Below are 72,089 nucleotides of genomic sequence, written 5' to 3'. Positions count from 1 at the left end.
TCTTGTGGCTTCTACTATGGAAACATCTCTCATATACTCCTCCTTCTTTCTTCTAGCACTCCCACCACTCTGGTGCAGGCCCTCATTAACTCATGCCAGACTTTTGAAATAACCTGCTAGTTGGTCTCCCTATCTTAAGTCCCTATCCATTCTAGTCCATCCTCCATACAGCTGTCAAACTGATCTTCCCAAAGGTCCATGAAACCTCCCCATCCACTGAATTCCAGTGATTTTTCTCTCACCTCTAGGACCAAATATGAAATCCTCCTTTGGACTGTGAAAGCCTTTCATAACCTTCTCATTACTATTTTTGCAGTCTCCTTAAACCTCATTTTCCCACAAGTTCTCTGTGATCCAATAACATTGACTGCCTTGCTATTTCTTTCACAAGACACTCCATATCCTGGTGACATTTTCACTCTCTGGCCTCCATTCCTGGAACTCTCTGTCAACCCATCTCTATCTCATGGCTTCCTTCAGATTCCAACTAAAATCCTACCTTCCACAAGAAGGGAGTCCTCATATCTCTTCATGCTTAAAGCCTTCACTTTGAGATTATCTCCCCTCTCTATATCTGGTTTTTTACGGAGCTATCTGTATGTTTTCTCTATTATCAGACTATGAGGTCCTTAGCTTAGAGACTTTTTACCCCTTTCTTTGGGTCCCTGATGTTTAGCATAGTGCCTAGCACATAACTGTAATTAAGAAATGCCTGATGACTTGACTAGTATTGTTGCTCCACTACAAAGAGCTAAAATATTACTTAAAACTATCTATCCATCTATCTATCTGTCTGTCTGTCCGTCTGTCTATCTGTCTATCTGTTTGTCTATCTACCTGTTTGTCTGTCTGTCTGTCTGTCCATCTGTCTGTATGTTTGTCTATCTATCTGTTTGTCTATATCTGTTTGTTTGTCTGTCTATCTATCCATCCACCATCTATTTATCTATCCACATATCTCTTTGGAAGCACATTTTTCCCATAAAGCACATTTTCATAAAGAAATAATCAGATAGTTCTTCAACCCTAATTTGTTCCATCAAAAACAAACCAACAAACAAAAAACACCCACCCCTTTTCCTTTCCATTTATTCAAATCCTATCAGGCCTACATACTCTCTCTCCATTTTGACTACTTAAAGAACTTATTCCATATGCAACATTTATGATTCATTTGTTTAATGTATCAAAAGAGAAAAACATGGTAGATGTACCTGAAATATGGCATATAACAAATGAAGAATCATGCACACAGAAAAAAACATATAAGACCACTAGTTATGTTTGACTGGCAGTGTTAGGCTGATCATATAGTAAGATCAAAGAGCCCTATTCACTAATGCTTCTGAATGAGATTAAAATGTAATTAGAGTTTGTTTGACAAAATGAATGAAAATAGAATATAGATAATTAACATACTAACGTATGCATTTTTCTAAATCAATATTCAGTTTAGTGGTGTCCCCCACTTGCTATTTAAGTTTGACACCACTGGTCTAGACCCTCTCCCCATTATTGATAAACACATATACACATGCAAATGTGTGTATGTATATGTGGGTACATACACACATATACATATATACATAAACATATATATACACACACATACATATATGCACACACACATATATTTTATTGAAGCATGAGGCATAAAAATGGATTGAGTGTTAGATTTGGAGTTTGAAATACTTGGATTTGAATCCTACCTCCTACACACTAGCGCTATCAGCCATGGTAAGTCAAAACCTTTTTTAATTTCATTTTCTTCAACTGTAAAATGAGGATATTAACAGTATTTAACCTCAGAGGATACTGTGAGGATCAAATGGGATAATATATGTAAAGCAATTTGCAAATATGAAAGTGCTACATAAAAGTTAGCAATTATTATTAGCAATTAAGTGTAATATACAGGGTGTCCCAAAAGTCTAAGTGCGGTTTTAAACTACAAAAGCTTGAATAATTCTAATAGCTTAAAACTGCACTCAGATTATCAGAATACTTTCCATAACCATACGATACACATGGATAATAATTCTTGTACTGATAACCCAAATTCTTGCACTATCTACCCTAGGGGAAAAGTAGTCCAAATATCATTATTCCCATATACACAAAGATGTAAAATTACATGACCTCCCACAACAAAGATCAATAGAGAAAATTGAATTAGGTCTCAAAGCCAACACAATGAAACATTATCAAATGAAAGGTATCTTGCTGTTAAATAGACTGAAACTTTTATAGAAAATAAGTGTTGATGTCTCTGTGTATTTATATTGACTTTCTCCACACCATTATCCCAAATGACTGATAAGACTGTAATGATTTTTTTTGGCTCACATTTGCAGAATTTCCTTTGCTCACTGTTCTAATGCTGGAAAGCAAACCATCCAAGCAGTTCAGAAAGCAGGATATGGTATTTTAGTTGCTCACAGAGCAGGTCATCCATAAAAATTTAATTTTCTAAAAATATTAAGCACAGTATTTTTCATGAATGCGATAGGCTCTGACCCATTAGTGTATTTATTTGAGTAAATAGAAAGAATGTCTATACAGAAGTAGTCTAACTAGCTATCATCTCTTTCATTCTATTTTTTTTCCCCCCTGAGGCTGGGGTTAAGTGACTTGCCCAGGGTCACACAGCTAGGAAGTGTTAAGTGTCTGAGACCACATTTGAACTCGGGTCCTCCTGAATTCAAGGCTGGTGCTCTACCCACTGCGCCACCTAGCTGCCCCCTATCATTCTATTTTTTAAAAAGACACTGAAGACTAGCAGGTAGTTTTTAGAAAACCACGTCTGAACCATCCTCTATAAAAGTAGAAATATTTCTGAATGTGGTTTGGAATGCTTTTCTATTTCCTTTCCTCCACTTATCCTCTTAATACTAACCTTTACTATAGAACAAATAGAAATCATACATCATTGCATATTTATTACATTTTTAAATTTTTTTTTTTTTTTTTTTTTTTTTTTGCTGCTGGGAACATGGTGGTATGTTAGAAAACAAGGAAACTCTGGACTGAGAGTTATGAACACCTAGTTTCAGATCCCACTTCTGATCCTTGATCTCTCTGTCTCAGTTTCTTCATCTATGAAATGGAAATAATTATAGTATCCATAGAACCTACTTATAGGGTCAAATATTTCATTATATATTATTTCATTTGTAAATTTTAAAACTCTTTTTAAATTTCAATGTTAAATGCCCATTATTTTTAATCATAATGGGTGGTAGTAGTAGTATAGTAATTTTAAGGAAATATGTGAAAATAATCACTATACCTCAGGTACAAGGCCACATTTGAAGGTATATATTCTCAAAATGCCTATCTTTAAAAATCACTTAGGTACATCAATGTGTGTGTGTGTGTGTGTGTGTGTGTGTGTGTGTGTGTGTGTGTGTGTGTGTGTGTGTATAATAGGAAAAGAAAGCAAGCATTTATTAAAATTAAATTTATTAATATGCCAGGTACTGAGCTAAATACTTTATAAATCTTATCTCATTTTATCCTCACAACTGTGAGGTAGATGATGTTATGAAGCTAAATGTGTTGCCCTGGATCACACTACTAGGAAGCATTTGAACTCAGATCTCCCTGATTCTAGGTCTAGTGCTCTCTTCAGCTGCTTCTAGATCACAGGGTCATAATTCGAGAGCTGGAAGAATCCTGAGAAGTCCATATTTTAGGTGAAGAATTGGACCTCATGGAGATTAAGTGATTGGTTAAGGCAGATAAGTTGTAGAGCTGAAATTCGAAACCAGGACCCAACTCCAAATCTAATATGCTTTTTATGGTCCCTTGTTGCCTCTTTAATTAAAGAGATCTTGTTACTTTCTGGCCAGATCTCATGTTTACTCTAATTTGTATATCATTCCCTTAGCTGCATATACAAAGTATTTGACAAGTAGTAATTCATTAGTGTTCCTCTGGTGGTCAGAGAGACTTTTATTAAGCTGTGATTGATGAAGAATTAACACGGATGAAGCAGCAAGGTATTTTCAAAGATACTCAAAGACTGCAAAAGAGTTTGGGATCGAAATTAAAAGTACAGGCTGCCTAGTTCTGTCCTTGGGACTCATTCTCCTTATATCAATCACCTTCCCACCTAGGTATTTTTAGATGTTACTTTTATTTGGAAAAGGTGTTGCCTTCTCGGATGTAGAAATTACAGCAGAGAAAAATGGGATGAATACTTTTATTTGAAGAGGGAAGAGGCTGAGAGGTTTAATTTAAGGATACTTAATTTAAGTAAATTAGGATGACTTTACTAAGATTGAAATTCAGATCAATATAGTGTAGTGTCAGGATGCCATAGAGAGAAAAAAAAAATAGGAGTAATGTAGGCAAACAGTATTAAGTCACAGGCACTATATATAGTGAGGACTAAAGTACAAAGTTTCAAGGTTTTGATCATGGAAAGGGGTTGTATAGTAGCAGAAGCATAAGACATGAGGAACACTTCCAAATATGCGAGGACCCTAAAATGCATTCATTGCTTGACCTGAAATATCTTAAAATATACAAGAGGTAAACATCACCTCTCATTTTCTCTCCCAGTGTCAGTGACTAGATGTGCTATCAATCAGCCAGAGGCAGGTTAGAGATGGTTTTAACTGGTTACTACACCATTGCTGGTAAGTTGATGGATAATAGAGTCAGCCAGAGACACAGAATACAAGAATACAGGATGTGCCTGTCCTCTTCCTCTTTACTCTTTTGATTCAAAGCAACCAGAAGGTGCTGGCCAGAAGACTAAAAAGATTAAATTCCATTATCCAGGAAATTCTGGAGCAACACCACACATTACTAAATCCTTAAATGGCTCCTTGGTTCCTCCATTGTCATCTTCAAAGTAAAAACTCACACATTCTCTCTGTGTCTTATTTCCTCATTTGTAAACAGAGTTTGGCCAGATGACTACTTAGCACCGGAACTGTTATATTTTGGGTTTTATATTTTTAATGTTCAACACCCACCATAGTCACTTAGTAAGTGCTTGTTGAATGAAATCTGATAATAGAATAACTTGACACATGGAATATGGCATTTTAGGGAATGATCATTTGAAGAAGGAAAGGTGAGAGGAAAAAGAAGATCCTTAAAATGCAGACATGTGGACTATAGCCTTTCCTTTGTGCCAACCTGTGACTTCAACAATGTAGGAATTGCAGATGTAGAAATACCCTCCAGTCTTAGAGATGGCAATTTCTCTGCCATTTCTAGTCTAAGAGAGTTGCCTGGATCATTGAGAAGATCCAACCTGCCCATGGCATACAATTTTTTTTTTTTTTATTCCAGAGCTAGCCCTTTGTTCTCCAGACTATGTTACCTATTGGAAATTTAGATTTAAAGTCAGAAGTTCTGGGCTGAGTAGTAGCCCAGAGAGCCTATCCAATGCTTACATTTCTCTTGGTTTGGGTTATTATTTTCTCCTACTAGAGAGGACTTAGAATCCTTTGAAACCAGATGATCATGGTTTATACGGGGCAAGAACATGGTGAGCATTCCTGAACTTAATTTAGTTCTCAAAAATATGAAAAGGTGTACTTAGCCAGAGACTGGCAAAAATGACAGAAAGTGAGGAGGATCAGAAAACATCATTTAAGGTAAGAAAATGTGAATGAAATAAAGAATGAATTTATATTTAAAATAGCTTTATATTATACCCTAAAGGAAAAAGTAACTATATTTGGAATGCAATTTGTATACTACAATTCCCTTTATCTAAGTACTTTGGGACTCAAGGTCATTGTGATCTACTTCAATCAATAAGACTTTATTTAGTGACTTCTATATGCCAGATACTGTGCAAAAGGCTGAAATACAAGTATAAAGAATGGAATAATCTTTATCCAAAATGAGCTTAGGACTTAAGTGGAAGGGAGGAAGTATCAAAGAACATTAAACACTAGCAATGGAATGCATGATCTGACGAAAAAGGGATAGACATTGAGTAGCATTTGTTAAGAGGCTAATGTAGGGACTGGGGGGGGGTAACTCAATTTGTTCAAGGTTTATCAAGTGCCTATTATATACTCAGGCACTTGCTAGGGCTGGTTGATGAGAACTAAATAAGGGGTGCCTAAATGAAATTAGGTTTAATCGAGGTCTAGTGGCAGGTTCGAGGTACAGGGAGTCAAATAGAGCTCCCCTGCAACCCCTTTGGATTCAGCGCAAGGATACAGAGTTAAATGAGATCTAGTAGTGGCACAAGAGTCCTTTGTAAAGGAATTTACAGACCCGAAAACCTAGATTGATAAAAGAGATTTATTGTGGGGTTTGGAAGTAAAGTTTAGTTAGTAAAGTTGAGGGTAGAGATAAAAGGGCACCGGAATCACAGTTCCAGTGGGCAGAAATCCTTGACATGGCTGGTGTAAGGATGCCATGTTTGGGATCTCTGTAAAGAGTGGACTCCAGTTTAGCCCTTTTAATAGGGGGGACTTTGGACCATCTGAAGGGACTCATGGGTGGAGTCCCATGTTGGCTTCTTGCTTGAGCTTCAGCCAGGGTTAGAATTTGAATAGAATTCAATAGGTTTTTAGATAAGGAGGAAACTGTTTGTGCTTGGGGTGGGGCAGAGTCCCTGAGGCAGAGTCTAAGGAGGGTTTAAGAGTTTTGGGGTTTCCTCATCATGGTCATCTCTTGGTAAACTTAGGCAACAGTTCGTGGAACTCATATGAATATAAATCTAAATTCTTTCTTCCTGAAAGCATTGGGGAAAAGTCAAAAGTAGGTTAGCAAAGATCAGTGAAATATAAGAAATGTGAGGAAGATTGTGGTAGAAGCTGTTACATTAAAACATTCAGCCCTTGTATCTCCAATATCTGGATAGAGAGTGAGGCTGCCCCATGTGGCATAAATGGGTGGAGTTTATTCCACCAGCCCCTTGGACTTTGCTCAAGATGAAGACCACCTCTATTCTCACACCCAAATTGGAGTGCTACTTCTAAGCCATCTCTACAGACCACTTTTAGAACTTCTACAAAGATTTTTTTTTCCCTTGAGGCAATTGGGGTTAAGTGATTTGCCCAGTTTCACATAGCTAGGAAGTGTTAAGTGTCTGAAGTTATATTTGAACTCAGGTCCTCCTGACTGGTACTCTAACCAATGTGCCACCGAGCTGCCCCTACAAAGATTTTTTAAAGTGAAAATTCTTATATATTTTTTCCAATTACATAAAAAAAAAACAATTTTTAATGTTTCATTAAAAAAAAGTTGAGTTCCAGGAGCAGCTAGGTGGCACAATGGATAGAGCAGTGACCCTGGAGTCAGGAGACTTGAATTCAAATGCAGCATCAGACCCTTGACATTGTGTGACCCTGGGCAAATAACTTAACCCTGATTGCCTCACCTAAACAAACAAATAAACTATTGAGTTCCAAAATTCTCTTCCTTTTCCCCTTCCCTCTCCCTTTCTTTTACATATTAACCATGTTGCAAAAGAAAAAAGATAAAAAAGGAATAATAAAATTTTTAAAAATATGCTTTGCAATTTGGAACTATATACAAAGAAAGAGCCATAAAACTGCATATTTTTGATCCAGCAATACTACTACTAGATCTATATTCCAAGAGATCTCTTTAAAGCAGCTGCTTTTGTGGTGGCAAAGAATTGGAAATTGAAGGGATGGCCATCAATAAGGGAGTAGTTCTATCACCATCATCAATTTTAAATCATCAGGTTTATCCCCATCCTTATACATGCATATACTCATTCCCCTGATGAAACAAGTCATGGTTTAATATTGTGCTTTAAAAAATAAAGAACAGGCAGATTTCAGAAAAACCTGGAAAGACCTACATGAACTGATGCTGACTAAAGTGAGTAGAACCAGAACATCATACATAGTAACAGCAGCATTGTTCAATAATATAAACTGTAGTGATGATTAACTATAATAGACTTAGCTCTTCTCAGCAACATGTTGATCCAAGACAATTCCAAAAGAGTCATGATGGGAAATGCTATCTACAACCAGAGAAAGAACTATGGAGTTTGAAGGCAAATCAAAGCATACTTTTCAGTTTTTTTCTTTCTCATGGTTTTTTCCTTTTGTTCTGATCCTTCTTTCATAATATGACTAATGTGGAAATATATTTAACATGATTGTACATGTATAACCTGTATCAGATTACTTGCTCTTTTAGGGAGGAAAAAGGAGAGTGAGGGAAGGAGAAAAAATTCGAACTCCACATCTTATAAAAATGAATGTTGAAAAGTGTCTTTGAATGTAATTGGAAAAATTAAAATACTGTCAAATGGGAAAAGTATAATATTGAGTTCTAATTCTTCTTCCTCCTTCCCTTTCCTCTTCCCTTCTTGAGAAGACAAGCAGTTTGATAGGGAGTATACATGTACTGTCATGCAAAACATATTTACATATTGTCTGTGTTGAGAAAGAAAACAGAAAAAAAATAAATTTTAAGAGTTATGCTTCAATCTACTTTCAAACTCCATCGGTTCTTTCTCTGGAGACATGGAGTATTTTTCATCAAAAGTTCTTCAGAATTGGCTGCAAAGACTTCAACATGTTGGTTCTAGTCAGATCTGAAACACTGTGTTGGAGTCTTTACCCCTTGGCTTCTTCCACACCCCTGCAACCTGATGGAGGATAGTTTTAGAGAATTGGGAGGAGTGACAGGTGGCATCAGCTCCAGGGAAAGGCATTAAGCCACTGCTGTCTAAAGATGGACTCCCATGATTCTCAGACACCCTATTGTCAGCTTTGCTCCTCCCTGACTCCTTCCCTAGCCTCTGGCAGCACACCACCACTTCCCTACTGCCCCAAAAGGGAGGGATACTCAGGGGTGTCCTAAGCATTTGCCCCCACAAACCCTGAGGGATTCCAAACAGAAGAACCAGAGATTACATGAGGCAAATGAATCAACACTTTCATCTACATGCTAAAAACCCTGGTGCAAAGGAAACCTGGAAGCAGAAAAAAAAAAAAAAAAAAAAAGTTGTTCTGCCATAGAAAGTCAGATGGTCTTCCTTCAGGGACATGACTAAAATCATGAAAGAACATATAATAGTCTTGAGGCAGAAATGAAAGACAGGAAATGGCATGCAGAGTCCGAGAGGGTCTGAGCTCAGGGCACAAACACAATTGCAACACAGAATCAGAGACATCAATCCTCTCATTTTATAGGAAGAGATATTAAAATCCGGAGAAGCAAAGGCACTTACCTAAGATACGGAGAGAGAGCCAGAATGCAAACCCAAGTCACTGAACTTCAAATCCAATATTTTTTCATACTTTTCTCTAAGGCCTCCCATACAAAAGGAAAACCTGATAACAGTAGAGCTTTTCTTAAAGGATTTATTCAAAGGGATCCCTTATCTCCTATCTCCTTATATTATACCTGAAATCCCATAACTAGAAGTCACTCCTTTGGAGAACTGCATCTCCAGAAAGCAAATACATTATCTATATAATGGGAGGGTAATTCATCCCCACTCATTATTACCATTGATCACTAGATGATATGATAAAAGACTGCTGTACTTGGAGTCAGGGAGACCAAGATTCAAATGCTTCCTCAACTATTAGTTGGGTCATCATGGGCAAGTCTATACCTCTCTAAATTTCAGATAACTAAATCAATAATTATAGAGTGGTAATATGTGCATGGCCTTAGGGAGTTCCCACTAATTGATGAAATCTTGGCTTCTTGAATTAGCAGAATGTCTATTATGAATTAAAGTGGGTTTCAGGTACCACCTTCTATAGTGGGGGGAGGGGGGAGAATTTTTTTTTTTTTACAAGGGGTCATTTGAGTATTTATAACATCATATGTGGGCCATACAAAATTATCAACACAAAAACTCATGTAATGGGAAGTTATTGTACCCAATTTTCAGCTCATCATCATCTGTGGTTATCTTGGCAGGGTCAGACCAAATGATTTCAAGGGCCTTATATGTCATGTGGGGCAAATGTTCCCCACCACTGCTCCATAGGAAGCTTGTCCTGGTGCCAACGTTGCTAGTGCTAATTCTCTCTAACTATCGTGTATCACATATACTCAGAGACAGCTGTGACAGCTGTGACAAAGAGTTGGTCTTGAAGCCAGGAAGATCTGAATTCAAGTCTTACCTCTGAAACACATGGGCTGCAAAACTCTGGGAAAGTCATTTGATTTCATGATGCCCCATAAGGTTGTAAGAAGTAACCAGACTGATTGGTAGAAAGAGGTTTTTGTGGTTGTTTTTAATCTGGGAGTTTCATATAATGAAATCATCAGTTTTATCCCTATCCTTATATATGCATATAGTTATTCCTTAGAATTAGCTCTTTGAGAGGAGAGACTTTTTCTTTACCTTTATAATCACAGATCCTAGCAAAGTGATTGACACATAGAAGATGCTTAATAAATGCTTGCTAGGTGAAGACAATGGGGTAGGGTGAGGGGAAGCAGAAGAGGCCCTCTGTATTTAGGAGCATAATAAGTGAGAAGACACATGGGGAGGGGGGGAGAAAAGGACAGAGGATTTTGAAGGAATAAGTAATATCCTTAAGGCAAATTTTACCTTTTTCAAAATGATACTAGCCCTGCTTGATGAGCAGATCTAAGCCTGAGCCATAGACAGAGAGGACAAGCCATGTAGCTTTTCTCAGCTGTTTGAAAAATGTATTGTCACTTCTCAAGACTCCAACTTCAAAGTGTAGCCTGGAGTAGTCTTCATGGTCTCACCTATTACTAGAAATGTTCACTCTAAAACTTGTAACAACAGTGACCTCTGACAGGCTGGAATGTCCTAGATGTTAACATTACTCACTTTACAAAAGACACTGTGGCAGCCAGACCAGGAAAGGGAGGGATACTGCTGGGCACCAGAACATAATAGCAAAGACTAAAATAATTTTTTTTTAAATCACTTAAGCACTTGGGGTTTGAGAACAGCTTCTGGCTGATTCCATTGGACTTCCTGAAGAGACTCCATTTTATTTCTGTACTTTGTGAATGTAGGACATTGGCCATGTCTAGCCAATTAGGATCTGATTTGATGTGCTCTCCAACTAAGTGCTGACTCTGACATCCTTGAATTGACCATTGAATACCTATCAGTTCCGAACTGACTTTGGAGACACTCTCTCCTCCAACTTATTTTTAGCACACCATCACCCTTCTTCTAGGGCCATACTTTTCCCCACCTAGATCCATACAGACCTTCAGGACCTTAGGTTTCGAAGCCTATTTTAATGCACTTCAGTTAGTTAATTTCCCCCTTGAGTCCTGGTCACAGCTTAGCATCATAAGATGAAAGAGCAGATTTCCAGGCACATGTGCAGAGGGTTTTAGATTGTCCCATAGATGGCAATTGATTTCATTGCACCTTCCTGTCCCCCTTATCTCAACATCTCCAGGTTGAATAGGTATCTTGTTTCCATCAGGTTTAAGGACAATCCTATATTAGTCATTCTTGTCTCTCTTAACAAGGTGACATTATTTCCCTTTTTTTTCCCTAAGCTATCATTAAATGGGTGTTGTAGGAAGTAGGAAGACAGTAATTGTCCAAAAGCTGACCTTTTTGATGTCATTCTGACCAAGGTATTTCACCTTTCACTGTCTTTCTTTGTAAATGAGACATAATCCCAGCCCCCACCTTGTCTGGATGGGATGGTCATCACTACCAGTGAAGGATAATTCACTCTTCCAGAAGAGGGTGTTATTATTAATATGCCTCGAGGTAAGAGGGAAGATGATTTACTCTAAGGACCCTGTCTTTCTTGCTATTGAAGAATTAATAGCTCACAGTTTCACAGATTTAGACTTAGAAGACTTAACAGAGTTTATGGAGTCTAATACTTAAATTAATACTCTCAGTTTACAGATAAAGAAACTGAGGCACAATAAGAATAAGTGATTTGTCTGGGGTCGCCCAGCTAGCAAGTGTTTGAGGTAGGATGTGAGGTTTAGTCACTTGTCCAAGGTCAAACAGCTGGCCAATGTCATATATGGAGTGCTTTTCAGGTCTCTGCATTCTTAAGTTGAATACTTTCTACCATATCACAGCATGACTACTGGCCCTAAGATGTTAGTGAATGACAATGTCTTAATATTATCTTTCCCACATTATATAATTTTCATTTTAAGAGGATATTCAAAGCTTCAGCTTAATTTCAGAACCTTCATATTGGTATAGAATCTACTTTGAAATTTGGGAAGGACTTTTGGTGTCTAGCAACTACCAACAAAAATAACAATAGCTAATATTTATGTAAGGCTTTAAAGTTTGTAAAGCACATTCAATATATAATTTCATTTTATTCATTTATATCCAGCCATCCTAGGTAGTAAGTGCTATTATTGTACCCATTTATTATTGATGAGGAAAATAAAACTGAATGAAGTTATATGACTTGTCTAGGATAACACTGCCAGTTTTTTTTTTTTTTTAAACTATCTCCCTGTAAAAGGCTGCAACTCTAAATAGGTGCACTGGAATCAGACAACTGAGCACTTAAAGCTAATTACCTATTGGACAATACTCTATTAGCATATGCTTGGAAAATGGCCCTTCTCACTATTCTGTGCTGGCTGGATCTTTTGGTGTATACTGATAATTGTAGCAGGGATTAGTGGGTGGAGTAAGACAAGCCAGAGTCACTTTGCAGAAGGAGAAGGAGAAGGGAGGTTGGTGGTGAGCCTCGTGGAGTTTCGCCCATCTCCTTTACTTTCCTCCCTAAAGACCAAGGACTTTTGCTGATTCTGACTCTGGCTGATCCTGAGATCAACAGGCAGCTAATTTGGACTTCACATCTCCCCATCTCTTAGTAGTATTTTATTTTTTCCAATGATGTGAAAAGATAGTTTTCAACATTTCCTTATTATTAGATTTTGAGTTCCAATTTTTTCTCCCTCTTTCTCTTCTCCCTTTCTCATGATGGCAAACAATCTGGTATAGGTGGTACATACACAATCATATTAAACATATTTCTACTTCAGTCATTGAACTCAGGTCTTACCATGAACTGAGCTCTGCCTAAGTATGAAGCAGAGTCTAGTTATAGCCAGAGTAATTAGAGTTTAGGTTATTTTTTAAAGTACTTTCCAAATTTTTAAAGCATATTTAATATTTTTATTTTCCTCAGTTACATGGCACATAGTAGGTAGCTGATAAAGGCTTACTGAATTTAAAAGAATTTTAGAATATTTAAAATCGATTACTCCCACTCCATATATTTCAATTTGCTTCTAAAAAGCACAGCAGCCCCAAATTTGGCAATCATTTCCTAAATCTCTGAGGGCCAAAAGGTATTCATCCAAATGTTTTGCCCAACTATACTTTTCCTTTCTGTCTGTTACCTTTTCAAAATCAACAAACAAAATGTTAGCAAATCTGTCATCACTAATCCCAAAGCACACATTTAGAATGCAGAACAGGTAAAGCTGAGCTAATCTCAGGAAGAGACTTTCTGTCAGGCATAGTTAAGCCATTAGAAGTTTTCCTAGACTACTGCTTCAATTCAAAGTCTGACCCCAGTGAGATGGGATTATAGTGTATAATGTACCAGCCAGCCCTATCTATCTTGGGAAAGAAACACAAAGAAAGACAAAGAAAAATTCAGCCACACTGTTCTTCCCCTTAAATGATTATTTCCCATAAATTTCTTATGGCTGTTCAGTATCCAGGAGAATGTGTGGCCCAACCATATAGTATGCTGTCATTTTTGAAAGCCAAGGAATTACAGTAATACTAAATATGATATAAACCCAAAGATATTGTTTTAACCTATCATCCAAATACTGTTTTCTTTTTAAAAAGCCTTCTCTGAATTCTAAAATTACTCTATTATATAATACTCCTGTAGCAATTTTCACCTTTTTTAATACATATATCAACACTTAGTTGTTTTTCCTTGCTTCCCTTCTTGAAATTTTTATTTTCAAGGCTCAATGAGAGTGTCATTCACTTCAAAAGATCTTTCTTAATTTAATTGTTAGTATTAGCTCTCCAAGATGTGACCCCCAACCTCAACAACATATTTATTTTGTATGGACCCTCTATATTCTCATCTGTGATTTTGTGGTGGCTCTCTAGTAGAATTTAAGCTTTTTGAGCAGTGACTATCTCACTTTTGAATGCATATTTCTGTTGCTTAATCCAATGTCTGGTACATAGTAGGCAATTCATAGACTTCCTATTGATTGACTGATTTGCATCTGAAATACCAAAAGTCAACATTTGCTAAGTATCAATGACTGGGAAATGCAAAGAAATATTGATCAGTGAAGGGCTTATATGGTCTCAGTTGACAGAGCTTTGATTTAGAAAAACCTAGATTCAAATTCCACCTTCGATATTTACTATCTGGGCAAATATGTTTAATTCTTTGAACCTCAGTTTTCTCATCTATGAAACGGGGAGAGATAATTATTATAAGACTTATTGTTGTAAAGATTATAGGAGAAAATCCAAGTAAATGTTTTGCAAATGTTACAGAGTTATATAAAGTTTGGTTACCATTATTAAGTATTATTGCTATTATTGATAACTTGATTAAAAATAAAGAGATGTTAAGTATTAGGCAGCAAGTAGTCAGTACTGTTTATGTGATTAGGGTAGTAAATGTTATTGTAACTCAAAGAAGAAGGAAATCTTCCTGATCCTATCTTAGTAGTAAGGGAAAATTTTAGGGAAGAGGTGAAACTTAAGCACATTTTTACAAGTTTTTTTATATGTAAAGAATTCATGAGACATTAAAAATAAAACTGAATGAGAAAGCAGCTGCAGGTAAATTTCCCTGGAGAATTTGTATCCATAGTATTTTGAGTTAAATTGTTGTAGTTGTTGCTGTAGTCAATAAATATGGGAATTGCCCAGAATGAGGAAAACAAGATAGAGATGTAAAATCTTTTTTAATATCTATCTCAATTTTGATGTTATAATAAGATTTGATATTTAAATATTGCAAATAATTGCATGTGTGTACAGATATGTGTGTATGTGTATGTTACAGAGAAGTTTTGATTTCCCCTTTTTCTCAAAGTAAGGTAGGATTTTTACTTAACTTTTGTTCCTAACACATAGCAGGCACTTAAGGAATCTTTGTCATATTAATTTTTTCTTTCTTTCTTCTTTTTAAAGATGCAGCTGACCAAAATAAAAACAGCTACCTTTAAAAAAAAATCCTGTACAGAAACAACCAATGGAGTTTCCACCCACATGCTAAAACAAACCCCATGCTGAGACTAAATATGGAGATAAATATTTGAATATATATTTAAACTAGTCTTTCATGGTAAAAACCTAGAGTGTATACAGACACTTAAATTATAGTTTGTATGGTACTATAAAATGAAAAAAAAAAAAGTTTGAGGGGGAAGGAAGCTTAGAAATTATTTGACCCAACCTCCTGATTTTACAGATGAGGAAACTGAGTTTCAAAGAGGTTAGATGATTTGCTTAAAAGCTTAGGAAACTTATCAAAAGTCATTTGGTCCAGAATTGAAACCTCCTGTATTCTAAGAAAGAGGTTTTTGCCCCATAGCTTCCAGTGATTAGCTTCAAATAATCATTACCATCATATCTGTTTTTCACAGCTGAGCTGTTTCCTGGAGTCCACTTTTACTCACTTGTGAGAACTAGGAGCTACATTTTCAGAGTGAATTTCAATGAAATAAACAAATTCTACAAATTTGGGCTTGATTTATTGTTCCCTTGATTATCTAGTAATTTAGGAAAATGATGGAAGAATGTTTAAAATGCAGATTAAATTTAAAAATATGTCCTGAAAACCTGTTGTTCAGTTGTTCACAACAAGACTGGATATTGACTTTATAAAAATGCTGGAGTAGTTGGGGATCAAGTCTCACCTGTGAAGTGCTTAGGTCAGCCCTGTTAATAAGGATGTATCAAGAAAGAAGAAATCCTGGGCAAATTCACACTGGTCACAGAAAGGACTTGTGTATGTCTAGGCATCTGTGTATGTATGAACCCACTCTGGAAAGCAAACTCAAAGATCATGGTTTACTAATGTGTTGTCAATGTAATAATCAAAAGCAGTCTGCATCTTGTCTATACACACACGTGTATGTATAGACACAATACAGATATGTATATATACATATACACACACAGACACACACAGACACACACATATACATAGATATACATATATATATATATATATATATATATACACACACACACCCCATATGTGTGTGTATAAAATCAACCAGCACAGATAACCCACTTTCTACCTCAGCCCTATTTCCCCCAACCCATATTATCTAGTTCTTATCCAGAATCACTTATCAATAAAGTTCTCACTCAGGTCTCCCCTATTTATTTATACCTCTGCTTTTTCTTTCTCAACTTCTTGTTTCATTCATTACCTTTAATCAAGGTCATAATTTAAACACAAAGTTTAATTAGATTAGTAAATGCGTAGTAAAAGCAGAAACATTCACTGCCTATAAATGGATTGTCTACCCCATTCAATCCCTAGAAGCAGCCAGAAACCCTTTCAAAAGGCTAATCTATTTCTCTCTCTTCATTTATCCAGCACAGGAACAGAAGAGAAGGCCACCTAAAAGTTTAGCAAAAGAACCTTCCCACCTCCCTTTGAAATAGGAATTAGACACATGTAATTAACTCACAATAGGATCTGAGAACTCCCTGGAAAGCATGGTCACCATGTAGAGAACACTATAGGTCTGCAAAATATTTTCCTCATTTTATCCTTACAACATCTCTGAAAGATAGTTTTTATCATATACCCATTTTACAGATGAGGAATCTATGGAAAACAGAGGTTAGATGATTTACCTAGAGTCACCAAGAGAGTAAATATCTGAGACAGGATTTGAACTGAGGTCTATCAGACACTTCGTCTAACACTCACTAGCTATATCCTCAATTCTATAAGGTTTCTATAAGGCATGAATTCTTAACTTGGAGGTGTGTGAATTTGTTTTTTTCCAAAAAAAAATTTTATGACTACACTTCAGTATAATTGCTTTCCTTTCTAATGCTATATATTTAGATATATTAAAAACTATTCTTAGGAGGAATACATAGGTTTCATCAGAGGGGATGCACCAAAGTTAAAGACCACTCTTTTAGGGTCCTTGGAACTCCACGCAGAATGTCAGAATTTCACTTGAGGACTTGGCTCATGTCCCTACCTGTTCTTGCAACTCTAGCATTAAAAAGGGAGATTTCTCCTAATGCCTCAGTAGCTGATACCTTTGGGGTGTTTCCAAACACAATTCTAATACTGACACTGACAGGGAGGTGAGAACACTTGTGTTGAACTAAGCCATCATTCCTTCCCTAATATCTGATTATTCACCTTCCCTCCATTACTCCTTTATACAGTTTGGGGATATCACATTCACCAATAAGTTTGCAGAAGTCAGCAACTGCCTAGTCTTGTTCCAGCTAGAGTGTATAGCTTTATTACTTTTACGAAAACAATTCATTAATTTGTTAAGCATTTATTAAGTACTTATTATGTGTCAGAAAATATATACTAAGAGGTTAGTATACAAAGAGAAAATGCAGGAGAAGAGAAATTTCAGATATTCTTTCAAGGACATTTTATATACATATAAAATCATTTTTTTGGAAAACTGGAATCAAAGGTTTAGAAGTAGAAGGGACTTTGGAAATCACTTAGTCTAACCCATTCACTTTACACATGAGGAAATTGAGATTTATGTAGGTTCAATGATTTTTCCAAAGTCACACAAGAATTAAGCATAGGTGCGATTGGGCTGACATTACCATACTTCAGAACCAGTACTCTTTCCACTGGTAACCATATTCTTTTATCCAATAAGATAACTCGCTGTATTGAAATGATTTTTCTTGAATAAAATATAAAGTAACAATGATTATCTTGTCAAGGCCATATAATTTTCCCTTTCTTTTCTGTAAAGTAAAAGACTTTTTAGCCTTAAAACCAGACTATACTAGTGGGAATGCCCTGAACTGAGCCAGGTGATCTTGGCTAAATTGATCACTTCTTGGAGCCTCAGGTTCCGCATCAATAAAATGGAGTTGAATTAAATGATCTATATGGTCCTAAGTCTCTAAATCTATCAGCATAAATCATTAATTTGTCTATACCCTTAAAGTAAATTGGAGGCACTAGAAAATTCAGGATCAAACGTTTTGCTTTGTTGCTGTCACTTTTTCAGTCTCGCCTGACTCGGTTGACCCGATTTGGGGTTTTCTTGACATAGATACTGAAATGTTTTTTGCCAGTTCCTTCTCCAGCTCATTTAACAGATGAGAAAACTGAGGCAAACAGGTTAAGTGACTTGCCCAGAGTTACACAGTTAGGAAGTGTTTGAGGTCAGATTTGAACTCATGAAGTAAAATCTTTTTGACTCCAGGAGTGGTACTCTATCTACTGTGTCACCTAGCTATCACAGGACCACATATACTTTTACCTAAAAAAGTGAGGATATAACTATAATAGATTTTCTTTTTCTTCTTTAGTTACTTGAATTATTTCTTTAGTCTTCTATTTCATTTTGGGTTACATGGACACTATCTAAAAATGTCAGTACCTTGATTAAGAGCATAATTTTTAGGCTGGATAATCCAATTAATTTAAGCATGTGGACTTTAGTTAGATGATTTCTGATGCAATGTATAAAAATGTCAAATATTCTTTTATTGGAGAATAATATGTCCTCTGAATGAAAAGGTTACAGAAAGAGCAAAGAAGCTAACTGACTTCAAGATTAAAGATTAGATACTCTAATGTCCCATATAACTGAAACAATCTTCATTTCTCACTACTATCCAGTATATATTCTCTATTGATTCTATTCTTTCCTCACTCTTTAACACACACACACACACACACACACACACACACACACACACACACACACACACACAATATCTTCATTCTACCTTCATTCCTTTTCTTGGGTGGTTCCCTTCTCTCTCCAGCAAAAGCTTTTTTATTCTTTAAGATTATTCTTCCAGATGATATCTCCTCTAGGAAGTCTTCCCTGACTGGGCTAGTTCTCTATGACTTTCTTCTACAATTTCCTATAAACTATAAACTCTGTGGCTTCCTCTTATCACCAAATTTCTATTTATAATGGAATCTAGTCCTGCAAACCTAGCATTAAAAAACATTAAAAAGGAATGTTGCTTTTTCTCTTTTTACTGAATATATTATTTTTCACTTAATTATATACCCTTTTATTATAATTCATGAATTATTTCTCCTATTTTATTCTTCTCTCCATACAAAACTCTATGAGTCATCTTCCACTGTATTTCTAGTCCAGGGTAAAGTTCCCCATATACTATGTATCTTATATGATAATTATTTAAGTATTGTCTCCTTCATTAGAAATGTAAGCCACTTGAAAGTAAAAAATTTTTTTTTGCCCTTCAACATAGTAAGTGCTTAAAAAATGCTGTTTTATATCTTTAGTGCTTAGCATTGTATATGGCAACATAGTAAGTACTTAATAAATGCTTGTTGATTGCACTCAATCGAGTCACTAATTCTTTATTGACCTGTGATTGGATCAATATTTTTTTTGATAGAAATTCTCACCACAATTCTTCTTTTTTTCCATCTTATTTCTCAGTGTCCTCATTGCCAGGATCTATCCACACTGCTCTTTGCTCAGCATGAGCCTAATCTCTTGCACCAGTAAAATTTCAGTGATTTGCACATTTAACAAGCCATGCCACTTTTAATCAGCAAGGTGGTCATTTTGCAGGTGACTGCTGATCAGATTAAGTAAGGATGTGTATGTTTTCTACTCAGTGCGACATGATTACTTATGTTTGTGAGAAAGCTCCTTCCTGAAATTGGTGGCAATATGAATTTCCTCTGTGAAGAATTTAGAGCTGGAGAAGAAAATGGCAAACCATTCTGGAATCTTTGTCAAGGAAACTCCAAATGGGATCATGAAGAATTGGACAAGACTGAACAACAATAAACCTAAGGGCTAGGCAAACCTCCCCCTTCCTCAGGAGGCCTTTGTTGAATGTTGCCTTCCCTATTCCCCATACCCAGATGTTATACCCAGTCTGAGATTATTTGGAATGTTTTCTTTCTTGTGTGTGTGTGTGTGTGTGTGTGTGTGTGTGTTTTCCTGAGGCAACTGGGGTTAAGTGACTTGCCCATGGTCACACAGCCAGGAAGTGTTAAGTGTCTGAGGTCAGATTTGAACTCAGGTCCTCCTGATTTCAGGGCCCGTGCTCCGTACCATCTAGCTGCCCACTTGTTTTGTTTCTATTCATCTGCGGGTTTATTGCTTATTTTTAACTCCCCATGGACAGGCATTTTTGTCTTTTGTATCTCTAGCACCCAACAACACCTTGAACTTAGTTGTTTAATACATACATGCTGAATCTTATGTTTCTGGGCACAAAAACATTCCTCTATAGGTCAGATGACAATTAGGTTCATGAGGATAAGGATGGAGATGGGGATAACCTAGTTTTTAATTGCTTATTTGCATTATTTTATTTGAGAATTATCCTTTTTTTCCCTTTTGCCTTTGAAGCAACATAGAAAAAGTCATAGTAAAAGATAAAGCTCTCTCCCAACTGACACGCAATCTGGCTGATCATGAATAAACCCATGGTGATAAACTATTAACATTATTTCACTATTTGTAATTCCAGGGCCTTCTCTTTGTTATTTCCTATTTATCCTGTATATGGCTTGTACTGTACACATTTGTTTACATATCTTCTCTCTCATTAGATTGTGAGCTACTTATGTCAGCAACCATATTTTGCCTCTTTTTGTATCCCCAGCCCTTAGCATAGCGCCTATTGCAAAACATGAGCTTAATAAATGTTTACTGATTGATTGGTAAATGCTTGCCACATCTTACAGGAGACAGACTGCAGCAGCACACTCTGTCCATTTCCGTTTCTCCAAAGTCCTCAGATCCAGTAAAAATGTCTTTTTAAAAGGCCACCCAAAGACACTTTTAAAAAATCCAATATAAAAATAGTTTCAAAGATACTAACATTTCTTAGGAAGTTTTACTGTGAAAGAGCGCTAACTGAACACAGCACTAATGTGCTAAGTAAGGCTGACCTAGATTTTTCTCATCCAGGTGCATAAATTTGGTCATTTCCCACCCTCCCCTTCTACTTCCAACCTTTTTGGATGAGAAAGAACATGATGTTCCAATAGACATCTCAAGTAAAGTGAAGAACTGAATTGTTGTTATCTGAAAACACAGATAACAACACCCCATGTTCATATACCACTTTTTAGAATACAAAGTCTACACCTTACAACTAAGAGGGAATAGAAGAGTATTCCTTATTATTTACATTTTATAGATGAAGAAACTGAGGCTCAGAGATTAAGAGCATATAGTATTTAACAAGTCCTTCTTCCCTCCCTTCCTCCTTCTCTCCCTTTCTTCCTTCCCTTCCTTCCTCCTTCCTTAATTCCCTCCCTTCCTCTCTTCTTTCCTTCCTTTCACACTGATGAAATCATCCCCTCCCCCACACACACCTTAAATACCCAAACTCCAATAATTTCATCCAATAGACAATAAATGTTTGCTGTATTAATCTTGAATAAACAAAATCTTTAAAGGATTAAGTGGTTCATCTCAGTCATACAACTACACAGGAGATGAGCTAGAAATAAAATCCAGATCTCTTGATTTCTATTCCAGTGTTCCTTTTGTGCCACGCCAGAGCTGCTGCCCTATGTTTAATCACACTTACTAAATACACAAGATCCTGAAGATGAATTGGAACTTATGAAATCTGCTTTGTTCTCATGTACTGGCTGAGATTTGAGATCTTCTTTCCCAACACTTAGATAAACTAGTAGTAAAAGAACTTTAATATTATAAAACATAATAGATAGCTTTATTTCTGTAAGTTCTAAAACTTTGTTTATGCATGCCGAAATTTAAAGGATGTTTTTTTATTTGATAATCTAACATGAGATTTTAATATTTTAGTATTCAGTTATATTCTGCATATCAATTCCTTCAGTATTTCAGGAACAGGGAACTACTGTGTCTTTTTTTAAAAAATTCTTTTAAGATATAATTATATTTATTTCATGTTACATTTGGCCAGTAACTAAATCATTAGTGACAAGAAAATGAGTGATTTGTTTTTACTCCTGCTGTGCTCTAGCAACAAGTTGTGAGAACAAAATAAGAAATAAAGCAGTTGAACTGCTAGGAATATTTCAAGATTGAAAAACATTTTTTCAAAAACCGATTATAATTGGGTTAAGAATTGACTGGTCAAAATACTAAATCTTTTGTCTTTTACATTATTCAGGAATGTGACTTAGTAGGAAGGAGCATTTCCTAAAGAATCTTGTTCTTTATATGGGGTAACAAGTAATTAAAACATTGTACACAGGGATGGATGTGTATATGTATAAAGCATATATGTGTGTGTCTATGTGCATGTGTGTATACACATTCATGTATATATGCATGCATGCATGTAGATAACAAAAGCAAATAGTACACTTTACTAGGCGTTAGGTCAGGAAGACCTGAGTTCAAATTTTACTTCAGATAATTATCAGTTGTGTGACCTTGGACAGGTCATTTAATCCCTGTTTACCTTAGTTTCCTCATCTATAAAATAAGGATAAGAACAGGACCTACTTTCTATGATTGTTGTGAGGATCAACTGAAATATTTAGCATAGTGCCTGTAACATAATAGATGCTATATAAATGTTAACGTTGTGGTGATGATGATGATCATGATGATGACGAAGATTTAATGCCCATGAGGAAGTAACTTAGTGTATACTCAGGTTTGTCTTGTAACCCCAATTGTTTTCCCAACAGTAGATGCTATAAAGTCTTTCCCATTATCTAGTTGTGCAATGAACATTTATAGAGTCCTAAAGAGTTTCAGAGAACTTCTGAAAATCTGTGAAGTAATACTAAAGAAAGAGAAGGCCCACTCTCTACCTTCAAGGATCTTGAACTCTAATTGTTGCTGACAAAATATATGAACTCCTTAAGAGCAGTGATAGTCTTTCATCTTTCTTCAGACATTCATCATTTAGCACAGTGCCTAATAACTTGTTGTTGACTGACAAAGCATGCATAGATGAAATAGTTTTAGAAAGCAAATGTCATATATGTTTGCTGAATGGATGGAGTATATAAGCGCTAGTGGGATTTTGAAGAAATATGATTGGAGTGAGTTATCATTAATTGGGCCATATTTTTTGTGTGAGATAATTTTGATCTGGGTTTTGAAAAAGGTGACAAATATAGGTTAGAAATTAAGGGGAAATTTAATGGTCACTTGCTCCAACTTTCTCATTTGACAGATTAAGAAACTGAGTGCCAAAAAGGTTCACATAAAAAGTTGGAGTTAAGGGAAAGAACTCAAGGAGAGCGGAAGATATTACTTCTTTATAGTAGATACTGAATCAACATCTGATTAATTATAACGGAGGGAAGAGAAACATATTAAAGCATACGTGTTTTAAGAAAAATTCTATGGCATGGGAAAAAGAAGAGAAACACATGTTAGCCTCAGATGAACAATTCCAGCTAATCATCTTGAACGTTTTAGAATATCAGAAGTAGAAGAATCATAGAACAAGACCTGGAAGGGAACTCAGGTCACATGGTAAAATTCAAACCTGACTAAGAATTCCTTCTACAACATGAAATCTTCCTGGAAATTTTCAGAAAGGATTTTCAGTACCTCTCAAGATAGCCCATTCTACCCTTGAGTTACTGTTAGGAAGTTTTTTCCCATACATTGAGCTGAAATCTGACTTCGTCTCATTGCTCCCATTTCTATCAAAAATGCAGAAAAAGTCTAATCCTCCTTCAAATATTTGAAGGCAGATATCATGTTTCTGTTTATTAACCTTTTCTGACTAAACACTATTCTTCTCCAGACTAAATATCCTTAATTTCTTCACCCAAAAGTCCACTTAATTTAACATCTCATGGGTGGGTGGTTTAATTAATTATTTGTGGCAAAGTATAGCTCACAGGGAAAATGTGCAATAAAATAAATCACCAATCCTGGTGATGCAGGAGACAAACTGAGACTGGACATAGGTCTAGGAATTATTTTCACACAAATGAAGACTGAAACTGTGGGATAGAGAGGATACAGAGGGAGAAAAAAGGGATAGTCGTCAAAAGAGAGTACATAGAGAAAGAAAGATATGGGCAGCCATGTGGTAGAATGAATAGAGCACTCTGTAGTCTGGAAGACCAGAGTTCAAATATGGCTTCAGACACTTTTAGCTGTGTGATCTTAGACAAGTCACTAAACCCTATTTGCCTCAATTTCCTCCTCTGAAAAATGAGCTGGGAAGGAGGTGGCAAACCACTGCAGTAATTCTGCAAAGAAAATCCCAGATGGGGTCACGAAGAGCTGGATAGGACAGAAATGACTGAAGGCCAAGGCAAAAGCTTGGAGCCATTTGGCATAAAAAGATATGATATAGATGAGGGTCCAGCAAAGGACTGGTGGAATAGCTGGCAGAATAAGGAAGGGAGAGCAGTTTTGTGAAAACCCAGAGAGGAAAGAATATTCACAGCTGTGTCAAGGGCTCCATAGAAGTCAAGGAGAAGGATTAAAAAAAAAAACCCCACTAGATCTGGAGATTAAAAGATTAGAAGATCATTGGTAACTTTGGAGAGAGCTGTTTTACTTGAGTGATGTGGTTGGAAATGGACTCAACAAAAGTGAAGAGTTTTTTCCCAGGAGTTTAAGTTATGAAAGGAAGGATTTGGGTGGGGGTGGATTTATGATGATAGCTTGAGGACCTGGTAGAAGGAAGTTTTTTCTTAAAGGTGAGATAGATCTTGATATGTTTGTAGGCAATAGGAAAGCAAATCATGCATGAGAAGAGACTCAAGATTAAAGAAAGGATCTCTGTGAGGACAGAAAAATGGGAACAAGGGTGCATGTGGAGAACATGGTCTTAGCAAAGAAGAGAATGGGGAATAATGTCAAAAACACAGTGGAGCAAATAGTAGGTGCTTAATAAATGTTTATTGATGATGTGTTCCTAACTCACTTGCTCAATGTTCTTAGTCAATTCAATTTTTGCATAAGGATCAGATTTCTTTACTTAATCCCTATAAACAGCCAGAAGGAGATTATGCCATAACATTTCAGAAATAAACTACAGTATTCCAAAAGAAGACTAGAATACAAAAGCATATTCTTTCTGTATATTGTTCATAGTTTAATCCTCTTACCAGCAGGTGAGTGTGAGCATTTGTATTTATTGCATTTTCCATAGGCTGAAACCCTATTAGTCACTGCTCTCATGACCATGCCATTTTCTAAAGAGCATTTAATGTAATGTTAATAGGGAGCAAGTCTGTGACTGAATGAGCTACTAGTCATGGGTACAGGCAAACAAAAATCATCAAGCCTGTGTAAGTTATTTGAAAGACTGACCTATTAATTTTTTCCCTCATGGACATTGTTTAAGGGTCAGTGTGGTACAGAGCATATAGAACCGTGGTATCAGGAGCACCTGCTTTCAAGTCTCACCCTTCACAAATACTGACAGAGTGACTCTGGACACTATATAATCTGGCAATGCCATAAGCAGCCAGGTCCTAATCTGCATTGGTAACGGGAGTTTTCTACATCACTAAAAGGAAGAAAAAAAATATATATATGAGATATTGTCTCCTTAAGACAGTGAAACAGAGAAATGTCTTGGAGTCAGAGATCTGGTCTGGGAAGACCATGTGATCTTGAGCAAGTCATTTCATTTTGTGAAATTTCAATTTCCTCAGGTATAAAATGGAGATACCCATATTATCTCTCCTCATGAGGTTATAATGATGATCAAATGAGGAAATATATCTTAGAGTGTGATTTACTAAGCTTTAATAACTTAATATCATTGTTTTTATATTAGTTTGTCAGAAAACTTGGGTTCTAATGAGGTTTTTACTCCCCGACCTTGGGCCTGCCACAGTAACCTTCTGGGCCTCAGTTTCCCCATTTAAAAAATCTGGATTAAGTGGATTACCAAATTTTATTCCGTCACTCACCTATGAATCAACCTACAATATACATTGCTCCAAGATATCTTTATTATGTTTGAATATGTAGTATTCATTATTCCTATAATATTAAAGTGGAAAATTGTTTTAGCACCATAGATAAGTAAATGAAACTCCTTCCTTTCATTATAAAGACAGAAGACTATAGGAAAAGAATGTTGCATATGTTGACATATGTCCCAGCATTAGTAGTTTTTCTTTTAACTTTTTTGTTGTTCCAAGGGAAGGCTTAATTCTGATGATGTGAAGTGGGGAAAGGGAAGGGAAGGGAAAATTTAATAATTGCAAAAAATTACTATTAATGAAAAATCAATAAAACTTTGTTTTAAAAAAAGATTTAAATAATAATAACCTCCAGCCCCAATCACATTAAAATGGGATCAGTTTTGCTCATGTTTCCTGAATGAAACATTAATTCTCTTTAGTTACTGATTCCCCTTGAAACAATAGACACATTCCTATAGGTTTCTACTTGTTTGTACTACTGACTAGTATTTCAGCAAATGGCTGCTTCGCTGCACTGATAGTTACACCAGGGGCCTGGCAGAGTGATTTCAGCTTCCCAAGATACCCAATTTACAACTTTTTCAGGCATCAAGAGTAACTTTGGATACTTTGGAACAGTTACCTACCTACTAAACAGCACCATGGGCTCAGTTGTTAGATTGGTGTAATGGGATATTTATCAAGATAAGGTCAGGATGTCTTTCTGTACCAAGAAAAACTGACAATTACTATCTACCTACCCCTTCACAAATAGATTTGCAAAAGGAAAAAGAAAAGAAAAGAAAAGAAACAAAACACACAATTCCAACCCCAAATCCTTAAAAAGTAGCAATATCTCTCTTTACTATTGCTCTTCTATAGTTCTGTATCTAGCACACCAAAGTCACTTGGCAAATCACTGGGATAATTCCTGGGATTAAATAGGAAAGCAATCTCATAAAGTAGACCGATCTCACAAGAAATCAAAACCCAATGCTTTGTATAAGTCAGGAGCAGAAAAATGGGCTTATCCATAAAACCCACCTTAGGGGAAAAGAGGTCTAAGAGTAGTTAGTCAGCCTGCTGAGACTACTGGTTCTCATTTTTTTAAAAACCTAGGGTGCCCCCAAAAGAGGCACCACAAATCCTGATGGATAAAGCCCAAAGCTACTCTTAATCTCTTTGCTATACTCCAAAGAGTCTTGGGTGATGGAAAATTTCATAGATTTTTCCCATGAGTGTCTTCATTGATTGAATTTAGGAATTTGTTACTCAAGGCTCTCCCTTCTCTCTTTCAGCCAAATAAATCATAGTTAATTCTTCCAATTAGTGCCTGAAACATCTTTCATTATAAAACCATGCCTTCTTCTACTGACTATTATTTCATGCTGTGTCATTACTGGAAGGTCAATAGGTGTCATTTTATAATAGTTTTTGGCCTAACAATGGTCCTTTGGGCTTTTAGGCCTTTTGTAAGGCTCAACTTTAGTGGCTGGATTATTGTTAATCCTATCCTTAAGTAATTCAAACTCTAGGTGATTTCATTCCAGAAATCATAAAGCTGAGATATGAGGTATGATGATGGCTTTCCAAAAGCAAAGTCTCTCTCATGTAGAGGAAAATAAAGTCATCACAAAAACACAATTTACTCTGGAGGCCATTGTTGCTACTGATCTGATTGGATTTGCATGCTACCTAAGGAAACCTGGTCTGGGAGATCAGCTTTGTTACCTTTGTAAAGACACATTGTTTTAACAAGGGTGATTTTTCCAGAGTGAGTATTTGAGAGTCAAAGGGACAAAAAGGAAAGAAAAGAAAGAAAAAGAGAGAGAAAGAAAGGAAAGCAGGAAGTGTTAGAACAACAGCCTTATTATAAGGGTGGAGTAAATGTATCTTGGCAGACAGGTCACTGGGAAAATGCCAAGAGTTCTAGCCCAAATAAAGGAAAAGATTGGTATAAAGAGATTTCTTTAAAAATATATCAAGAGAATAAAGACAAGTGATGATAGAGATAAAGAAGGTGGGGAGGGGTGGAATGGGGGGAAAGGGGAAATGAATAAGAATAATGACTTAAAAGCTTTTTTTTTTTTCTCCTGGTTCTGTGCTTCCCTTTCTGCAGATGCACAGCTGAGCCAGTGCAGCTGGCGCCTTGACAAATGTGAAAAAATAAGCCAATTTGAGCTGGTTGTTAGCAGTCCGAGCACAGTAGCTCAGATAAATGAGTGTCTGCCTCAGGTGTGGCAGCAGATCTTCCAGAGCCATTCCTGAGAGACTCACCAGTGTTGCTGCAGCCCTCAGCCATCAAAAGCACTCACAGGAGCCTCTCTTCGATCTCCCAACCCCAACTTCTGGAAAAGGTGACCTTGGAAGAGCCTAATTTTTTTTTTTCTCCTTATTCTCCTCCCTCCCCACTGCTCAGCAGATTCTCCCCTTTTCGAGCTTCTGGTGTTTTCCACCATGAACTAAATGAAGAGCCCAAAGACTATGGCAACATTGCATGTAAGGCAGATAGATAGTTAAGGGATGTTACTCACTTGACTTGGCGACCAAACTCAACTCCCTTTAGAGAAACTCTGAGGGGATTCTGCTAGGACTTGCTATCACTGAACTTAACCTCTGAATTTGTTAATATACTGGCAGCTCACACTGGAATGTCCTACTGTGACAGTGAAACTGCCTTGGGATTATTCCTAAAACCAAGTATAATACAAATGTGTACTCACCGTATACAAACATTTACACAAGACTATATGCCCATATAGAATGGCTGAGAATAATACTGTGTCCACTCAGCCATTCAATTAGAGAGAACCAATTAACAGTCTCATTCAAGTTCAAGATAAGGTAGGTTTTTTCTTGTAAATAACAGGGCCAGCCCATTGTGTACATAATTGTCCATTTTCCGCATGATTCTCATTGGTGAATTCTTTGAAACAGGCATAAAATAGGGCAAGAATTTTCGCCTTTCAGCAACCTTGAAGTTACTTGGCAAGTCAAATGAAAAAAGTATAAAATTTAAGCTAATTATTAAACAGATGCTTATGTTCTAACAGCCTAGTTCTACATCCTTATTGACATAATATTAGACTACAACTATTATAAGTCAGTATTTTAGGCTATTGATATATTTGGTCACTGAATTTTTTCTTTTAAAAATTACACAATAATATATCACACACATCTTGTAGTCATGTGAAATGATTTAGAAATAATTTTGGATGGAAGAGATGGAGCTTAGCAAGTACAAAAGAGTTGATGGATAATTGTTATTCTTATCATATTCTGAGGGCAAAAGAGGTTTGGTTCTTTGAGATGTTGATCAAAAAAGCAATTCTATAGAAAATGAAAAGCTGCACAGAGATACGGTGGACCACAAAATTAGTAGTTTGTTTTAACTGTACAGATCAGTAGATTGAAAGTTAGAAAACTGCTGTGATTCAGAAATATAATCATGTATTTTCCAATAGAAAAAGACCTTAATAGTGATCTTGTTCAACTGCTTTGTGTTGCAAATATAGAACCTAAGGCCTATGGACTTGTGACTTTTCCAAGGTCATAGAGAAAGCTTATGGTGGAAACAATAATTCAGATCTTCTCCTCACTTCTCACAATCTGAATGTACTTTAGTTTTATAATCATTCTTTTCTTTCCCCCTCTTCCTTCCTTCCTTCCTTCCTTTCTTACTTCTTTCCTTCCTTCCTTCTTTCCTTCCTTCCTCCCTTCCTCCCTTCCTTCCTCCCTTCTTTCTTCCCTTCTTTCCTTCCTCTCTTCCTTCCTTCCCTTCCTTCCTTCCTTCCTTCCTTCCTTCCTTCCTTCCTTCCTTCCTTCCTTCCTTCCTTCCTTCCTTCCTTCCTTCCTTCCTTCCTTCCTTCCTTCCTAGAAATAAAGTAGATGCATATTAAATATAAGACAACCATTTTAGGATTATTTGATACCAGTGTTTGAAGGGGTCTTTAGAAATGACCTTGTCCAGTACTCTCAATTTAAAGATAAGGAAATGGCGGCTGAGAGAAATGACATGGGCTTGTCCAAAGTCACACAACAATAGCCAACATAGTTGCAAAGACAGATTTCAAACCTTAGTGTTCCAATTCTGAATTCATTGCTAAAAGAAAAATTCCAAAGATAAACCAACTATTTTATGATTTTGTTGTACTTCTACTTATTCCACTGAATCTGCTTGAGCTACTAGAGAGAAAACTAGGGTTGTTAAGACATATCCAAGATGGGTCTGGGCTAGAAGCAGAAATAATTTAGCCAGAATTGTAGGTGGTTCTATTGAGTATCCTGGGAGGAACAGATAAAACATGGAGATAACCATTTCCTTCACTAAAGAAGACTTGGGTGGGGTGGGTAAGGGGTATCTTCTATCTTTCCCCACAGTTTAACTCTAGCTTCTTCTATATTGGCCAAAGCATTCCAAAACACCTCACATATCTCTCTTCTTTCTATCCATCTTCATCCTCAAATTCTTAACTTGGCTCAGAAGAATCAACAATGCAATGATTCAAAGCAATTCCAATAGACTCTGGGTGGAAAATGCTCCCCACATCCAGAAAGAGAACTATGGAGATTGAATGTGGATCAAAACATAATATTTTCACATTTTGTTATTGTTCTTTTTCTTACTTGTGCTTTTTTTCCTTTTTGGTCCAATTTTTCTTATACCTCATTACAAATATGGAAATATGTTTAGAGGGATTGCACATATTTAACCTATATCAGATTTCTTTCTGTCTTGAGGATGGAGGATGGAAGGGAGGAAGGGAGAATACTTTGGAACACAAAGTCTTACAAAAATGAATGTTGAAAACTATTTTTACATGTACTTGGAAATATAAATTACTATTGAGAAAAAAGGAACAAAAAAGAAACTTATATACTATTATTAGATAACTTCTAAAATCACTTCCAATTCTAAATCTATGATCCTGCAATCCCTGGGAAATGTATGATATAGTTGATATTAAATCATACTATATTTTTCTTATGTTAAGAGAAATAATAGTCGTAGTAATAATATTTTGTTTTTCAGTAGCGTCTGATTCTTTGTAACCTCAATGACGGTTTTCCTGGCAGACATAATGGAGTAGTAATGTATCTCTTCCTTCAGCTCATTTTATGGATGAGGAAACTGATGAAAATAGGGTAAAGTGCTCAGGGTCATGAAGCTAATAAGTTCTTGAGGCCAGATTTAAATTGAGATTTTCCTTATGCTCTATCCAATGTGCCATAGTAATAGTGATCTTTATCATTTATATAATTCTTTAAGGTTTGTAAAGCATATGGACTTATTTTATCCTTACAACAACATTGGCAGACAAGTGCTATTATTATTCCCATTTTTACAGATAAAGAAAGAGAGTCAGGGAGAGGTTAGGGTCATACACTTAATAAGTATCTGAAGAAGTATCTGCTCACCTACCTGTGTCCAAAATGCTTTTTGGGGGAAAAGAAGAAAGAGAAGACTTTTGGATTAAGCAGCACTGCTCTCTAAAAGAAGCAGGGCTCAGTAGGAAACTATGGTGGGATAGCCAGTAAATTAGTCATGCGACTTCTTTCCTCTTTAATCAACTGATAACATCAGTAAGAGGTATGCTTCAGATGGAACCTTTCTCATAGTACATCTGTGGGGTTTCCCTTTACTGTGTTGTCTAATGTTTAATAAGCTGTGTGCTGGATGAAATCCTTCTCATATTCATTATATTCATGAGGCTTTATTTTCATAAAGCCACTATAAATTCTCTGATAGTAAGAAAAGCATGGTTATTTTTACTTATGAATTTTGTCTCTCCCTTTTCCTTTTCATGGTTCGTAAGTAACTAAATCATGTAACTGTAAGTTATTTTATAAGTAAATGTAAGTGACTAAAACACATCATGGCACATGTAGAATACTGGTGTTCCAGTGAAAAGTTGGATCTTACCCAAGTGTGTAGTTTCAAATTCATAAAACCTGCTCTCAAACTCTGCATGTTTAACAAGCACCTGTCAATGGATCCACAGTCTGGTGATTTTTCTTAGTTCAAGATAGAGCTAATTTTCTATTTGCATTTCTATCAGTTTTCTTTCAAAGACTGTCAACCCAGGAGATGGTTTTGAAAAGCCATCCTTAAGTCCCTAAAATGGGGCCAGTCCCATCATATCTCATCCCTAGATGAGCACATTTATCTAATAATGAGTAGAGTTCTATAAGGAAGCCATTATATATAAAATCACTATTTGAGTACCAGGGGAGGACATGCTGAATATTTAAAGTGACATATTTGCATCTAAGTACAAGGGGGAAAAACCCCTGGTAAGTATTACTCAGGTACTAGAGTTCTACTCTATGAGCAGGCCTTCTTATGACCCCTTTCCACTTGAGAAGTTTTATGCAACCCTGGATATATAGATATATAAAATAGGTACAGAAACCAAAGACTTACTAATAATAAATTATAATGACATGACCCCCACATTAAGTTAAGCATCCTCATATGGGATCATGACCCATAGTTTAAGAAGTTATGATCTGCAGGACTTCACAATGAAATATTACTAGTAAATATATCCAGTGAAGATAGCAAGATAATTATAATGGAAAGGCAATTGTTTTTTGAATGCTCAGGAGAAGTTACTTACACTAACATTTACTCATTATTGTTGTTGGTGATTACAAGGATGATAAAAAGCAGAGTAACATGGTGGACAGAGGGCTAGTATCAGTTAGAAATAAGTGGGTTCAATTTTTGTCTCTAGCACATTCTAGGTACGTGACTCTGGGATTCTCGTTACCCTGGATGCTACATTACAGATTTGTTGATGTATGTATCAATAGAGGGAGTTTCTTAACTGGGTCGAATCATGCCAGGAAGTAATAATAATGATAATTATGACAATCATAATATCACCTGACTTTTATATGTCACTTTAAGATTTCTTTAGATAAAAATGCATTCTGCTTATTATATAGCATCACATTTGAGTCTCACTATAGTATTTTAAGGTATATATTAGAAGGAGCTTTGAATAAATGATTCTAAAAGTTTTGACTGAGTGTATGTTTGTATGTATGTATGTATGAGAGTGCCATACTATGGCACTAGTCCTACTAGGCCTTAGTGCTTAGAGCTGGGGACACAAGTAGAAAGATAAAAACAGCCCCTACCTTCAAGAAGTTTATATTTTAATAGAGGAAGACAACATATCTGGTAGATACGAAGGGGTATTTCACTCAGACAAATGGCAGGAATGGGAAATGGAATCAGAATTATTAATTTCCATATCCTTTCCAGGAATGTGAGTATTAATTTGATTTACAGTTTTTAAAGTTAGAGATGGAATAAGAGAAAAAATGGAAGGTGCCTAGAACAGTAGGTGGTGGGTTGAGATCAGGATCAAAATAATGAAATTTCACCAGGGATAACCTAAATAATCTAAAGACCCACGGTGGTAAATTGAAGGTGGAGATCTGAGCACAAGGCCATAGTATGAAGATAGTCATGGGAAGGCTTGTATTAGAAATGGCCTTCACTGCACAGCTCCAGAAATTCTTAAGAACAAAACTGGGGGTAAATTTTCTTATTGTTTCACATATGTCCTTAGTCCTAAAACCACATGCGTGTATCCAATTGTCCTATTTGTATAATGGCCCATATGAACGTGTCATGTGCATATGAGACTGACAAAATACTGCATTTGCATTTGCACAGATTTTAGACAGGATCCTTAGGCCTACAAAGACTTAGGAGAGGTTGAAGGGACAAGAACAGGAGCAGTTCAGTTGGGTTTGAAAGTAGCCTAATCCTTCTTTTTCCCTGGTAGCTTCCTAGAAATCCCCTGTCCTTTCTGAACTTATAAGAACTGGCTTATGGTCTCTTAATTTTGCATTTAATTTTGTAAGAAAAGTCAAAACAGGCCTAGTATGTTAACTGAAAATTAGAACAGCTGAACTGCAGATGGGAAATTAATATACATGTATATATTTAAAAAGCATTCCAACATTTAGAACCACTAAATGGCTGGAAAGGAAACTTCCTGTACAACATGTTTGATGTTTAGAGTAGTTAGACAGCTGGAAAGGCAAACTTTTTTGGTGCTAACATTTCACAGTTCAAGCCACTTAGCAGATGTAAAATTACAGGATATACTTAGCATTTAGGGTTTTTCATTAGCTAAAGGAAATCTTTATGATGATGGTGGCAGGAATTTTTTAAGTATTGGATTATTAAGGTCTGATTTAGAGTAGCATTAGGAAAGGTCTTAGCACTTCTTAGTTTCATCTAAGATTAGCAAAGCTATATATACAGCAATTTTAGTGATGAGAAATAGGTTATTAGATGGAGTTCTCTATTATCTATTAGTGAGAAAACTAAATTAGAAGATAAAGAGACCCAAAGATTTAGAGCAACATATTTAATGACTATTTCAATACTCTAATGGAGTTGTTAGTTCATTGATATAGTTTGTCTTTTTTAACTATCAATCAACAATCAGCAACAATGCTGACATGCATTAATGCAGCTCATGGCCCATCCTTGTCGACCTAGCCTGTGCAAATCTCATCAACCTTCCAAGAATTCACTCTAGAAGATTTTTTCAATGCTGGTAATATTCCATTTATTTCCTTCACATCTGAAAGAAACCAATGGATTATTCTGAGTTCCTATTGGTACTATTGGCAGAATCCCTCCCTCACATACCAGATTCTTTTTTCTCCCATCATACTTTTCTTTGGTGGCTTCTTTTATACTTTTTCTCCTTTGTAATCCTTTATTGATAATGTGTTGTGGCCCAGTTCAAGCCTACGTTGCCTTTTAGAAATTGTCAAATTCTTTTGATGATCACAAATTTCTCTTTGAAATAAAGGTCCATCTTTGGAACACTGATATTCTTCTCTTACTGTTATATGGATAAGCATTATGGGATATCACCATCTTTGAAAAAAAAAAAGCTGAAGTTGATCCAAGGGGAATAAGGGATCATACTGCAACATATTACAAAGAAATGATTCCAAAGTACTCATTGATAATAATGAGAGAACCCTGAAGGAGCAACACTGAAGGCCAAGATAGTATCCATATATGTTAGCAGAATTCTTATCGGTAGCAAAAATGAGATGTTACCTGGCACCAGCCTTTGAGATAGTTTTTAAAGAAACTGGAAAAGTTACTAGGAAGATCATGAAAGACTGGAGAATGATAGATATAGAGCTGGAAGGGACTATGGAGATAATTTAATCCATGATTGAAGGAATGAAAATCTATTTGATGAAGCAAAATTAAAGCAATCAGGATGGTTGGAACCAATGAAGAAAAAGGAGACTGATTATTTACTTTAGAAATATTTATGAGATTTTTGAGAGAACATGCTTATTGGAGTTGTTGTTGCTGATGTTTTTAATGTCTGTATGTGGGCTCAAATTAAAGGAGAGATTTCATTTGGGCATTCTGAAAGACACTATGTTCTCATGGGAAGAACACTGATTTCTAATACCAGTGACCTCAATTCTAGTCACAAGGTTGTAAGTCCTTGTATAAGAAGAGCTTCTGCCTCTCGTTTGTCTTAGTTTCCTTGTCTACAAAATGAGTTTTGAACTACACCAACTTTCAGGTTTTACTATCTCTGAAGTCTCATGACTCTTTCATAGAAGACTTTTCAATTATGAGAATTAAGGAGAACATGAAACACTGCTCAGGAAGGTAGTATGGGTATCTTTCCAGAGATCAAGGACAGATAAACCCTTCTCTTTGAAAATTTAAATGACGTTTTTGAAAACAATGGTCTCCTTAGGTCCATTACAGGAATCCAAATGTGCCATCACGGATTTGACCAAAGACAACTTTCTTTTCTCACCCTTGCCTGGGTTTCTCCTGAATAATCCTAACCTCTTACCTAGCTGTTAGGAGATAGTGCTCTAAAAAATAAATAAAAGGTTCGACATAAAATGGCAAATTTTCCACAGAGTGCAATGGATCAGTGCCCCTAAATAAGGTGTTAGAGGAGAAGACACACTTTGGACAGACTGTCAGGTATAGCAGCTGATATTGAAATCCAAAAGAGTGTTTGGAAAGGATAGGGAAATGAGAAGATTTATGGCTGACTTAAAAAAAAAAAACATTCAGAAAGTAGACAGAACTACAACAGGAAGAAGGTAGAACCTCCTAGGAAGCCAGCTATAATCTAACATGCACTTGTGTCTGCTGCACACACAGTGCAGGTCAACACTTTTCAGCCTTTGCCTTTTTACAAAAGCAATGGGAGGAAAAAAAATCAATATACACGTTACACTAGCTATCACATTCACCAAGGAGTTAGTCACAGCAAAGAGAAGCTCTCTTTAGTCATAACCTCTTACTGTCCTCCAATGATTTACAAAATTGGCTTCAATGTTAGCTTATCTATTCCTCTCACAATTGTGTTTCACAATAAAAAAATATCTTTGAACCAATAAGAGTATACATTTTGGACTCGTAGAGTTTGAACCAATAAACTACCCTAAAGGAATAGTAAACCAAGGTAAGAATGAAAGGAAAATGGTAGGAAATACTCCTATGTTGACTCTCAGTAGTATTGCTTCCACATGGCAAAGTTTTATTTTGTTTAATTTAACAATAAACTCATTATATTAACTCAATTCAATAGAAACAGCAGGGGGAATTCTTCTAATTTAATCTTGGGCATTTGTGGGGCCTCTGAATGTTTTAAAACAATGCCATATAAAGAGATTAAGGGGCTTGGATCATAAAGAACAGATACCTTAGAGCTTCCAAATGCAGCTTACCTCTAATTTAGGAACTAGTCAACCTGTTCTTTACTTTATCCAAAGGCATCATCTATTCAGAGCTAATCTCTGAAAGCAAATCATTCTCTGGAATGTTACTGCTTTAGGATTTAAACTGCAGGAGGCAATTCTGTCATCCTTAGGTTTGAATCTCCAATTTAAGAACAAGTTATTGGATCTGATGAGTCTGGAAATTTAAGTACATTGTGTCTCCAATTGTAATAAAATCAATATACACGAGCCATATGAAAACCTATGTTAAATTATATCAAATTTCAAATTCTGACATACTAGGATACATTTTGTAAAAAATCAAAAAGAAGTTCTTAGTTATTAATTATTAGGAAATGAATTATAATGCTATTTCTATTTGTTAAATCTACAAAATATATGAGATCATATAATCTAGAGTTTACAATCAATTTAAAAACGTGGTATTCCAAATTCATTTTATGTACTTACAGTGCCCCCAAACACACAATTAAACAATGGCTCATGTTCCTAAGTAGGAAGAATATTGAACAAATTCCTCAAATGGGATCTTATTCACATTTATATTGAATCCCGATGTCACCAATATTGTCAATTTTATTAGGAAATGCAAGCTTATGAATTCAAACATGTTATAATTTATTGAAATGCACTTATGTATTTATAGAAAGATGAGTAGTTCAGTGAACACAGGTAAATTTTTAGAGTTGACATGTGAATTACAAACAAATTCTTGAGTAATGATTTCCTAATTATTTTTTCTTTGCCATGGGCATTAGCACAAATTGGGGCTTTAGTTAATGTCTCAAATTATGATGGAAAAGCCTTTTATCATTTATGGTTCAGTTTTTGTCTTTAAAAAAAGAAGTCACCACATTTGTTAGCAATCTCATGGTTTTGAAGAAATGAGGAATGTCTAAAAACTTTTGAATGATTGGTTTGTCTACAAAACTGTGGCTTGAATTTACATGTTATTCATGCTTCCACATACATGCCTGATCATAGTTTTGAACTCCACTTACTTAGTCAGTAGCTATAAAATCCTGAATTCAGTTCTTGTCTCTGATTTCTTCTGTGTTATCATAGACAAATATATTAAGCTCTCTGTGTCCATCTGAACTATAATCTACAAATTATTTGCCATTCTATATCAATGGAAGCAGGCTCTACGTTGAAAATTCACTAAATTCATGTACCTACAATCTAAATCATCAAAAAATACAATTAAAAGAATTCAAACCAGCAACTGAGAAAAGTACAACTATGAAGAGAAGGCAATTATCCAGGAAACCAAAGCAATGACAATAACAACTTTGTTTTAATTGCTGAACATTTCAAGCAGAAGTGATCATGTTTAGGCCTGAATCATCTGGATAGCTGACGGAATGGTGAGAGCATTACAAGAGAAAGCAGTGTATGGTGAGTGAACAGCTGTCCACAATGGTGGTGCTTGAGAACGGGATTTGGCTTTCCAGACCATGGCTGAAGAGACAGGATTGGTGGGCTTTTAGCCAGGAATAGAGTTCTTATAACAAGGATTAGGAAGAATGTATTTGGCTGGAGACATGCTAATCTGATTCAGAGGGCTTTGAACTTGAAAAAGAGGAAACTTCCTAGATAAATTTGCCACAGCAGATACCAAAGAGAATAACAAAAAAGACATAAGAGGAATAGGAATAAAATAGCTTGGCAACAAGAAGGAAAGAGGGATAGAATTTATACTTTGTCATTGATCTCCTTCACTGTTGTTTAGTTATATTTCAGACTCTTCATGACCCCATTTGGGGTTTTCTTGGCAAAGATATTGGGCTGGTTCTCCATTTCCTTCTCCAGCATACTTTACAGAGGAGGAAACTGAAGCAAACAAGGTTAAGTGACTTGCCCATTTTCACATTGTCAGTAAATGGCTGAGTCTAGATTTGAATCAGATTTTCCTGACTCCAGTCTCTGCACTCCATCCACTGTACCAACTAGTTGCTTTAACATCTACTTTCTCATTTGATTCCTTATAAACTTTCAGGTAGGTGTTCTTATCCTATTTTGGTCACCTGAGAGACTTGATGCAGTTACCACCCTCTGGCATTCAGTTTGCTCATTTGTAAAAATGAGAGGGTTGCATTCTCTTCTTACTTTACATCTCTCTGTGATTGTATTATTCCCTTTTTACAGATGAGGACACTGAGACAAAGTAAGTTTAAGACACCTTCCCAGGATCACCTAGAGAGAAAGATTTCAACTCAGCTTCCTGACTCCAAGTCCTGCATTTTATTTGCCATTATTTCTTCTCCTTTCCTGGCTTTCTTCCCTCCCTACCTTCTTCTCTTTCCTTTCCCCTCAGCAAAGACTGGATGACTACTCATCAAGGTTTTATTAGAAGGGATTCATGCTTTGGGTTTTTGCTGAACTCTGTGACCCCTAATATCCCTTCCAGTTCTGGAATTCTATGACTGTGAAATCATAGTTATAGTTTTTTTTCACTTTCTTTAGCTTGTGCAGACACAGCATAGTTGCTTTCTCTTAGTCTAAAATAAAAAGAAAAATCTGTTTTCTAAACTTAAAACTGCCACTAGAAAAATCATTTGCTAGTGGATTCCTGAATTCTTTTAATGGGTCTCCATATCACCTGACTGCTTGCTGAGCAGCCCTGGCTCAGTCCATAAACATGAAAAATCTATGATCAGTAACTGTTTCCTAGAGCTGTAGGTTATCTTTAAGCTGCGAAAGGAAGACCTCTTTTTTGGAGCTTCCAAAGGAGACACTGCAATTAGACAGCGTTACGAGGCAATTAGCAAAGTGGAAGCTCCGATGAGCATAAACATGCTGCACACTGGGCTCATCATAATCCCCTCCTTCCATTCATCACAATCACTATTACCATGTGGTTCTGCGTGCTTATGTAGTGTCTGTGGCTACTCATTCATCTACCTGTGAATTTTCTTTTCTTTTTTGGTTTACTTCTTATTCTCCCTGGTAGAAAGAACAAAAAAAGGTCCAGGGTTACAAACAAATCATAGGCTGCTAGGCTGGTTTAGAGGGGAAAAAACATAGCTGGATTGTGAGAAAAAGCTGCAGGTAATAGTTCTGATTCAAAGAGCAGCTAACAATGCCTTGGCCTTCTCTCTCAGGGGAAAATATAGCAGAGAGAAGCGGAAGGACTGCTGAGAGCCTCCTCTGTTGCATCCTCGTGAACACTCTCTTCTGACCAACCAGGAAGCACCTTCCAAAAGCAGTAGAGCCAGAACATAGAAAGAATGGGGGATATAGGCCTATATCATCAGCCTGAGAGTTAAAGTATCAGGCTTTAGATCCCAGAGATAAAGGAACCCAGATGAGCTGAGGTCTCAGCTTTCTGCAAAGTGAGAAAAATCCTTCTCACCCTGTCAATTTGTAACTAAGAAGATTTTTTTAGGTTTTTGATGATTTCTTCTATTATTTAAATTATATGCTACTTTTGTGCTTTCTTATTGACAACATTTCTTGTCAGGGGAAAGATTAATTTGGTTTTAAAAGAAAAAAAAAGGAAACATGAACTAATATGAAATATGAAATAATAGAGCAAGAAGCATATCCTAGTATGTATAGGATTCTTTACATTTCAAATGGAGTCCTTGATCTTTTTGCTATCTGAAAGTAAGCTTGTACCCTTTCATTTTCTCAAGGCCCTTTATATTTCAGCTAAGTCCAGGGTCCCCAAAGACACTTCAGGGAGAAGGAGAACTGAGAAACTGTCCATTACAACTCCCTGGAGTTAAGATGTATACCTGTCAGAGAAGAAACAGACCAATTCAAAGAGAAGGAATCCACTGAGATCTGGCAGAGCCCTTTAAACTCACAAATTCTCCTGTCAATTATTGATCAACTCTCCTTATGCATATGCAACCACATGGAAAACCTTAAGTTAATGGTGGGCCTCAAAAAGAGTAAAGAGAAAGAGATCCTGCTCTTTAGCACTATATAACATACCTTTGCTTTTACCACAAAATAAGGCTAAAATCTGTCAAAAAGGGTCCAAAGAAAAGGCAAGAAATGACTAATAATCTGAAGGTTATTATTTTTGACAATCATTGTATTATAACTTCAGTGGACCTCAGCTTTTGCAAGAAGGGAAAAAAGATTGCTGTCATCCTATGCTACTCCAATGAAATTGTCTCCATCCCTTCTCCCTGAATCCATCAAAATAAAGGTGTTTTTGCAACATCTAAATAAATCTTGACTGCTTTCAAGCTTTACAACCAAACACATTGCTTTTATGAAGATTATTCACAAGGGATATGTGAATTTTCCCACTGGTAGAAAGCCCTACCAATGTCCATTTGATACATCTGATTGCTATTTCCTTCTTAAGCCTCCTAATTAAAACCCCCCTAATTAGGGGATAGAAACTGTACTTGGGTGAGGAAATTTCCTCTACTAATGCAGGTCTGTATTTTCTTGTCAACTAGTTGTCTTAAGGAACTGCCTAGAGTCTAGATTCTTAAACTGTGGCTCATGACCCCATATGGAGTCATAAGATTATGATTTATTACCAATAAATATAATAATAATAATATATAATAAAATAAATAAATAAAAATAAAATACCTATTTTATATATCTACATACCTGGCACCATGTATAAGTTTCTTGGGCAAAAAGCAGTCGCGAGTAGGAAAAGTATAAGAAGCCCTAGCCTAGAACACCTCAAAGCAAGGATGTTTCAGGTGCTAAACTTGCACCTAGTTCTTCTTGGCTTTGAAGTCAGGTCTCTACCCATTAGGGCAGCTAGATAGTACAATAGATAAGTGCCAAGCTTGAAGTCAGGCAGACTTATCTTCATGAGTTCAAATCTGACATTAGATATTTATTAGCTGAGTGAATCTAGATAGGTCATTTAGTTCTGTTTTCCTCAGTTTCCTCATCTATTCTATGAGCTGGAGAAGTAAGTGGCAAAATACTCCAAGAAAATCTCAACTAAGGCCATGAAAACTCACAACTGAACAACTTTATCTGTTAGGCCATGTTGGTAATAAATCCCTTTTACTAGCTGCTTTCCTTTGTTTTTTCTTAAAATTGTAAAAATCATCTCACACATACCTCCTGCCAATGAATTATAACAGAGAATTTGTTTTATTTCAGTATATTACAATAAATAGAGAATTTTTTTCAAAACTTGTCTCATGAATGGGAATCTCATCTTTACTGATTCATAAGTGCTCATAGATCAAAAAAAAAAAAAAAAAAGACTTCACTATATGTATCAGTCCTAAATGCAAGGGAAGCTTTAGGGACATAGAGATTTCTACTTGTGGTAACATGGAATAAAGTGATGATCTTGGAGTTATCAGAGACAGGAAATTATGACTTCCAATTCTGACACATAAGATACATATTAATTGTATGACATTAGAAAATTTAACTCTTGATCCTCAGTTTCCTTATCTCCAAAATGGGTATAATAATGTATATAATACTTACCTCAAAATAATAAAGTAAAGAAAGTCTTTGCAAACTTTAAAGTTATTTCTATAAGTTACTATATATTGTATGATTAAAATCTTCTCTTCCTAATATTTCCATAGACTTGAAATGCTATAAGAAACTTGAAATTATTCTTATTAAGAAATAAGAAAATGCAAAAGGCAGTGTGGAATCAAGGAAAATGAGAGACAAGAAGTTGGACCTTAAAGGTAGACCAGGTCTTAGAGAGATGATTAATGTGAAAACACTGATAAAGTATGACTTTGATTAATTTCTATCAGTAGGAACTGGTTTTTTCTTTATTAAAACATATCTTTTCCATAGACATGTATTTAAATCACAAAATCCTTTTACATTGACTCATGCACATGACTTAGTAAAAAGTTAAAGGTTAGTCAGTATCAGGAAATACAATTGGCAAATTCATTGCCACTTCTGCTGCCAAGGCTAATTATTAAGTCAGATATAATATCTTCATTAAAAACAATAACACACTGGAGTTAATGGAAGCATTTTATTTTTTTCCATAATCATATCTGAATCATATCTTAAATATATTTATTTATTTAAAATTTTTGCTGAGGGAATTGGGGTTAAGTGACTTGCCCAAGGTCACACATCTAAGAAGTGTTAAGTGTTGGAGGTCACATTTGAACTCAGGACTTCCTGACTTCAGAGCTGGTGCTCTATCCACTGTGCTACCTAACTGCCCCTCATATCTTGAATTTAAATGCTAGAAGCCAAGCCAAGTTAATACTTTTCTGCAGGAAAATCTATTAGCAATGTATAGGTTCTTATTTTGAGAAAGGAACTGTATGAGGCAATGACAAATGCAGAAATAGGAGCTTAATACATGTGCTTGCTAATTACTCTTTACTGTAGACATAGGTGGAGAAGGCTAAAAACAGCTATAGCCAATCTTCTATTCATTTGTTATATTAAACAACCCAAATTGCCTAGGTAACTGGTCATAATTGTTCCTAACTAGCTAAAGAGTGTACTAAGAATCTAAATTACCCTGAATGTGTAAATGAGAAACATAACTAATAACCAGTTGTTCCATGCCTTCATTCTTTACCCCAAACTGCACTCCCTTATTTTTAACACATGAGTTTAATAAAAAATAGCAGTTAAACATATTTAGACAATGAGGAACAAGTTTACCACATATGCTTTGGATTAAATACTGACTACTTCCTATCAGATGTTGGTTTAAAATGAAAGGGACATGGTATTGCTTTGCATTTAGTAGGCACTTAATAAATGTACAATGAACTGAGAATTAAATTAGTACCTAGATCATAAAAGCACTAATTGTCAAAAGGGGATAGTATAATGGATTAAGAGTTCAGTCCTTTCAAAAACCCCTTCCATGAAAAAATGTCTAGTCTATAGTCTCTTTTTAAAAAATGTTATATGCCATATAGTGAAAACTGATGTAAAAGATACATTTGGGGCCCACCCAAGAACTATATACTTAGACACCAACTATTCAAATAATCTACTCATAATGTGGTCTCATATATAAAGTTGGTCTCATTACTGGAGGCTCATTTTAAAAGCTGTGATTATCACATGATAATCACAGCTTTTAAAATGCATGTGCCAGTATATCTGATGGATGAAGTACTCTCCCTCCTTCACAAAGACCAAAGTAACATAAAGAGAGCTGAACTTGTAGCCAGAAGAGAAATAAGTTCAAATCCTGTGTCTGAAATCTCCTCTCTCATCCTCAGTTTTTTCATTTGTAAAATAGGACTAATTTTAAAACTGTACTATCTACTTCATTGGATGGGTTTAAGGAGCAAAAGAGGCAAATATATAACTTTGTAAACCTTAAAATACTAGTGTAGTTTTACATTGCACTAAAATTTCTGAGACAACCTGCAATCTACACAGTTATTATTGTATTTTTTTTAAGTATAAGGGAGATGTTCCCAAGAACAACTGGGAACAGCTTTTCCATAAGCATATTGAAATTTCATGAATTTTGAGTTTTAATCCAGGAAGCTCAAATCTTTTTAAAGCCTAATATTAAGAGATAGCCTCGAATTTACTTCCCATGAAACATTTTTGCTCTCCCTTCCTTCTGCTACTTGACTCTCTCATATCTTCATTTTACTAGTATGATAACTTGACTAAGCTTTCTGAAGTTGAGAGAAGGGAAACTACTTGTATATGTCCTCCTTTACATTACCAGAGGGTCACTCATTATAAGAATTGTTTTTAAAAAGAAGAAATTTTTTAAAAAAGAGGAAGAAGAGGAGGAAGATGAGCAAATCTAATTAATATTTTGAAAAAAAAACCCAACAACCTGACAATATATTCAGCTCTAAAGTTATGATAACATTATCTATACCAATAATTCTCTTCCCTTGCTTTGGACACCATGGTAGTACCAACTGATATATATATATATATATATATATATATATATATATATATATATATATATATATATATATATATATATATATATATATATATACATATATATATGTAAATTAATAATTATTGTAAGAATCTCATTAGAGCCTTAGAAAATAATACATGTAATGTTCCACACCATGACTCCCTTCTCTATCTTCTGCAAAGGAGTAGAAAGAAGCCTCTTCTCTTGCCTTTTCTTTGGGGACAGAATTGATCTTTGAAATTTGGCAACATTCATTTTAGATTGTAATATATGGGGGTGATGGGAGGGAGTATGTGGGGTTTTTTTTCCTCTTAGAAATATGCTCCACTTACCTACATGTGAGAAAGTAATAGGAAGGGGAGTGTCATAGAAAGAGCACTATTTGAATTTGAATTCTCAGCTTGAGCTACTTACAACTTGTATGCTTTTTTGGCCTCAATGTGCTCAACCATAAAGTGAGGAGATCTGACATAATAACTTCTAAGGTGCCTTTTGTTTCTGTTACTTTGTGAATAGTATCATGGAACAAAATTAGTCAGTATATGGTTCAAAAATAGCAGCTGCTCCTCGTTCAAGAAAGATATTAGGAAAATAATATAATGGAAGCTGTGTTTCCAAAATTTCTCTCTTTTTCGTTCTCTTATCTCTAAACAGAATGAACATTACTTTAAAAAAAAAAACAGTTGAGTAGCATCTTGACAATTTTAAGCTAGCTTGAATTACCCTAGTCTTTGGCATTTTCTAGGGTCACTTCCAATAGTTTGATTTATGAGGGTTTTAACCTGAATCTGATGGTTTTAACCAAGCTAGGTGTAAATGCCCACTTAAGGATTCCTTCTATGAATGAAAGAAAAAAAAACCTGTCAGGTAGAGCTCCATCTGGAAATTATCAGTTCATAACAGGAAAATTTTCTCTTTAGCTGCCTTCATAGATATCCTTAATTTTCACTGATGAAAATGATTATGGTAGGTATTCCAAAAAGCCATCTAGTCCCACTTGTGGTCTTCCTCTAAAGATAGTAAAATGTTAATGCATCTAGATAGAGAGTAGTTTCATTTCCCACAACTTCATGAAAGCTTGGGGGTGGTTTTCATTCACACTGTGAACTGGGCAGGGGGTGTGCTGAAGTGAGATTCACTGGCAAATTAGAGATTTTAAAATTTTCAGTGTGAGCATTTATACCTCGGAAATTGACAAATGCTACAAATCAGGGCATGATGTATTGGTTTGTTGATTGTTTGTGCTTAAAAATAATGAAAAACATATTAATAACACAGATTAAAACTTAAAAGTGTGCCAAGTAAGAGCTGGTTCTTAAAAGTTTACCAGCATATCCTTGGAATTGAGCAAGATTTATTGAGCAAGATTTATCTCTGCATCATACTGGGCACTGAGAATGCAAAGATAAAAATAATCCCTAGGTAATTTAGAGCACTAAATAAATTTTAATTACTAGTAATAGTAATAATTTTTTCTCCTTTTATGCTTCCTCTGTCCCATTATTATGCTCCCACTCAGGACCATTATGCTCTCTGGTGGTCTGCTCTGACTTAAGATGATTTTTACCCTTGCCCTATCTTCTTTTTCTCCAGTAGAACAGATCTGACCCAGTCCCATTCCTTTATGCGTCTTACCATGTGAAAATGAGCATTAGTGCATTAATCCAAGAAGGAGGGGAGAGAGAGAGAGAGAGAGAGAGAGAGAGAGAGAGAGAGAGAGAGAGAGAGAGAGAGAGAGAGAGAGAGAGAGAGAGAGAGAGAGAGAGAGAACCACAGATGAAAGGGGAGAGTAACTTTAAGCAAAGCAGCAGGCCAAAAGGGAATCTATTTTTGTATGGGATATATTTTAGTAGTGCTCCAATCCTTTGTCCTATGTATAGGGCTTCTCCCAAGGTAGCCAATTCTTTATTTCAAAACACACTCCTTCTTGCTATAATTAGGTATTTGTTTGGGCTTCTGAGGACAAGGATAACCAAGGGTTTGCTGCCTTCAGAAGTCTAAAGACAATCCATATACCACTCTTTAGTCTTCCCTTTATGCTAAGTTATCTCAGCTTCTGAAACTTTCATCTGATGAAAAACTTTCATTCTACCCACCCCAACTCTCATTTATTCATATCACAGTTCACTAATTTTAGTCTATCTATATGGGGGTCAATGTGTTACAACTAATGTTTGGGAAACACAATTATTATTATCCATCTCTTAAATGCCATTCAATTCTCATGTCTATTTTTTAAAGTACAGGATTATAATACTTGTTTGTGTTTAGATCATGGTACAATTATGACTTTAAAAATCATTCTTTATATTTATGTTATTTTATATAAGAGAATTGAGGCAGACAGAGGTTACAGAATTTAGGATCATATAGTTATTAAGTATCTAATGTAGAATTTGACTCTATTCTTTCTGACTCAAGGTCTAGCTCCCTATTTAGTTGCTTCTAAATTCTAAATATCTTACTTAATTTTGAGCTCTTGAGGTCACTTTTGAATTTAACTGATGATTTTTAGACTGTAAGTATTTATTCCTTTCAAAATTTATATTGTTTACATGGGCTCATCTTCTGGGATGGGTAGGGCAAAACATAGGCCAAGCAGTTCATTAAATTCCAAGTACAGAATTTGAATTGATTGCTCAACTATTTCAAGCCATAAAATACTTTCATTTCAACTAGGTGAGTGTTTAAGAATTTCAGTAGGTCACCAATTGTCTACTTCACAATATTAGTGTTGACTAAGCCAGTGAAGTGAAAAAAAACGATAAGCAATGTGTCATGATACCAAAAATTTAATCCAAGGAAAATCATAAATAAAAAAGAAAAGGAAAGGAAAAAAAAAAAAAAGCAAACCAAATCAAATTAACAGTAGCGTAACTTGTTTGAGATCATCTATTTATTCTGAAAATATTTAAAACCCCAAATGGTCATCTACTAAAACCTTAATTTTGTATGCTCTCTTTTCTGCACTTTCCAACAGTGTATCAAATTCTCATCATTTATGACAAGCACAGTATATATATGTGACTAGCCTGAAACTTGTTAAACTACCATAAAATAAGATATAAGCACCTCTTTAATTACTGACATCAAGAAAATTAGTCTATCAGTAAACATTTAACTAGAATTTTCTACCTTGAAAAACTTAACTCATGGTGTGAGGACATGAGACCCCGAGATATATCTCAATCGTAAGAAAACAAAACAATAAAAACAACTATCTGGTGGCAGTCTTTATTGTAATACAAGGATTTGGTGAGAATTCCCAGTTGTAACTGGTTTTTTTTTAAGCATTTTTAAATGAGCTGAACAACTTATAGCAACAGTAAGCTCAAATATGAAGATCAGATCCAAGCTCTGATAATGAAACTGTACTGATCTTTTTGTGTTTTGTTTTTGTTTGGAAGAGGATATTTTAGTTGGTTTAAATAAAAAAAAAGTAGAGAAAATGGAATAACTATAGATTGTAGAGAAAGCAGTTCATGGCACAGGTAGGGGGCAAAATGGATTGGACATTGGACATAGAATTGAGAAAATCTGTAGTCAAGTCAGACTTTAGCTGTGTAACTGTGGGCAAATTGAGTATCCTCTGTCTGCCTCAGTTCCCTATAAAATTGGGGTAATAATAACACCTACCTCCCAGAGCTGCTGGGAGAATAAGATAAAATTCTATTTGCAAACATTAGGATGCTATATAAATATTATTATTGTACCTACAGCTTCCCTACCCATAATATAATTCAGTTTAAAAAGCATTTATTAGATGACTACTATTTACCAATTACTGTGTAAGATACTGAGGAATAAGAAACAAAACTGTCATAATGCTGGTTAATGTTTATATAGTAATTTAAGGTTATATAAAAATATGCATATATAGGCATACCAACATAGATGTATGTGGATATACATACATTTTCATACACTATTTTGTGTGTAATAGTAATGTGTATAGCATAATAGTGTGTGTAAATATGTGTGTATTTGTTTGTATACATGTGCTCACAGATACATGTTTCAATCCTTACAAGTCCATGAGATAGGTACTAAAATTACCTTTTTTATTGATAAAAAAAAAAAAAAAACTGAGGTTAAGAGAGGTTAAGTGGTATTAGTAGGTACCTGAGGCAGAATTTGAATTTCAGTTTTCCTAATTCTAAGTCCTGCACTCTATCCACCAAGCTAAACTGCTTCTCTATCATTACTAACCTCTAGAAACTTGCATTCTGTTTTAAGGAAAGGAAGACATACGTTGAAAACTAAATAAAAAATGTATACAAAACAATTTCTGGGAGGGCACTTGCATCTGAAGGTAGCAATGGAGCTGAGCTGAAGGATTCTAGTGAGGCAGGATTCTGTAAGACAGAGGTAAGGAGGGAGTCTATTCCTGCCATGTTCAGTCTGTGAAAAGCCTGTATGAAGAACAGCTACTGGCCAGTCTGGCTGGACTGGGGAATGCCTAAAGGAGAGAGCCTTGGAAGTCAGGCTGGAGCTGGACTGTGAGAAATTTCAAAAGCCACACAAAAGAATTTGTATTTTATCCCAAACACAAGATCTGGAGTAGGGAAGTGATCTGGTGAGACTTGTGCTTTAGTACTACCTAATGGGTGGCAGTTAAATACATAGGATGGATTGGGAAAGGGCGAGACTGAGATGCATTGCAGTGAGACACTTAGGAGGCTACTATCTAGTTGAAACCAGAGGAGCAGAAGTTCTGAATTAGGGTACTGGCCAACGTCACATCAATATGATATTGGACATGGGAAACCAGCCAAACTCATCTGAGTAAGAATTCACCTCCTCCTGATAAACCTCTGAGCTCTGACCGTCTCAGTCAGCTGCCCTGATGAGGAGGTGATGGTAACAGACCGAAGGAGAGCTTGTGTGGAGCTGGAGATGCTTTATCTGAGGATGGCTTCTCCATAGAGTTATCACCAGCCTTCTTCCTAATCCTCCTCTCCTGAAAAATAAGCTTCAGTCCTCAGCACTAAGCAGGTATCCTCCCCTCACTGTCTCTGGTTTCCCACACTTCTGTCCCCAGGTCTTTCTTTGTAAGCCTAAAGTGGACTTTAATAAAAGGTCAAACGCATTACTGGTTAATGTGATTCCTTTCTGAATCTCTTCAGATAATATAACTGCTGTAAAAATGTAAAGGAATGAGATATGCGTGTATGTATGTATGCAAACATATATACATGTACACACATATACATACATACACACATCTATTTTTTAATCTTTTCCAATTCTTTGAGATACCTTTTATGGTTTTCTTCACAGAGATACTGGAGTGACTTGCCATTCCCTTCTCCAGTTTATTTTTATAGATGAAACAACTGTGGTAAACGACAGTTAAATGATTTGCCCAGGATCACACAGCTAGTAAATGTCTGAGGCCATATTTGCATTCAGATCTTCTTGATTGCAATTCTAGGATTCTATCCACTGCAGGCACCTGGGTAGTCTCTGTGTCTGTGTGTGTGTGTGTGAGATACATTATATATGTGTACACATATTTACATGTAAATATGTGCATATTTATTCACATACATGTATACACATAATTAAATATATGTGTATACATACTCTGTATACTCTGTCTCTCCCTCCCTTTCTCTCTGTCTCTGTCTTTCTATTTCCCTATCTCTTTCTCTCTTCCTTTCTCTCTTTCTCTCTCTCTCTCTCTCTCTCTCTCTCTCTCTCTCTCTCTCTCTCTCTCTCTCTTTCTCTCTGTTTTTCTGTTTCTCTCTCTGTCTCTTATTTGAACTAATAAATGGGTATATAGAAATGCTAAAATTCCCTAACCAAAATGGATTTTTATTTGCATTAATGTAACAAATAAAACACAGTCCATGTGTGCAGTGATTACATATCCTGGATTTTCTGAGCTAGTCCGATTTCAAGTCAAGAAAATGTATGCTTAATAAGGCTTTGTGATGGGAATATCCTTTGTCAGACCACGTGTCCTGCTTTTGGTTTCAGAAAATAGTCCTGGTGGCCATATGGCAATTTTTGAAGGTGGAGGGGAGAGACCAACTCCCTAAGCCTCTGACCACCAGGAGGGACAAAGTGACATGGGAGCTTTCAGAACCTTCATGTTTCTATCAGCCCATCCAGCCTCATGGAACAGATGTGTTTTTGAAAAGCTTATTGTATACTCAGGCTCTTTAAATCAAATGATATTTAAAATGCCCCAAGGAGAAGCTCTTCATGTAAAGGAATAAGAGGTAAATCCTTTTGTTGAAACAGCTGTAATAAAACAAATCATTGCCACCTAAATTTGTCTGTTATTTCAAATTTGGATCTTTTTTAGTGGAGTCTCTTAAAAAGATGACATCTATGGTCTAGCAACATGATGGGTAGGTTGTTATCTGTCTTTGTATTCTCAGATCCAACACTGTGTGTGTGTGTGTGTGTGTGTGTGTGTGTGTGTGATTTCATAAATATAAGAAATTCTCAAACTAGTTGGGGTTTTGGGATTTTTTTGGGTATTGTTTGCTTTGTATTACAATAGCTTAAATTAGCATCTAGCACATAGTAGGCACTTTATAAATGTTAATTGACTAACTATTGTGAGAAAGTGACTTGCATGCTTGGACTGCTGATATAGTTAGAAGCAAAATTTGAATCTAGGCCTTCCTTATTCCAAGACTGGCTTTAGAAATACTGTTCTATCTATCTATCTATCTATCTATGTTTATGTGTGTGTGTGCATATATATATATATATATATATATATGTGTGTGTGTGCATATGTATATACTACAATCCCTCGGGCAGGAAGCCTTTCCATGGATCCATGAAATGAAATTATTTTCATAATGATATTAACATATTTTAATTTCTAGTGTTGTAAATATTAATATATTTATTAAACCAAAATATATTCAGGGTTTTCTCAATAATTTTTAAGAATGTAAAGCAGTCCAGAGACCAAAAAGCTTGAGAACCACTGTATTAAGCCATATTGCCTCTGGTCTTGTACACAGTCAGTGCTTAATGTTTGTTGGACTCTACTGAAAGTTCACATGAGACCAGGGCTCTTTTTCACTTTTTAAAATTAACTTTTTTTTATTAAATTTCTCACAATTTTGCCTTGACTGCCGCTTTGTACTTTTTTGTCTCGTTTTCATATTTGTCTAAGGACAAGCTTTAACCCTCCTATTATCTTAAACTGTTATTATAGGTAGATATAGACATAGATATATAGCTGTGATCTCAGTAGTCATGAGAAGGGGAACTTTTTCCCCTGCCAGTTTTACAAATTAGGAAACTGAAACATAAAAAAGGATTAAATGACTTGTTCAGGGTCACACAGCTACTAAGTGGCTGAAGCTGGATTTGAATGCAGGAACATAAAGAAAGAAGTCTCTGGGCTGGTGCCATAGTGCCACCTAGTTATGGCAGTCACACATGGAGCAGCCACTTCATAACTGTCCTTTGCCTTAAACTGCAGAACTCCTATTCTAGGGGCTAAGCACAGCCCAAGCCGCAGGCCAGGATGTAGCACAGAAAGTCTACACTTTGCTCGTGCTTTGTAACTCGAATACATTCAAGGATAGCAGTGCTTGAGCCAAAATAAATCACAGATGGGCACAAAAGGGAAAAAAGGAGAATAAAGAAAGTGTGTGTGTGCCTTTCAGGAAAATGCTCAAATACTGATGTTTTTCAGCCACATTCAAACATAGAGAACAAGACCATTACAATGTCATCTTTTCATCTCCCTCCAGTTACGTGTAAGAAAGAGCAAGGCCCCAAATGGGCAGAACACAATTATTTTTGAAACCTTAAATAGCCTGCTTCTAACAGAATAAAGAAAGTGATGTAATAAAAACTAGGAAATTATTTATTTTTAAACCACCAGAAAACATCTGGGATTAAGTTCTATTTATTAGCCTTAGAATCAAGAGACTGGGTATAAATAGTGGTTCTATCCCTTTTTGACTATGTAACCTCAGACAACTTGCTTTACCTCTCTGGGCATTAGGGGATGTGAAATGGGGATACTACATTAATATCAACTCACAGGTAATCTTGAGAGGATGAATGTGGGAGACCTTTCATGGCCACTCCTTCCCCTAGGTGCTAGTGCCCTTTTCTTTCAAGTTTGCCTTGTATTTGATTTGTGTATGTCTTCTTTATGTCTTGTGTGTGTGCATGTGTATACACATATATATGTATATGTGATTTTTATGTCTTGTTTATACCTTGTATGTGTGTGCATATAGATGTATGTGTAATTTGTATATGTATTGTTTGTATCTTCTGTATATATATGATTCTTGTCTTGTTTATACTTTATATATTATATATGTAGTTTGTAATGTCCTATTTATACCGTGTGTGCATATATGTAACTTGTATGTCTTATGTATATTTTGTATGTGTGTTATATGTTATTTTACATGTTTTGTATGTATGTGTACACATAGAGGATCCATAATATATTGTTTCTATATTATATAAATGTGAATTGTATATCTTGTTTATACTTTGCGTATGTGTATAAATATAAGTGTATATATGGTTCATACATCTGTACTTTGTGTGTATGTGTATATAAATACACACATACACAAATATATATGCATATATAAAATTGTGAACTTTAAAGTGTTATATTTATATGTAATTATTATTAGTAGCAGCAGGATTTATATTAATCACCTCTCTCTTCAATATGTGTGCTATCATGTAGGAGAAAAATTCATACTGATATGACATAATGACACAGTCATGTGAGGTAGAGAATTTAAACATTATTGGCAGGGACAACTAAGTAGTGCAGTGACCCTGGAGTTCAAACTTGGTCTCTGACGTTTTACACACATTAGCTAGATGACCCTGGGCAAGTCAGTTAACCCTAAGTAAGTACCTCACCAAATAAATAAATGAATGAATGCATAAATAATAAATAGACACTATTGTGCCTATTTTTCAGATGAAAAAACTGAGGATTGGAGAGAGAAAGTGATTTGTCCAGTCACATGAGGCCTTTGGTCTTTTTTGTCAATCCAGATGACCTTGAGACATGATGACTCAAGGATGAAAGATTCATGTGTGTTTCCCATCCCATAAATACTAATGTACGAAAATGTATATTAGAAAACAGATCATGTCATCCTCAATCTTCCTTAATGCTAGTTCCTTCCCTCTGAAATTATCTCCAATTTAGCCTGTCTGTATTTTGTTTGTGCATAGCTGTTCACATGTGTGTCTCATTGACCTGTGAGCTCTGTGACAGCAGTGATGATGCTTTAGCCTTTCCTTGTATTCCCTGTGTTTAGGACCGTGCAATGTCTTATTGACTGACTAACTGACTGCTTCTAACTAGCTCCATTCCCCCTCTGTGGACCTCACTTGTTTGCTGTCAAACGAGAAGATTGGTTTTAACGTCTGACGTTCCTTCCAGAGTTAAAAGTCTATGATTCCATGTAGGTTACCTTCTAAAGTAAATCTAAGATACTGAGATGCTGAATCATTCACTTATATCACTTTTAGGGGAGTTGGAAATGTTTTTGCCCATTTATGCAAGCTGTAATATACATGAATGAATCAACGACAGCTTACCTACCCAAGTTCTTTTCTAGGAATATAATTTTGTAAAATAACAAAAGGATAAACTTATTCTACTATTCTGGTGTTTATCACAAAAGAGCTTTAAAATCCATCATTGGAGGGCTTCTCACCCAGTTAGTGTATATGATGTAAATTGAGACCTTTCTCCCTCTTGTGGATTTGTTTATTTGTAGGATTAATCTCAATGGCTCTGTTAGAATAAGCCTGCAATAGAAAAATCTATTTTTCCAAAATTGTGAGAATGCAGGCCATGCATTGTGTAGACATGGATTTTTATGTGCTTATTCACAACATTTGCTGTCAATGGTACTTGGTTAAAATGATTATCACACACAGCATGGCTAACTTTTTAATGTAAATGGGATGCAAATGTATGCAATGTTATCTTTAATGCAGATGTAGCAGAAAGTATTAAGATGTGCAGAGTGCCTAATTAGGTCCTACATCAAAAACTATATATAAACTTGACTCCAAAGTCTCAGCAACACAAATTGAGACTAGAAATCCCAGTATACAATCTTTTTTTTTTTTTTTTTTAAACCCAGTTCTTTTTTTCCTCTTCCTTCTGCAAAGCGAGGCACTTGAAAGAAATATCTTGTACAGTTATTTCAGGGGATTGAAGAGGAGGGGGGATGGGATGAGAGTTTCTTTCGAGCAAAAACCAGAAAGCAAAAAATCCAACCACAACAAAAAATCAAAACAAAGCTGTCGTATGCTTCCAGTCTCGGCACTGAAAATGATGACTTGCCAGAAAAAGCATATTTTTGCATTTATTTCCATTTCTAACCTTCCCAGAGACAAACACATGCTCATTCGTTCATAATTAGGATGTTACAGTAAAGCCTTATTAATTCAGATTTTCCTAATTTTCACTTTTGATCATTTGGTTTGGGGTAGGCAGAGGCTTAACTTTATCGATTGGTAAAGAGGCTCCATGGAAAGATTAGATGAGTAAATGAATATGTTTGTACATTCAACCACTTTAATGGAACTATTTTGGGGGGGTTATTTCAAACACTTTAAAAGACTAAGTCTCAATTTCTTCAATTATAAAACATGAGAATTGGACTACTTCATTCCTTAAATTAACTTTCAGCTCTAAAATGCTATGATCTCTATGGCCTATGATTCACATTCATACTAGACATAGAGTATAATTTACAAATATAATTTGTCTATTATTAGAAGACAGCTGGTCCCTTGAGTTTCTCTACTAAGTAATACTTTTTGAGCCTAGTTCATTATGAAATTATAGGTCAGTCAGTTAGTCAATAAGCACTGAGTAAGCATATAGTATGTGCCAGGCACTGTACTAAGCACTAGGGATACAAAGAAAAGCAAAAAAAAGGAGGGGGATGGTTGAATTATAGTCAGTAGGTCAATGAACATTTATTAAGTGCCTACTATATGCCGAGCACTGTGCTAAGTGATGGGAATTCAAAGAAAGGTAAAAAACAGACTCTGTTCTCAAGAAACTAACAGTCTAATGGGGAAGACATTTAAATAATGTACAAACAAGCTATTCTACAGGATAAATTGTAAATAATTAACAGAGGAAAGGAAATGCAATTAAGAGGCAAAAGAAAGGCTTTCTGAAGTGGGATTTTAGCTGAGACTAGAAGGAAGTTTATTATTCTGTGTACTAGAAAGTAGTAAAATTATATTTCCTTATAATGTGTACATGATTTAGACTCTTCATTAATCTAGAATGGATTTCTGTATTAGTCCGCTTGGCATGGTGAATAGAATACTGGGTTAGGAGGTAAGAGATGTGGTTTCTAGTCTCCATCAGTGATCTTTTCAAGTATTTGGAGAATGGTGGGACTGGCTTTGAATCCTGCATTTCACAACTACCAGCTGTGTGATCTCAAACAAATTGGATAACCTCTCTGGGTCTCTGTTCCATTGAAAGCATTTGGAAATTATGGGCCTGTATTCACAAAAGCTTTTAAGGAATATAATACAATATAATATAATATAATAATATAATATAATATAATATAATATAATATAATATAATATAATATAATATAATATAATATAATATAATATAATATAATATAATATAATATAATATAATATAATATAATATAATATAATATAATATAATATAATATAATATAATATAATCCCACACAAAATATGTATGTATTATATATAATATAATCCCACACAAAATATGTATGTATTATATATAATATAATCATGATGTGTTTGTGTGTATGTGTGTGTGATGTCTCAGACCTATAAATCTATGAATCTAGAGAAATGATTCTCTAGTCCTAAATTTTTTCAGCTGGGGTGGGAGAAATTTTATAATCACCTGCTTTTCCACTTGCATATTGTCAATTGACAATGGGGACACCAGGTGGCGCCATAGTGCACAGAACTCAAGGCCGGAAGTCAGGAAGACTCATGTTCAAATCCAGCCTCAGATACTTACTAGCTGTGTGACCTTGGTAAAGTCATTTTATTCTTTGCCTCCGTTTCCTCATCTGTAAAATGATTTGGAGAAGGAAATGGCAAACTGCTTCAGTATTTCTGCCCAAAAAAACCCCAACAGGGTCATATAGAGTCAGACATGAACAGCACCACTTACAAATGCTGGAAGTAAACATCAAATGAGCTATGAAAATATGTTGGAAAAAACCACGAAAGCCTACTCACATTTCAGGTGTCAGTATTTCAAATTATGTGAGGTTTTTTTTTTTTTTTTTTGTTTTTTAACATTAAGGCTCACAGAAAGGTTAAGGGATTTGCCAAAGTTTCAAGAGGCAATATCCTTCAGAGGTAGGATTCGAACTTAGATCCTCTGGCAGAGCCTGTGCTTCCCCACCCCCTCACATTTCTTTTAATCTTGTTCGTCTTTCAATGTACAGAACAACTCAATGCATATGAGAGGCTTAAAAACAGTGTTTGATGGATTGTTCAAGTGTCACTGATTCTAAAAATTCTTAGGTCAAAGTCGCATGTTTTAAAAGAAAGGGAATGGGACTTAGACATACGACTTCCCAGTTCTAGTCCTGACTCAAATTTTGAACTAATTGTGTGACTCTGAATAAGTAACTGCTTTTCTCATCTTAAAAACAGGGATAATAGCCTAAGTACACTTCCTCTAAGGGACTGTGAGAAAAGCATTTTGTAAACCTAAAAGTGTTTATAGGTTTATGATGTTGATAAAGATATTAATTATGGTAAGACCTCTACTTCAAAGACAGTCAAGGTTCTTAATACCCTATGACTATCTCTATTTTATTTTTATTTTTATTTTTTTACTTTTTGAAGTTTGGGGTTAAGTGATTTGCCTGGGGTCACATAGCTAGTAAGTCTCTGAGTCTGGATTTGCACTCAGGTCCTCCTGACTCCTGACTATATTTTTTAATAGCAGAATGAAAACCCTAAATAAAGAATAGAGTTTTGGCTTTAGTAGAATTGAAATCTATCCTGAATTTTGTGGATTCTGCTAGAACATTAAATCTATGATTTTTGGTAAAACATTAAATCCATGATTCTGTATTCCCACCTTTAAAGCCAGTATTAAAACACCAAACAGTTATAGAAATTCATTCATTATCATACAAATGGAGAGCAAAATGCACAACCGGAACAGGGCTAGAGAATAGTCTAAGATCCTAAATACTCTCTTGCCTCAGGTCCCTAAAATAGTTTAGGAGAAAGCTGTTTGCTCTCCCATTTTATTCAGTGATTATCTCAAATATCAATTTCAATTTGTGTGTGAAAACTCACCTGGAGTTCCAAGTTTGCTAAGTGCATTAACACTCACTTGAGGGGAGCCTTTTTTAAAGAACCTATTTAAGAGAGCACCAGGGGTATCAGAGTAACCAGTATTCATGATCAGCCAAAATCTTGATTTCTGTGGAACTACAAGGTATTGAATTTGGGGTCAGTTTCACAGTTCTCTTACTAGCAGGGCTCAGTTTCACCAGTTCTGCCTCTTACTAGCAGTGACTTCTGGGTATTGGTTTACTTATCAATAAAATGGGAGAGGGGAGGAAAGTTGGATTAGATCAACCCAATCAACAAGTATTTATTGAGTATCTACTATATGCTAGGCACTGTGCTAATTGCTGGAGATAAAAAGACAAAAATGAAGGGGGGAAAAACATCCTGCTCTTAGGGAACTTACATCCTAACATATACATATAAAATGTAAACATATACATATAAAATCAATTAAAATACATAATTTGGGGAGTGAGGACAGTAGGGAATGGAGATTAGGAAAGATTTCATGCAGAAGGTAATATTGCACAAGGACAGTAATGAGAAGGGAATGCATTCCTGACAAATGGAATGGCCAACTCAGAGGCACATAGATAGGAATACAGTGTACAAGCAAGTGAGATAAGTTTGCATTGTAGAACATGAGAAGGAAATAACGTATAAGGCTGGAAAGGCAGGTTGGGGTTGAGTTGTGAAGGGCTTTAAAGGCCAAAATTTTAAAAGAATTTCTATTTTGTTCTGGGAACACTAGGGAGTCACTAGAATATATATTTTAAGGTAAAACATAGGCAATCCTATGTTTTAGGAAAATTACTTTGATGGTGTGTATAGATAAGTCAGTAGTCCATTCTACCTCGAATATTCTGTAATTCTGAAGTTACAAACCAAATATATTGTTTTTCTTTTCTAACTCTAGTTAAAAAGTTTGCACTCTTTTTTTTCCCCCAAGGTAAATTCACTTATTTATAGAAAACAAACAAACAAACAAAACCAATCCAGAAAAACAAATGCATCTTTAAATGTAAAAGCAGAGATATTAAATCACAGTTTTAGTGCTGAAAGGGACCTTACTAGTCTTTCCTCTCTCGTTCCAAATCTCTGCTTTTAAAATGGTCGAGGAAAGAGATTTCTCCTGGGTTATAAATCTCATTTTGATTGAAGTAGATTTAAATTATTTTCTCTTTATCAAATGTAGAATATTTGTGCCTGGCATTCAAAGGGTAAAAGCAGGTGATTTAATTCTTTAGAATGTGCCACAATGGGAGTGTCAAATCTACCTTGATCTATTTCTGTTCCCTAAGGACAACCCTTCTTCCTTGGTGATTTGCTAACCACATCTTCCAAAATTCTGTGGGGAGCAACTGGTTTATTCCAAATGTTATCTTTTCCACTGCTGCGAAGAACTTATAGCAAGTCATTCCTGTTCCATCTTTTCTTTACCCCAACCTCCGTCATCCATGCAGACCTAGATAAAGAAAGCATCTAAGGTTGCTGAGTTGTCTTATGAACAACAGTGGTACTTGATAAAAACAGATCAATTTCTAGTGACGTGCCTCCATCACTTTGTAGTTCCTAAATTTGTCATCACACACACAAAAATTGCAGTTATTCTATCTGAGGCCTCTGACGTTGAACTTGCTCATTTGTAAAAGCAAGGCATTGTAACGTTTCTCTCCCAGGGAGTATCAGTCCAGCCTATTCTTCTGCAGCATGGGGCCACTGCTTGCCTGGAGTGCCAGTCATTCTCCCTGACAGTCTACATAACCCTGCTCCAAGGCCACAACTGTTCTTAAAAGACACAACTCCAGCCCTTCTTCTCAGAGGCGGCTGAGTAAAAGCTCTCTTTATTACAGTAGATGGACTTCTTGGAGTCATTCAAATGAAGAAAAAGTCTATTTGCCAAAGTTCCAATGGTTCTTTCATCCTAACTTCTAAGTCTTAAAAACAAACAAACAAACAAAAAACAATCCCTGCCTGAACATCCCTTGCAACAAAGGCAGCAAGCCAGAGGAGAATGTATGGGAACCCACTCGACTGCCGGCTCAATATTCGGCTCAATACAAAAGAGTCTTTGGTACCCACAGCTGACCGTTTTAATTCAGGAAAGCCACCAGAGACCGCTCTGGGTTTAGAAGAAGCGGAAACTGTTCTAGTTATAAATTGTGCTTATTAAGATGAAGAATTAATGCAGAAATTAAATGAATAGATGAAAAAGAACTTCAAAAACCCTCTCTACCTTTTTCTAAATGAGTCACAGAAACACTGGTCCGGGGTTGCTTTTGTGTGGATAATTTGCCATCCCTACATTCTTTCAGGCACCACTGTAATGTTCCTAGCCTTGTATTTGAATTAACCAGACCCAGAGGATAAAACTTTCAAATTAAACACATTCCTAAAGGATTTCAGGCTCATTGTGTATGCACCAAGGAAACATAACATCCTAAAAATAATACATATACAGAGAGAAGCACATTTTCCATGCACATTAAAGTGGAATATGAATTATGACCCAGCTCATGGGAATAGACATCTGATTACATGCAAAATGGAGCTTTTGTAAATAACATCAGTCTTTGTGAGCTACCACAATTATTATCAACCATTTAATTTTACTCCCCAGCAACTCATCCATCATTGTTAAAACTGTCCACTTTTGTTTTTCCCTTCTGATTCATGAGGCTCCAAATTTTATAAAGTTCACTGTTGCAGCTATGTAGATTACCAACCTAGCAGCTAAGGAGTTCAAGAGATTATTAGATTCGCCAAAGCATATGTTGCATTGTGTATCTGCTACCTCGAGATGGATTCCACTGGTGAATTGCTAGAAGCAGCAGAATTACAATGAAAGGAAGGCATTCAGCTTGTTTTTTAAACAATGGAAAGAGTGTAAATTTGTTTAAACTTTTGGAATTGGGTTATCTAAAAGCAAAGTGACTCCTAAGGAAATCAAGTATACTTTGCCTGTCCAATGTTTGCCATAATTTCGTCATGGATCAGAGAACATTATATTGAGAGAATGCCTTATGAATTAACTTGTCCCATCTGTTTATTATGCACATGGAGAAACTGAGGCTAGAAAAATCCAATTAATGGCCAAGCAAATTTGTGGCAGACCCCAGTGTCCTGACTTCTGGGCTATTTGCTATTATTAGCCATTCCTGTTTTCTCCAGTTCAAGCTGTTTTAGGTCATATAATAGTTAATGTTAGCATTTCTTGAATAGTGAAAAAAATACTAGAGCATTTCTTGCAATATTTTTAACCTCAAACTAGTTAAGAGCTTTTGTTAATTGTCTTCTTCTTGTTGTTGTTAGAGTCAAAACACTTTTGTCTTTCCTTATTCTATTACTGTGGTTGGTTTCTAGAAACTGGATGTCACAGATACCCAGAAGATAAGGATTGTTGCCGGTAGTATTAATAAAATAGTAATAGAAGAAGGTACATTATTTTAGGACCTATTATGACATTATTCTTGCTTTCCAGTCAAAAACCTATCTGGCTACTAATTCTTTTATTTTGGTAAGGAAGGCTTTTTATAGATCTATAGTCTTGACCCTATACTTTTAGCCAAAATCAGAGATAAATTATTTTTTTTTTTTGTTATTACTCTGAAAAACTTTTATCATTGTTTACTACAGAAGTTTATGATATGACAATAGCATACTCAAAAAATCAGGGATTTCACAATTTATGTGATTAAAAAGTTTTATGAATTTTCCTGATACAGAAAGATTGAGTAAACAAAATTAGTAAATGTTAGAGGTTGAACTTGCACCCAAATCTCCATCACTCCATCCCAAACTAAGTCTTTGAAGTAAGAAGAAGAAAGAAAGAAAAAGAAGGAAGCAGGGAATGTAGGAAGGGAGAAAAAGAAGGAAAGGAAAGGGAAGGAAAAAGGAAAGGGAAGGAAAAAGGAAAGGGAAGGGAAGGGAAGGGAAGGAAAAAGGAAAGGGAAGGGAAGGAAAAAGGAAAGGGAAGGGAAGGAAAAAGGAAAGGGAAGGGAAGGAAAAAGGAAAGGGAAGGGAAGGAAAAAGGAAAGGGAAGGGAAGGGAAGGAAAAAGGAAAGGGAAGGGAAGGAAAAAGGAAAGGGAAGGGAAGGAAAAAGGAAAGGGAAGGGAAGGGAAGGGAAGGGAAGGGAAGGGAAGGGAAGGAAAAAGGAAAGGGAAGGGAAGGAAAAAGGAAAGGGAAGGGAAGGGAAGGGAAGGGAAGGGAAGGGAAGGAAAAAGGAAAGGGAAGGGAAGGAAAAAGGAAAGGGAAGGGAAGGAAAAAGGAAAGGGAAGGGAAGGAAAAAGGAAAGGGAAGGGAAGGAAAAAGGAAAGGGAAGGGAAGGAAAAAGGGAAGGGAAAGAAGAAGGGAAGGGAAGGAAGAAGGGAAGGGAAGGGAAGGGAAGGGAAGGGAAGGGAAGGAGAGAGAGAGACAGAGACAGACAGAGAGAAGAAGGCTAGGAAGAAAGAAAAAAGAAACAAAGGAAGGAAGGAAGAAAAAGTGTGTATCATTGGAGTTGAGTTTAGTTACCTCTACTATTTAGATATCTTAACTTATTCTATTCCTGATTGGTTTCTGGCTCAAATCTTAGAAAACTATGCTAATTTGCATGCCCAGCTCTTTTGAAGGAGGACAAGCATTTTTCAGATACATTTCTTACATAGTAAGGCATTTTCTACATTCAACAGTTAAAATGCTCTTCTAAGAACAAAGACTTTATTAAATCGATGCTCTTGGTGCCTTAAGCCTCTCTTCTTCTATCCCAACTCCCTACCCTTTTGAAAAATGGCATTCGCCTCTACTCTTATTAAAGTAGATACCAAATTTCTGAGACCTGAAAAGCATAGTAATAAGATAGTCTTAATATCTTACAAAAATATATTAAAGATAGATATGTTTTAAGATAGATATGTTTTAATTCAAACCCAAAATATACCCGAAGTATTGATCTTACCCTGCTGACATATAACAACAACAATAACAACAACAACAACAACAATAACCTATTCTTTTCATTTGTAATACTTTATTTTTTAAATTATTCCAGAATAAATAATGATACTCTGGGAAATCAGCATCATTTAATTTTTGACAATGACCTGGATGCTTCTAGTTGTAAAACTAGCTTAGAATTAATAAGTTGAATGGTTATGTTGATCCATTTTGTTCCCAACTGATCTTAAATTTTTCTTCCATAAGGCAAATTTTACACAACATACTCATTTAAAGATTAAGAAAAATAATGGAATAATAATAGAACATGCTATTCATAGGACAATGCATTAGATAATCTCTGGAAGTCTATTCCAAATCTGTGTTTAACTAGAAAGGAGAAAGATGTTTGTATTTGGAAGCAGAAGACCTAGGATTCAATATCACCTACTATGTATATGACTTTAGTTACTTCCCCTTCTCTGGGACTCACTTTTCTTCTCAATAAAAATTGAGAGAGTTGGATTAAATGACACCTGTTCTACAACTAAATCTAAACTACCATGATGCTCCTAGGCAGTCATACGAACAATAATTCAAAGATTCAGTCAAATACAAATAATCTTTTTTAATGAATTAAATTTGTTCTGAGGACATTATCTGAACAATAAAGCATGAGACTGTTGTTGTTGTTGTTAAATTGGTTATTTATAGTTTAATTCACTTGAAAGTCTGTTGTCTGTGATCCAGTGACACTAGCTTCTTGACTATTCCACAAACAAGACACTCATCTCTTGGTTCTGGGCATTCTCCTTGGCTGCACCCCATTCCTGGAACACTACTCCTACTTTGCTCTGAATACTGACTTCCCAAATAAAACTCAACAGGAAGTCTTTATCCACTTTTAATTATTTCCTATTTATTACAATGTATATATTTGTGTGTATGTTGTCTCCCCCATTAGATTGTAAGTATCTTGAGGGCAGGAACTATCTTTGCTTTCTCTGTATCCACAATACTGAGTCCAATGCCAGCATATAGGAGGTGCTTAATAAATGTTTGTTGATTGATTATTAATTCTGAAATCTTGTTTCTTTCTAATGTGAAAAAAATGATCATAGTTTTCTATCCCCATATACAAGTGTGTCTCCCTTTATGTAAACTAGAGACCAGTCCCCTCCTCCCCTGAAAGAAAGAGAAAGATTTTTTTAAAAAGCCAAACTGAAAAATTAGGCTTATTGAAAAGATTCTTCACTTGTCTTAAAATTCTACCAAGTGTTGCTTTAAGTAGTAGCCCCCTTCCCATCTCCCAAGTGCTTATATGTTAGTTTACAAATAATTTACTGCTTAGAGAAAGAGAGGGAGAGCCAAAAGTATAGTTAACCATAACTCATTGAAGATAAAAGAGAAATAAGGGAGGAAAAGTAGCTCTGACTACAATATAATATAATGGAAAAGGCTTTTTTAAAATAACTTCTCAAAAGATTATTTTTTGTACAAAGTGAGATATGTTTCATTTTGCCTAATTATGATCAGATTAAATTTTTTTTATAATTATGCTAGATATATAATTAAGTTGTTTCCATTCTGATCTGTACCAAAGAAAACTACTAATTTGGATTTTGTTTACTATTAGTAGTAGCACAGAATAGTCAACAGAGAGCTGGTCTTTATGCCAAGGAGATCTGAGTTCAAGTACCACTTCTGATGCATAACTGGCTCTATGACCCATTCTTTCCATTCATTGGGCAACTATCTAGAAATTGCAGGGAAGGTCCTTATCTGCATTGTAAAAAAAAGTCTCTTCCTCTGAGATTTGCTTAAGCTAATTAAACCAAAAAGTCTAGCCCCTATCTCTCTAATATAAGATTAACTAAGCTAGCAATCAGAAAAAATATCAGGATTCGCACTAAATATTTTAGAGCAGAATGCAGTTTTTTGACATATCTGTGAGAACAAATCAAGGCTCTCTTTTAAAAATTAGAATTGGGTGTTCCAGTTGCCCTATACTGATCATAATATTATAAACAGATGTTTGTACTTTTGTTCTGGGTGTTTCTGAAGTGCTGGAAAATTCAGTGCTGTGGTGGGAGGATTCAGCACTCTGCAAGGGAGGATCTGTTTCTCACCAATCACTTGAAAAAGTTTGTTTTTATCTAATGAAGAGTCCTTTTTGTGCTATGGGAAATGGATAATATGAAAAGGGCTTCCAGTAAGCTATATGCCACCCGATTCAGCTCTACTTCCAGCCCTTAACAAATACTAGTTAGCAAAATAGCACAAAGAACGCTGGAAACTATGAAGGATTACAAAGAGAATCCCTAAAATGGCTCACAGCACATTTAACCAATTGTAGCTACCACTTTATGGATCGTAAAATAAGCTATAAAAATTTGCCCATAAATAATTTAAAGCAGAGTGTCAAGATTGACAATGAAGATACTAGGATGAAATGGAATGTTTCAAGTGATGCCTTGCTGGGCATTCAAAGGAGCTGATGAAAGATTTCATTATAACTCATGGTCTTAAAAATTGGAGAAAAGTAAGAATAAAAACTGTATTTCCTAGAAATACCTATATTTCTTGAAGTTTTGACCAAATGCCACATCTACAGTGCCTATAGTTGGAGATACGGACCAAAGCCTGGCTGATTTGTCTATATCAAGCCATTTTCATAATAAGTCTTGGTTATCACTAGATCTGCACTGATCTGTCTGCATAAAGGCGACTAATGGCAGGATGTACACAGAAATCATGTCCCAAGAACTATACATTGCTATCATCTGTCTTTTGATAAAGTAAAAGAGAACATAGAATCTTAAAGGTGTCACCATTTCGCTAGCTAGCTATATTGAATATAAACAGTTTACATGCTTAATCTACCTTTGGACAATAGATTTCTCCATACTTCTGCTCCTATCCCAACTACCTAAGAACTATCTTGATGTAAGATCTTGAATAATGAACCCTAAAAACTTACCTAAGGGCAGCTAAGTGGTGCAGGGTAGCTAGGATAGAGTACCAGCCCTGAAGTCAGGAGGACCTGAGTTCAAATATGACCTCAGACACTTAACACTTCCTGGCTGTGTGACCCTGGGCAAGTCACTTAACCCCGATTGCCTCAGCAAAAAATAAATAAATAAACAAATGAAAAATAACTTACCTCTTTGAAGTATAATGACTCTTTTAGATGAAATGAAAAGTCCTTTAGACTTCTATTTGGGATCACATGTAGTGTTGAAAGAGACTGCAGCAAACCATCTATTTCAACCACATTATACACATTATACATATATATGTGTGTATATGTATATATACATGTATACATACACATATGTAAACTGAGGTTAATGGAGATTAGATGACTTCCCTAAGAATGGAACTGTACTAAACAACAGAGATAGGATATGAACCCAGGTTATCTGGTTCTGAAGTCATTCTTTTTTTTCATTATGGCAGATATTACTTCCAAATTATATTTAAATGTCTTCCTTTAGGAAGATAGTGTTTTATTTGAGATATAAAGGAAGCCAGTGACCTTTATGTCACAAAGATAGTAAAAATCAGAGATGGGGATTGCACCCCATTCATCTGATGCAGGAGCCATTTTTTTTTTCAGCTAGATTATGAGTTCTTTCTACTTTATGAAAGTCAGCCTTACAGAGCAAGGGACCTGGTGACACAATTCAGTATCTCTTTTTGGGTATCCATAATTTCTTTATCCTAACCTATTGCTTTACATAGATCCCAAACCAGGCACAGAGCAGAGCTCTAGTTTAGGGGTATATCTAAGTCAAGAAAAGAAACAATGTGTCACTAGTAGCAGACCAAGGCAAGTAGTGGGAAAGGAATTTGGAAATTGCTTGTAATCATCATGTTTTCCTTTCCTTTGCCTCCACCCAAATATTTGAACTAGAGGTAGCACTCCTATTCCCAGTATTTCCTCAACATCTGTCTTTATAATTCTCTTTTACTTTCTCTTCCATCCTTTAAAATGCTAACATGGGTTGACTGGAAGAAGTAATTTCAGATTAGTGGCTGAGAACCAGGAACCCCCAAATATGATCTTAGGTCAAGAAGATTTAGGTAAATTATCCACTGAATTAAAACCCTAAATCTTTAATTGAGGAAGCTATATGATTTCTTCCCCTACACACTCAACTTCATCTAGCAATTTGTTTCTTCCAAACAGGAAATCCCCAAGAAACTAAAGCTTTTTTTCTTGGTAGTACAGGGTAGAGCATCCTAAAATGAAAGCATGATGGTTTTGTCCCACTTTAGATTGTAAAACGCTCAGATTTCCTCCCTAACCTCCCTTTAAACTTTCTCTTTAACTCTGTCACAGTACACATCTAGGTGGGGATGTAATTTAATCTTTCCAGGAAGGATTTACTAAAATTATGAAAATTCAATTCTTAAGGACATTTGTAGAATGTGTTCATCCAATTTTTAGAGCTAGGAGGAATCTTAAAGACTGAAATCCATTTTATAGATGAGGAAACTAAGGCCCAGTGAGGTAAGATGATTTGGTGAAGATCACACTGCTGTTGTTATTTAGGAGGTGATGCCATGACATGCAAGTGAATTAGATTTAAATGAAGATGGGCTGTGAAAAATCACCAGCCTCATTCTCCACCAGAGCCATCTAGATCAAGAAGACTAGAGATGGCCCTGGATGCAGTAGGAGATCAGTGAATGTAAGTCTCTTGACTCTTTGTTTAGTTTTCTCTCTAACATATCATATTACCAAGAAATATTTTAATAATGTTTTGAAAGTTATTCTCTATGCTTTGCAATTGTCCTAATCTTTATTCTTAAGCTAATATAAGGCACAGTGTCTGCCTATGCTATTCTTGGCTAACTGTTGAAAGCAACTGCTTGTCAAATTGGCTATCTGATTTCAATGAAGTAATAATTACAGCTCATTGTGGGTCATCTTTCAAAACCATTGATAACCATCTCATAAATTATAACTCACAGTTCAGTGAGTATCTGTGATATTTATACTCAATGGAAAAAAAAAAGCACTGGAGCATATAAATGTAACAGAATATTGTTGTGGCAAAATAAATAGTAAATGTGGAAAAAAATGGGAGAAATTTGAGGAAGATGTGCATGAACTGATTCAGAGCAAAGCAGGTAGAATTGAAAGCATAAGCCACACAAAAGCCTTATATAATAATATAAAGAAAAAAGAAAGACAAAATTCTCTTCAATGCAGTTTGACTCCAAAGGACTGACAAAAGGACAAGGGAAAATACATGTTCTCTTGACAGAGTAATGCTGTATTATAGGTACAGAATGAGACATGGCTAGCTAGAAATAACCAATATGTTTGTTTTTATTAATTAGAAATGTTTATTACAAGATAAGGGAGTAGTGGTTGCAAAATCAATCCAACAACCTACAAAGCAAAACTTTCAATTGTTTGAAAAAGAAAGAAAACTGAGAATATGGCAATAAAGATTCTTGATCCATTTCTCCTTCAAATTAATTTTATATTTTAGATTCAAATTCAAGGGACATATTCTGAGTCAACCTAAATGAAATGTGATTGAGTTAGCATGTTGCTCAAATAAACAGAACACACACACATATAATACATATTATTAGCAAAAAGTAACACTGACTAAATCTTTATTATCCCTATTAAAACCCAGTAGTATCTCAAGCTTCCCACTTGAGGAAGTCATGCTGCATACTTGAACAATTTTCCCAAGTCTGCCAGGAAAAAAAAAAAAATTAAACAAAGTAAAATCAAGCTGAAAAAGCTAGATCTTGAGTTTCTGGACAGATTACTTCCTGGTGATAGGAAAACAAAAGTTTAAATCCAGAAAGTCAGATTCAACTTTGAAGTCAGCAGTACAAAAAACACAATTGAAAAATCTTTTAACTACGTGCATATGTTTGTACACACACAGAAATAGATCTAAACAGACCTTAATTATCTTTGTAGACTTTAATTATCTCCGTACAGTAATTTAGAATGGTTTTGTTCTGATTTATTCCATAAAGCTTACTGTGTTCTGTTAACAACTAATTCCTCCCCCCGCCATCCTTTACAGACTGTAATAGAAGGCTTTACTGCATACTTTATTCCATCTGCTTCTCATTTAACGACCATTGTTCTGGTCTGTCAGTGGGGCTATGCAAGTTTCCAAATCTGCAAGATTAAGCAAATATTTTGACAATGCCTCAATTTTTTTTAACAGAAAGAATAAAGAGGATTTTCACTTACCCACACAATGTGAGAAGAGTTCTTAATCGAAAGGGTATAAAGAATCAAGTGGCAGTTTAAATCTACTTCATGTGGCAAAAATATATCAAGCAATTTTCTGTTCCATTTCAATAAATAGTTCTAAGGATAGTGGCCACAGCTGTGGTCACCAAAAAGCATTCCTGGGTGGCAGAGAGACTCTGGACCTTTGGGGCAAGCCTCCAAGAGGTTTTTCAATTGTACTGTTCTTTTAGAGCAAAATTCAAAAGAAAAAGAAAAAAAAAGAAACAGAAAGAAAAAAAATGATATTCCTTGAAGGGCCATGCTACTTAAAGGGAATTTTCATTGTCGGAATCATTTAAAAAAAAAACCCACCCTATATATCAAGTTGTAAATTACATTTCATTAATGAAGGTGATAAAATATAGGTATCATTGTTTTCCTGGAGAAAGCAAATACACACAGAACTAAAAAGACCAGGAAACAGAAAAGGTAAATGAAGGAGCTGAGAAAGACAATTAGCTACTAAGTACAAAGTCCTGAGGACCAGTTAAAGTGCCAGGAGTGAGAGGATAGGGATACAAAGAATAATGGATCCCTGCCCTTGAGAAATAGTAGAGGGGACAAAATTTAAACAAGATAAAAGAAACCATCTCAACATTTTCCTTTAGACTTGCGTTTGTATGAGTGTAGCCAATTACTGGTAAGGTAACTTTGACATTTTCCAAGGCAGAGTAATGCATAGTTTTCTAGAATTGCCTGGGACCACACAGGTAATCTGTTGCCTTTTTAGGCAACACTTGAACTCAGATCTAGACTTCAAGACAGTTGCCTTGTTGTTCCCTGTTAAATGAGTGGCAGAGACAATACCTACCATAGAGGTATGAAAGAAGAATTGATGGCTGTGGATTAAAATTGCTAAGAAAGAGTTTTGTAGGCAGGATAGGAACTGGATTTTAATGAATGAAGAGGATTTTAGGTAAGCAGAGAGGAGGTAGAAAGGAATTGTAGGTTGGGTTAAGTGGGGAGAAAATAATCTTAGTTTTAGAATGGACCTTAGGAATCACCTTAGCCAATCCTTAGCTGAACCGCCTACTCTCTCCAAAGCATGTACAAGTGATAATCTAATCTTTTGCTTATTTGCTTCTAGCAATGAGAAATTCACTATCTTCATTAACAATCAATTTCATTTTTAGGACAGGAGTGAAATAAACAGAGGCAATACTAACAAATGATAAGGCATATTAGATAAATAAATATATAAAAATATATAAACACACACATATCTTCCATATAGAGATCTTCCATCTCCTAAATGGAGATTTCTTTCACTACTGTCATCATGTAGTTTCCCCCCAATCTCCCATTGCCAGTACTTTTCTCTTGCTAAAATTACTTTTTATTTTCTTTTATGTATTTTTTTTTACTCCAGTCTAGATTCTTAAACCTCATAGCCGCATTTCAGTAAGAATAGGTTCCTTTGTAATTCTATGCAAAATATTTTAGGCACCTAAAACATTATTCTGAGAGGGGGTCTATAGGCTTCTCCAGATTATTAAAGAGGTCTATTACTTACATAAAAATGGTTAAAATCTTTGATCTGGAGGGTAATGCCAATGTTCTCTTTATCATTTCCCCTGCTGAGAATAAGCATTCCTGAACTTCCCCTAATAAAAGAAAATCTATGATGGAATTCTCCAGATCCCATGTTTTCTTGCTTTAGCTAAAGATAATTATTGCAAGAAGTTTCCATTCCTTTCCTGTGATGTTTTCATATTATTGCTTCCCATTCTGTCTGCAGAATTATAGAGAGAAATGAAAACCAAAATATGGCAACCATCTATAAACCTTGAAAGTATATCTTGTTGGGTATAGCATTTGAGTAGGGATTTAAAATTTGTTTTATCCCAATAGTCAGTTCTGCAATGATTTTTTTAAACACTTGATGAAATATTTAGAGAAATAATAAATCTCGGTGGATTTTATCCCAAAGGAATTTATAACTAATGAGCCAAATTTGGGAATGATGAGTCAAGTCCAACTGAAACCAATGAATGCATGCAATGAAGCATGAAATTGAATCCTTATCAATCACACACCCATCATCATCTCAGTATAGTCAGATCTGGTCTGAGAGAAAAGTGCACACTGTATCTCTCCATTCCATTCAATCAGTAGCTCTTGTAGTGTGATATCTTGTAGCAATTTATTTAGCCTTGGAAATAACGTCAACTTTGCAGTTTATTTCTTAACTTTACCTTTAAGACAGCTAATGTTCAGTTATTTCAGTTGTGAATGCTATACCACTTGAGGTTTTCTTGGTAAAGATACTATAGTGGTTTGCCATTTTCTCTTCCAATTCATCTTACAGATGAGGAAACTGAGGTAAACAGGGTTAATTGACTTGCCTATGCACATAACTAGGAAGTATTTAAGGCCAAATCTGAATTCAGATCTTCATAATTCCAGGCCAAGAGCTCATTCCACTGTGCCAGCTAGCTTTCCTAAGATAATTAGTTTAACTTATAATTTATTTTAATGTTTTTAATGTAAAAGAAAACTGAACCTGGTGCCATAGATCCTGAATTCAAATCCTAGCTCAACTTACTACCTGTTTGGCTTTGAGAAAATAATCACCTCTTAGGCCTTAGGGTTTGATTAAATAGTCTATTTAAGCAATTTATAAGTCTAAATCTTTGACTCACCGTTCATTACATCTAAGTTCTCTTGGAGAGAATTCCACTTAAATAAGGACGTGGAATTTTAGATTTAGTACTGAAAGGGACTTTAGAGGTCAATCATCTAGTCTAATTCACTATTTGATGGATGAAGAAACTGAGTCATGGAGAGTGAAATTAGTTGCTCAAAGTCACAGTTACACAGCTATTTGGAATTGAGCTCATGTCCTGCATCTACAGATTTAATGCTTTTTCTACTGTTTATAGAGAAGAAAAAGTCAACTTATGAGTAAAAATATGATTTTTCTCTTTCAAAATAGCA

Source organism: Sminthopsis crassicaudata, chromosome 2, assembly GCF_048593235.1.
Source record: "Sminthopsis crassicaudata isolate SCR6 chromosome 2, ASM4859323v1, whole genome shotgun sequence".
Taxonomy (NCBI): Eukaryota; Metazoa; Chordata; class Mammalia; order Dasyuromorphia; family Dasyuridae; genus Sminthopsis; species Sminthopsis crassicaudata.
The sequence above is the reverse complement of the archived record's forward strand: the minus strand, read 5'-3'. Positions refer to the sequence as shown.